Source organism: Osmerus mordax, chromosome 16, assembly GCF_038355195.1.
Source record: "Osmerus mordax isolate fOsmMor3 chromosome 16, fOsmMor3.pri, whole genome shotgun sequence".
NCBI lineage: Eukaryota > Metazoa > Chordata > Actinopteri > Osmeriformes > Osmeridae > Osmerus > Osmerus mordax.
In genome coordinates this window covers 549541-618022 of record NC_090065.1, presented here as the reverse complement: position 1 = coordinate 618022, position 68482 = coordinate 549541, and the positions used below count along the sequence as shown (strand labels likewise).

General features: G+C 50.0%; 5 protein-coding genes across 17 annotated transcripts; 3 read left to right on the top strand and 2 right to left on the bottom strand.

Annotated features, from left to right (window-relative positions):
• The first annotated feature begins 10855 nt into the window (after nt 1–10855).
• Nucleotides 10856–17098, top strand: parla (presenilin associated, rhomboid-like a). 3 transcript variants are annotated; one of them, XM_067253050.1, is made up of 10 exons: nt 10856–10968; nt 11528–11750; nt 12307–12411; nt 12642–12774; nt 12908–13003; nt 13126–13275; nt 15023–15093; nt 15218–15319; nt 15453–15550; nt 16772–17098. In XM_067253050.1, exons 1-10 carry the CDS (start codon nt 10892–10894, stop codon nt 16890–16892), a joined length of 1176 nt encoding a protein of 391 aa, XP_067109151.1. In that variant the 5' UTR covers nt 10856–10891; the 3' UTR covers nt 16893–17098. The 3 variants fall into 3 exon arrangements, with proteins under 3 accessions (XP_067109151.1, XP_067109155.1, XP_067109154.1); XM_067253053.1 differs by having other exon boundaries at nt 10857–11188; XM_067253054.1 differs by lacking the exon at nt 16772–17098 and having other exon boundaries at nt 15453–15554.
• A 1420-nt stretch (nt 17099–18518) lies between these two features.
• vcam1a (vascular cell adhesion molecule 1a) lies at nt 18519–28238 on the top strand. 7 transcript variants are annotated; one of them, XM_067253060.1, is made up of 7 exons: nt 18519–18633; nt 19414–19459; nt 19579–19872; nt 24018–24335; nt 24752–24843; nt 25589–25785; nt 27370–27500. In XM_067253060.1, the coding sequence occupies exons 2-5, from the start codon at nt 19414–19416 to the stop codon at nt 24769–24771; spliced, it is 678 nt and encodes a 225-aa protein (XP_067109161.1). In that variant the 5' UTR covers nt 18519–18633; the 3' UTR covers nt 24772–24843; nt 25589–25785; nt 27370–27500. The 7 variants fall into 7 exon arrangements, with proteins under 7 accessions (XP_067109161.1, XP_067109162.1, XP_067109158.1 ...); XM_067253061.1 differs by lacking the exon at nt 27370–27500 and adding an exon at nt 26214–26367; XM_067253057.1 differs by lacking the exons at nt 24752–24843; nt 25589–25785 and adding an exon at nt 18991–19079 and having other exon boundaries at nt 27370–28238.
• A 7-nt stretch (nt 28239–28245) lies between these two features.
• extl2 (exostosin-like glycosyltransferase 2) lies at nt 28246–31535 on the bottom strand. The gene is made up of 6 exons (XM_067253063.1): nt 31471–31535; nt 30449–30876; nt 30194–30264; nt 29920–30035; nt 29481–29822; nt 28246–28836 (listed from the first exon to the last, which is right to left on the bottom strand). Exons 1-6 carry the CDS (start codon nt 31473–31475, stop codon nt 28770–28772), a joined length of 1029 nt encoding a protein of 342 aa, XP_067109164.1. The 5' UTR covers nt 31476–31535; the 3' UTR covers nt 28246–28769.
• Nucleotides 30790–36128, top strand: zgc:110366 (uncharacterized protein LOC550476 homolog). Of its 4 annotated transcripts, none has more exons than XM_067253067.1 (8): nt 30790–31839; nt 32505–32753; nt 32864–32965; nt 33041–33132; nt 33337–33519; nt 34099–34158; nt 35139–35218; nt 35298–36128. In XM_067253067.1, exons 1-8 carry the CDS (start codon nt 31767–31769, stop codon nt 35317–35319), a joined length of 861 nt encoding a protein of 286 aa, XP_067109168.1. In that variant the 5' UTR covers nt 30790–31766; the 3' UTR covers nt 35320–36128. The 4 variants fall into 4 exon arrangements, with proteins under 4 accessions (XP_067109168.1, XP_067109166.1, XP_067109169.1 ...); XM_067253065.1 differs by having other exon boundaries at nt 35139–35252; XM_067253068.1 differs by adding an exon at nt 34558–34676 and having other exon boundaries at nt 35139–36128.
• Nucleotides 36129–43911: 7783 nt separating this feature from the next.
• rc3h1b (ring finger and CCCH-type domains 1b) lies at nt 43912–57495 on the bottom strand. Of its 2 annotated transcripts, none has more exons than XM_067253047.1 (20): nt 57396–57495; nt 55519–55953; nt 54812–54932; nt 54370–54609; nt 54079–54254; nt 53595–53795; nt 53362–53494; nt 53105–53223; nt 52882–52994; nt 52447–52686; nt 51979–52193; nt 51054–51460; nt 50775–50930; nt 50515–50670; nt 49758–49995; nt 47710–47803; nt 47452–47548; nt 47193–47363; nt 46932–47029; nt 43912–45825 (listed from the first exon to the last, which is right to left on the bottom strand). In XM_067253047.1, exons 2-20 carry the CDS (start codon nt 55747–55749, stop codon nt 45681–45683), a joined length of 3351 nt encoding a protein of 1116 aa, XP_067109148.1. In that variant the 5' UTR covers nt 55750–55953; nt 57396–57495; the 3' UTR covers nt 43912–45680. The 2 variants fall into 2 exon arrangements, with proteins under 2 accessions (XP_067109148.1, XP_067109149.1); XM_067253048.1 differs by having other exon boundaries at nt 47710–47800.
• Nucleotides 57496–68482: the final 10987 nt, after the last annotated feature.

Below are 68482 nucleotides of genomic sequence, written 5' to 3'. Positions count from 1 at the left end.
AGTGCCAAAGGGAAGAACCATAAGAGCATGTAGTTAAACAAGTCACAACCAAACAACATGAACAGCTATAAGTGCAAGTGTACCTGTGGGAAAAAGCAAGCAACAGTAATAAAACAATATATCACAGCGAGAACCAAAATTTTTAATCAGTTACCACTAACCACAAGAGCAACAAGTCTCTAAGCAAGAGTCATTGTGATCCTTGAGGAAACTAACATCGGGTCAAGCGAACCGTTCCTAAGTACCGTTGTACTCCCGGAACAAGTGCGTCTTGAGCCTTTTCTTGAAGGTGGAGAGACAGTCAGTGTCTCTGATGGAGGTGGGGAGTTGATTCCACCACTGGGGGGATACTAACACACACACACACACTAACACACACACTAACACACACACACATGGAAACATCAGGGTGGGTGGGAGAGCTATGGAGAGCTGGGGGGAGCTAGGAGGAGATAGGGGAGTTACGGGGAGTGAGGAGGACAGTGGAGAGGAGTAGTTTCTTGTTTACATTCTCTCTCCATCTTTCTTCTTTAATGATATCCTTGATCCCTTCCTTCCTTGACCCTAACCTCTCCTCTCTTCTTCTCATCCCCCCTCTCTCTAAGTGCCCCTCCTGCACAGGAGATATAGGACTGCCATGGGACAAGCTGCTCTGCATCTCCTCCTTCTGGGGAGGTGAGCAACAAGGATAAGGGGATCAAACAGGGCGTAGGTATATACATGTCTGTGTGTCTGTGAGAGAGAGAGAGAGAGAGAGAGAGAGAGAGAGAGAGAGAGAGAGAGAGAGAGAGAGGAGGACAGGTAGGGAGGGAAGGAGTGATGAGGAAGAGATGAAACAAGGGAGAGAGAGACTAAGAGAAGGAGAGGAATCAGAATCAGAATCAGAAGGGCGAGAAGGGGAGACAAGGAGAGGAGGACAGGCTAGTCCTCTCGTTACCTGTCTACAGTATTTAGGGGGGAGGGGGCTGGAAGAGAGGGGTGGATGTAGGAGAGGGTGGGGGTAGGAGAGGGTAGGGGTAGGAGAGGGTAGGGGTAGGAGAGGGGTGGAGGTAGGAGAGGGTGGGGGTAGGAGAGGGGTGGAGGTAGGACAGGGTGGAGGTAGGACAGGGTGGGGGTATGAGAGGGTGGGGGTAGGAGAGGGTGGGGGTAGGAGAGGGGTGGAGGTAGGACAGGGAGGGGGTAGGAGAGGTGAAGCTAGGAGAGGGTGGGGATAGGAGAGGGGTGGAGGTAGGAGAGGGTGGAGGTAGGAGAGGGTGGGGGTAGGAGAGGGGTAACTACTGACAGGTGAGGCAGGTACACAAGGTCAGGCTTTGCCTACCACAGCATGCGTCATCTGTTTCTAATGGCAGTAAGCACACACACACACCTAACTCTGCTGGGCACAACAACAACAGTCTCTAACCCTGGACACACACACCTCAGTCTCTAACCCTGGACACACACTGCACTGACCCTGCATCCTACCATGAGCCTGCAGAACGGAGGAAGTGGATGAGGAAGCTGGTGAGTTGTTACAGTTTTTTTCAAATGCTTACACACAAATTCCTTACTTTTCACACAATTTCTGAAACCTGACACTCAAACACCAGAACCACACCTCAAATCTGCAAAACCATACGCACATTTTTGGCCTTTGACTCAGTTTTCAATTTCATAAAACACTTTTGCAAAACACAAAACACAATTCTCCACGTAACACACACAATTCTAACAGGAAGTATCTTGATTTCCTTTTTCAAACACAACCAATCAAAATGCCACACTAATTCATCAGTGCCTCACACTAACTCCTCACATGTGCAAACACTCCTATAAATAGCCTAATATGAGTCGAATTACAGTGGTGGGTATAATTTGAACCTTTACTGTAGAAATGATAACAGGTATGTAACAATCTACTGTAATGTACACGTTCTACAGTTTTTTCAAATGCTTACCCAATTTTTTTTTACTTGTCCTTTTTTTTCAAAACTTACGGTAACACACAAATCCAACAACTGCACACACAAAATGCAAAATGCCTCGCTTCTCTTGCAAAATGAAGCACTGCATTCAAAATATCACAAACACGTCTCAAAAGCACACATTTGTCTCATGTTGCAAACACTTTTGCGATTACATTACATTTTTGGATATATCATATACACACAGTTATTCAAAACCTAAAGCTCTTCTTTCATGAGCTCCTTTGTACATTTCTGTACAAGATTCAAAGTAAATGGCAGAGATGATTTGAAAAATTCATGGTAAACACGAAAACAAGATTGAAATATAAGCATTTGTGGTTGTGAATACAGTATTACACAGTACGAAAGAAAGAGTGTAGTAGGACAGAAACCAAACCTCATTTTGAAAAAGGTGATTACGGAATGGTGTGTATGTGCCATGAACTGTAGCATACAGTAATATATACTATGTTCTCTAATATTGTCAGAATGTCTTCTTACAGTCACTGTACTGTTGCACGGTATCAGAATCAGAATCAGAATTCGGTTTATTCGCCATGTATGTTATACAAACACGGAATTTACTGTGGCAGGGAGGTGCAAAACACTAAACATAAACAAATCTTAAATTACGTAAGTAAAATACAAAAGTTTAAAAATTTCTAAGAACAAAACAATCTAAGAATACAAAAATTTAAATATAAAATAAAATATATATAAAAATAAGAATAAAGGGTGGGGGTAGTCACTGTACTGTTGCACAGTATGATACAGTAATCCACCAGACTGTGACCTATCATGCAGTGCACTGCAGTCAATGCATGCATGGGTGCAAAAATATATGTTGTACTGTGCAACAGTACAGTGACTGTAAGAAGACATTCTGACAATATTGTTGAAAATAGTATATATTACTGTATGCTACAGTTCATGGCACACACACACACACCATTCCGTAATCACCTTTTTCAAAATTAGGTTTCTGTCCTACTACACTCTTTCTCTTGTACTGTGTAATACTGTATTCACAACCACAAATGTTTACAGTTAAAAAATGTTTGGTTTCAATATTGTTTTCGTGTTTACCATGAATTTTTCATAATCTCTGCCATTTGCTTTCAATCTTGTATAGAAATGTACATAGGAGCTCATGAAAGAAGAGCTTTAGGTTTTGAATAACTGTGTGTATATGATATATCCAAAAATGTAATATAATGGTAAAAGTGTTTGCAACAGGGAGTCAGGTGGCTAAGCGGTTAGAGAATCGGGCTAATAATCTGTAGGTTGCCAGTTTGATTCCCGGACGTGCAAAATGACGTTGTGTCCTTGGGCAAGGCACTTCACCCTACTTGCCTCTGGGGAATGTCCCTGTACTTACTGTAAGTCGCTCTGGATAAGAGCGTCTGCTAAATGACGAAATGGAACATGAGACAAATGTTTGCTTTTGAGACGTGTTTGTGATATTTTGAATGCAGTGCTTCATTTTGCAAGAGAAGTAAGGAATTTTGCATTTTGTGTGTGCAGTTGTTGGATTTGTGTGTTAAGTTTAGAAAAAAAGAGGACAAGTAAAAAAAATGTGTGTAAGCATTTGAAAAAAACTGTAAGTGGACTGTGTGTCAGGTGACTCTGTTATGACCCAGTCCTCTCCTGCATGGCTGGGTGTGGAGCACTCCTGCCCTGTTTGGGGGTGCAGAACACAAACACTTTTACCAAGGGCGAGTCTGACACATGGTGCACGTACTAGAAGACAAACACACAGATCAGAGTAGATAGCAGTAACTCTGAGGAAGAGAGGGAGACAGAGAGAGGTGGAGAAAGAAAGAGAGAGAGAGAGAGAGAGAGAGAGAGAGAGAGAGAGAGAGAGAGAGAGAGAGAGAGAGAGAGAGAGAGAGAGAGAGAGAGAGGAAAAAGGAAGGAAAAAGAGAGAGCAGAAGCCCTTCTCTAGTAGACCTTGCAACCTAGGTACAGCCTGTCCTTACCTTATGTTTTGTCACAAAAGTATAAAACACCTGGGAAATAAGTAGAAGTGCTTAGACACAGTTTTCTAGGAGAAGTATTATGGGATGTGGCCATGGATTCAGATGACAGCCTCCGTCAGCACCCCTAACACACTAAGGAGAGGAGGGGTGTGTGTGTGTGTGTGTGTGTGTGTATGCATGTGTATGTATGAGATTGTCAAGATGGCCGCTTTGTGAAGGAGGATAGCTGTGGTAGGCATGACAGTGAACGAAGGGATTTGAAAGATGAGGAGAGAAAGAGAAGATGAAACTCTGTGTGTGTGTGTGTGTGTGTTTGTGTGTGAGTGTGTTTGTGTGTGTGTGTGTGTGTGAGAGTGTGTGTGTGCGTGGCTTGCTCTCCTTTCTTAAAAAGGGAGCGGTAAACAGGAAACGTGCTGTCTCAGCACCAGAGCTAATGACACACAGGAAACCAGCCACAGTGACCTATCCGTGTGCATGTCACTGTTTGTGTGTGTGTCTGTGTGTGTCTTTGTGTGTATGTCTGTAAGTCTGTGTGTGTGTGCGTGTGTGTTCATGTTCACGTGTATGTGTTGGGTTATAGATGAGGTTATAGATGAGGTTATAGATGAGGTTATAGATGAGGTTATAGATGAGGTTATAGATGAGGTTATTGTAGGTGTTCATCCAGCTGATGACACTGCTGACCTAACCACAAACAAACACAAATTCTGTCTCCCTACGCAGTGAAAAGTAGATCTGAATGGGCGCTTGAATATTTCATTAGTCAACACAACACAGCCATGTAACATGTAGGAGAGAGGTGGAGTGAGGAAAGAGGGTGGGGAGGGAGAGAGGAAGGTTAGAGATGGAGAGAGGGAGGGGGAGGAGGGGTACAGTACACAGTACATGTCTCTATTACAGTTAACCCTGGTGGAGCTGCTTATCACAGGAGACAACCTACAGTCAGTCACACACAACAATCATACACAACACACACACTAGGCTACAAGCACCACACACACACAAATAAACACACACCAAACTCCAATCTCTACACACCCCACACACATGCTCAACACACACACCACACACACTCTACACACCCCAAACACAAGCTCAACACACACACCACACACACTCTACACACCCCACACACATGCTCAACACACACACCACACACACTCTACACACCCCACACACATGCTCAACACACACACACACACCATGTCCTGGTCCGGGTGTAGAGGTAGCATAAGGAGGGTCTACATTGTGTTGGTCCATCAGACCTGTGATAGATATACTGTATAGACCAGAAGAAAATCAAATGTCCAAAACATCACCTTATACTACACTGAATTATCTTAGACTACTTTATACTAGACTACTGGCTACTTTACACTGTGTCTGGTAGCTGAGATGTTACGTTACACTGGGCCTGGTAAATGCCGACCTTTCCCCGACTCTAACCACTAATACTGTCAGAACTATGAACTTCTGATCCATAATCTTGCTTTCTATCATTTGAATGTCACATTTGGATAAAAGCATCTGCTAAAGGAATAAAATATCAAACAAAAAATGTACTATAATGTATAACAACCTCCATTAATCAAGCACTCTGCACCGTGGAGCCAAGCACTCTGTACCGTGGAGCCAAGCACTCTGTACCGTGGAGCCAAACACTCTGTACCGTGGAGCCAAGCACTCTGTACCGTGGAGCCAAGCACTCTGTCACAAACACAGGCAGGTTTAGACCTGGGCTGAGACGGCTGTGTTCCACTATTTAAATGTGTCTCATAAAGTCATTTAATCAATTCTAAAAGATCACCGGGGATTGAGAAGTAGATTTGTACATTCCCAAGTTGCGTGTCGGTACCGGGTAGAACCGGAGTTGACACCTCATCCTGCAACGAAGATTCCGTCACCGTCGCGCCCTCATGCTGATCCGCGAGCCTCTCCACAGCGCCACGCGGAGAAGCACATTCCTCTCGCGCCGAAAAAGTGTCGAGACAGCAGTTTGTGCTGACAGCTGCCTGCGGAGCTTGCGCGAGGGATCCAGAAACCCATCTGTCTGACACAGCAGCCCGGCAGGGAAGGCCTCCTCGCTACCGGCAGAACCGATGCCGAGCATTTACTTTATTGTGTTATTTAGCAAAAAAGATGCCGTTTGTGTAATAATGTAGGCTACATAGTGTGCGTCGCCGTTGCATTGCAGCACCACACTGAGTTACCGGGCGCGATAGAACACCTGGATTCCGACAGGCTCGGGCGAGACCGGGAGAACCGGGGTCTTGCCCCAGTATAGAAACTGGGACCTGCTTTAAGAAGGTACCCTTGCCCCCTATAGACACACATGCGACATGCCCCGGTTCAAGTTTTACCGGAGAGGAATGCGCCATGAGGCTAAGCCGGTGTTACTTTAACTGCCTCGAAGTTCTTTTACTGCAACGAACATTAAACCTCATGAAAAGTGCGCCCGGCAGATCTTTCTCTCCGCATCTCTCACGCGCTACAAGCAATAACCTGCCTCCCCGGCATCTCTCAGCGTGCAGAAACGACTCTGAGAAAGTTTCATACCTGCGTTTTTATCCCCCATGTCCCGGTAGCCTGGGTCTCAGTCGGTCGAGGAGGGAAAGCGGGCTGGGCGGCTGCGGTGCTCGTGGATTGCGGGGTCCAGGGTACTGTGCGCCAGTGGTCTTCAACCGGAGCAGGAAGGAGGAGGAGGAGAGGCGGGAGGCTGAGGCTGGATCTCGATCGATGAACTGATGAGATCCGTTAGAAATGCTTGGAGTCGCTTGCAGGAGCGGCTATTTTGGCTTGCTCTGTGTTTGAAATAGTTTTTGATAGAAATGGGCGGGGGGTAAGGATGTGTGTGTGTGGCTGTTTGTGTGTGTGTGTGTGTGTGTGCGGGGGGGGGGGGAGTGTATTTGGTGCAGGCTGCCTGTGTGAACGCTGATCTTTGCCTCTTGCTTTCTGTAATGCGATATTCTGAGCTGCTAGAGTGACATCTAAAAGCGAGATATATTTTAATGGCTTCATCAGAAATGTTTCAAAGGCCTTCTAGCTGCGGAGAGGAGTATAAGATAGAAAGCGGAGAAGGAAGGCAAATAAAGAGAGAGGATGGCAGAGAAAGGGAGAAAAGAGAGGAACAGAGATGAAAAAGGACTGGGCTGAAAATAAATTTGAGAAGAGGAGGATGAGAGCATAGACAAACGGACACTTATTTGACCATTTATTTTTTGATATTTAATGTTGGAATATTCAAAGTCGACATTAAGATAGCTGGTAGCTGTTATGTAACCTGATGTAAACATCACTAGAACCCTTTATACTAGACCAGGGGTTCTCCCACCCTGTCCTCAGGGAACCCCTGTCCTGCATGTTTTAGATGTTTCCCTGCTCCAACACACCTGATTCAAATGAATGGTCGTTATTTGAATCATGTGTGTTGGAAACATCTAAATCATGCAGGACAGGGGTCCTGAGGACAGGGTTGGGAACCACTGTACTAAAACCATAGGTTACTTTACACTGTGCCTGGTAGATGAGATGTTACTTTACACTGTGCCTGGTAGATGAGATGTGGTCACTTTAGTTATCCAGACCTTTTCATGACACTGTTAGAACTGGGCACTTCTGATCCAGACCTGTTCATGACACTGTTAGAACTGGGCACTTCTGATCCAGACCTGTTCATGACACTGTTAGAACTGGGCACTTCTGATCCAGACCTGTTCATGACCAGATGTTCAGCTGCTCTTCTAAATGCACTATTTGTTTGTCGCTTAAGAGAACCTGCTAAACTAGAGAGGGTCCAGCTGTGAGGTGTGTCTGGCAGCCCTAGTCTCTCCAGCCCTCCTGCACACAGCTGTGAGGTGTGTCTGGCAGCCCTAGTCTCTCCAGCCCTCCTGCACACAGCTGTGAGGTGTGTCTGGCAGCCCTAGTCTCTCCAGCCCTCCTGCACACAGCTGTGAGGTGTGTCTGGCAGCCCTAGTCTCTCCAGCCCTCCTGCACACAGCTGTGAGGTGTGTCTGGCAGCCCTAGTCTCTCCAGCCCTCCTGCACACAGCTGTGAGGTGTGTCTGGCAGCCCTAGTCTCTCCAGCCCTCCTGCACACAGCTGTGAGGTGTGTCTGGCAGCCCTAGTCTCTCCAGCCCTCCTGCACACAGCTGTGAGGTGTGTCTGGCAGCCCTAGTCTCTCCAGCCCTCCTGCACACAGCTGTGAGGTGTGTCTGGCAGCCCTAGTCTCTCCAGCCCTCCTGCACACAGCTGTGAGGTGTGTCTGGCAGCCCTAGTATCTCCAGCCCTCCTGCACACAGCTGTGCTTGTCTTTAAAACCAGACAGGAACGGCCTCTTCTGCCTCTGCATGAGCAAGGCGGTGTGGAGAGAGAGTCAGGGGAGAGAGTGTCAGGGGACACGGGCGGCTCATTGATCAGAGGCAGAGGCAGGCTGAGGCAGGCAGGCAAGGCTGAGTCAGCAGGTCGGAAGGAACACTAAGGCACATAGAGTTCTTCCTGGTATTAAACAGCTAGAGTTCCTCCTGGTATTAAACACAGCCAGAGTGTAGTGAAGAATTCCTATAGAAACAGGCCTCAGATCCATTGGGACATTTACATGTTATTCATTCAGCAGACATGTAGGGAGCACACATGCTGCAGAAGATCCGGGGTCAGAAGTGAGGAGTTCTAACTGTGTTCAGGTGGTCAGACATTTCTAACTGTGTTCAGGTGGTCAGACAGTTCTAACTGTGTTCAGGTGGTCATACAGAGTGAAGGAACCGTCTGTATTTACCAGACACCAGGTGCACACACACCTCTCTTACACACACACACATGCTCTCTCTGTAAGAACACACACACCTCTCTCACACACACACACATGCTCTCTCTGTAAGAACACACACCACACTTCCTGTCACGTGTGTCCCCCGCCCCCTGGTCAGACAGGAACGGGCTGGCATCACGTGGCCCCGCCCCCTGGTCAGACAGGAACGGGCTGGCGTCGGAGTGGGCAGGTCGATGAGAGGACCTGAAAGAAGACACTCTCGCTGCATCGACCGGCTGGTCGACTGGCACACAGAACACTCCGGAACAGTCCAGCAGAGAAAGAGAGGGAAGGGCGTGTGTGTTTGCTAGTGTGTGAGTGTGTTTGTGTGCATGTGTTTATAGTTGTTTCTGCCAGTGGGCTGCCGTGTTGAACTGTTTCTAAAGAACCCATGCATGCCTAATAGACCTCATGCAGCCAGGTCCAGAACACCAGCATTTCTCACACTGCCTCTTCAGTCCTGCTCAAATATTTATACCCTTCTCTTCTCCTCCTCCATCACCACTCCTTTCCCTCCATCCAGCCTGGTCCCAGCTCTCAACCTGATATATCTCTGTTCCTCCTCCCAGCCCCTCTATCTCTCTCTCTTCATCTCATCATTCTGTTCTGCCTCCTCTCCTCTCCGCCCTGGTCTTTCTCTCTACATCACCATCCCATCTCCCTCCTCTCCCTGATTCCTTCTCTCTCTCTTTCTTCCTCTCTCCTCCTATTCCCTGTTCCCTCTCTCTCTCTTTTCCTCTTCTCTATCTCCTCCTATTCCTCTCCCTCTCTCTATTCTCTCCTCCTCCTCTCCCTCTCTCTCTTCTCCTGTTCTCTATCTCCTCCTCTTCCTCTCCCTCTCTCTATTCTCTCCTCCTCCTCTCCCTCTCTCTCTTCTCCTGTTCTCTATCTCCTCCTCCTCCTCTTCCCCTCTCTCCACCCAGAGCTGGAGGATATCATCTAACTTGGCAGTGTCCTTGGGGTTCACATTATGGCACAGGCATCTTTCCCCGTCTCTCTCTCTCTCTCTCTCTCTATCTCTCTCTCGCATGCTTGGTCTGTCCTTAGGCTAGATATTTGTTCTGTCCTCCACGTTTCAAAAATAGATTTAGACTTTATCACCAGTTCCACTTAGTTGTCTTAGTTTAGCTTTAACTCCTCTCTCTCTCACCTCTGTCTCTCTGTCTCTCTCATGAAAGAGACAGAGAGACATGAAAATCCATATGTGACTTGATACTTCTTGACAAATAACTCGATTTAGAAGCTATAAAGCCAGTGGTGTCTGCAGGTGGAGGACCCTGTCTGGAGACTGCAGTGCAGGTGGAGGACCCTGTCTGGAGACTGCAGTGCAGGTGGAGGACCCTGTCTGGAGACTGCAGTGCAGGTGGAGGACCCTGTCTGGAGACTGCAGTGCAGGTGGAGGACCCTGTCTGGAGACTGCAGTGCAGGTGGAGGACCCTGTCTGGAGACTGCAGTGCGGGTGGAGGACCCTGTCTGGAGACTGCAGTGCAGGTGGAGGACCCTGTCTGGAGACTGCAGTGCAGGTGGAGGACCCTGTCTGGAGACTGCAGTGCAGGTGGAGGTGAGGCCGGCTGGACGACTCTATTTCTGGAGAGCATGGCAGGTCTGAAGAAGCAACATGGAAGCTGTCCAACATCCTGTATCCATCCTGGTGCCATCAATACACCTGATCCCATAGAGAACACATCCTCTCTCTCTCTCTCTCTCTCTCTCTCTCTCTCTCTCTCTCTCTCTCTCTCTCTCTCTCTCTCTCTCTCTCTCTACCTCTCACTACCTCTCTCTACCTCTCTCTACCTCCCTCCTCCCTCTACCTCCTATCTCTCTCTCTCTCTCTCTCTCTCTCTCTCTCTCTCTCTCTCTCTCTCTCTCTCTCTCTCTCTCTCTCTCACTCTTTCTCTCTCTCTCTCTCTCTCTCTCTCTCTTTTGTAAAGTCATCTTTCTCCCTCCTCATTTGACCTCGGGACAGTAGTGTTTCTGTAATTCACATCCCTACCACCAGGGGGCAGTGAACCGCAACTGAACCAACAAGATCTTCCAGAATTACAAGCCACGCAGATCTTGCGCAGTGTGATCCTGACAGGCGTGTTGTCTGTTAATGTATAGCATCTACGTTTCCGTCACCCGGTAGAGAACAAGGGGGGACGGGACGGGGTCATTAGAAACATGGCGTGGAGAGGATGTTTATTAAAATGGACCAAAACAGAGCTGATAAATCTTTCAGATGTTGCCCGAGGTAGCAGGTGAGCCACGCGAGGACCCTATATCCGTGAAGTGCTCGTGCTGCCTCGTTATTGTGAACATCGATAGGCTACCGGATGACATTCGTGGCTAGTTTTTATAAGGGGTTACGCAAGTTAGCCGACTATCATCTGATTGACATTGTGGATTAGTTAGCTGGCTGGAATAGGCTATATGATAGTTAAAATATGGTGCTTTCCAGCGAATGGTGGTTATTGACAAGTAGCTACATTTATTTTTAGTTATCCGAAACTATCCCACTTTGCTGAGATTGTTGAAAATTAAAAGAATGGTCGTGTTTATTGTTGAAATACAAGTACGACTGCTTAAATACATCTAGCTAGCTACGGTAAAACGATAGAAAGGCTGATTCGACCGTCGTTTAGTCGTTAACTTGTATAAACTGCCGGTGAGCTAACGGAATGCAGTAGATACGTGTTTAATCGAGGTCAGGTCTTAACCCTTTCCTCACCAGAATACACACGTAGCATAGCTATCCACCTTGCGTGTATGCGTGTTTCCATGTGTGTGTTTGTATATAAATGTGTGTGGCCCCTCCAGGTGCCCCCCCCGGCCCCAGCAGAGGTGTGGTTTCCGCCGCGAAGCCCGGAGACCAGAAACCCGGAAGGGAAACGTTGCTGAGGAAACGGCCCCCACCCCCCCAGATGCTGTGGCCCCTGGCAGACCCCCCGCCGGGACCCCGGCCCCCGGGCCCCCGCCCCTTCCCCCGCCACCCCTAGCCCCCCGGCCCTCATTACTGAAGCCCCTGGTGTTCACGGTTGGGGTAGGTCCTGACCACACCACCTGTGTGTGTGTGAACATGAGGACCAGCAACATTGTCTAAAACATATTACACTGCAGACTGACAATGCTAGTTTACAGGCTGGTTATCTAACACCATGCTACTTTACAGGCTGGTTATCTAACACCATGCTAGTTTACAGGCTGGTTATCTAACACCATGCTAGTTTACAGGCTGGTTATCTAACACCATGCTACTTTACAGGCTGGTTATCTAACACCATGCTAGTTTACAGGCTGGTTATCTAACACCATGCTAGTTTACAGGCTGGTTATCTAACACCATGCTAGTTTACAGGCTGGTTATCTAACACCATGCTACTTTACAGGCTGGTTATCTAACACCATGCTAGTTTACAGGCTGGTTATCTAACACCATGCTACTTTACAGGCTGGTTATCTAACACCATGCTAGTTTACAGGCTGGTTATCTAACACCATGCTAGTTTACAGGCTGGTTATCTAACACCATGCTACTTTACAGGCTGGTTATCTAACACCATGCTAGTTTACAGGCTGGTTATCTAACACCATGCTAGTTTACAGGCTGCTCCTTCGGTGCGGCGGCCATCTTGCAGTACGAGTCTTTGAAGAGGCAGGTGCAGATGGCAAGAGAGGAGCAGGAGGCAGAGAGACTGGGCCAGGTGAGGGGGGCCTGAGGGGGTGTGGGGTACAGATGTGAGTGTGTCGGGGGGCAGATGTGGGAGTGTGTGTGTGTTGGGTATAGTTGTGTGTGTTGGGTATAGGTGTGTGTGTGTTGGGTATAGGTGTGTGTGTTGGGTACAGGTGCGTGTGTTGGGTACAGGTGTGTGGGGGCTGGGACATAGCTGGGACAGGTGTGTGTGTGTGTACTAACCCCCCCCCCCTTCCCCAGGGCTCCCAGGACATGAGTGTGTGGCACTCCTGGTGGAGGCAGCTTCCAGAGCTGCAGAGACAGGCCATCATGCTGCTGTCTCTGCTGGACGACACCTGGAGCTCCCTAACCCAGGGCCAGCGCACCGCCACTGGTGAGAGAGGGGGGAGGCTGGGAGGGAGGGAGGGAGGGTGTGGCTGGGGTCCCTGTGGGACACATTCTTGGAAGAAGATGGAGCATATCATGTTTTTTCATCTTTCCATTATCTTTTATCTCTCTTCCTCCAGGTATAATAGTGATGAATGCAGCAGTGTTGTGTTGTTGGAGGATCCCCTCCCTGCAGAGAACCATGATCAAGTACTTCACCGCCAACCCAGCTTCCAGTGAGTAGGTGTGTGCTTGAGTGTGAGAATGTGTGACAGTGTGTGTGTGAGGGAGGGACTGTGTGTGTGTTGCCTATGTAAATTATTAAGAACCTCATGTTAACCCCCTCCTTCCCCCCCAGAGACGCGCTGCCTACCCATGATCCTCTCCTGCTTTTCTCACTACTCTGTTCTGCACCTGGCTGCCAACATGTACGTCCTGTGGACCTTCTCCTCCACCATCGTCAACCTGCTGGGGCCTGAGCAGTTCCTGGCTGTCTACCTCTCCGCTGGTAGGAGGGGGGTGGTTAGGTGTGTGAGGTTAGGGGAGGTTTGTGTGTGGTAAGGTGTGATCTCCACCATAGTGAGGTGTGTGTGTGGTACAGTGAAGTGTGTGTGGTAAGGTGTGTGTGTGTATTAGGGATGGGAAAATTCACCGGTTCGCATCGGTGCATCGGCATAAAAGCTCACGATGCGATGGCCCGGATCAAAAAAGTGCACCGGATACAATGTGGGATGAAATCAGGATGCATCGTTTTCTAACATCTTTGCATCGGTATAATCCGATGTATTTATATAGAATTATGTGTAGGCGAACACCTTTAGTATTTAGAAATATGACCATGATTTGTGACCAATCATTTTATATTTAGATAGATTCCTCCTCTCTAACTGTTTCTTAAGCACGCTCTCATCTCCACTGCTGTCAGTGGCCGATTCTCGTCAAGTCTCTCGGCCAAGTTTCGCGCAAGTTGGAGGCGTGTTCGGGCGAGTGTTACACGTTCCTACGAATTGCAATAAATCCAAGGTTTGGCAACACTTCGGATATTCCAAAAAAGATGAGCAATTTGACAAGACCCAAGCAATTGGCAAGATTTGTTGTGCTGCTATAAAGTACACAGGCAGCACGGCTAATTTAGGTAGTCACCTGAAGAGGCTACATGGTATTTGTGTGGAGACGTCTGCCTCCCCCTCGGATTCAGCTATGGCTACAGTCAGTGGCTAGCTCCACCGGTACCCCGAGCAAGAATAGGAAGCTATTCTCCAAGAAACAAATCCCTGTTGTGTACGACAAAGTAAGACGAGAGAGAGCTGAGTCAATGAGAAAAACCTTAAAGTAGGACGTATGAGTTAAATTTAGTGTGTGGTGTTATGACAGTGTTTACAGCAGCTTGTGACTGCCAGTAATAGTTTACCCTTTTTTACATTGAGAGAACACATACAACAGGAAAGAAGGACTGGTTTAAGGCAAGGTCCAGGCCTGATGTTATTTTATCTTTTGTCACAGACTTTGTTTCATATGTGAAGTAAAACTTTCACTTATTTAGTTAATTGATTCTTTTGCATCGCATCTCATTGAATCGCATTGTGTCGAATCGCACTGCATCGCAATAGGCGGGAATCGTATCGCATTAGTAGTTGCTTTTATGTATCTTTAATGTATCGGATCGTTGGCAGTGCATCCAGATGTGTATCACATCGTCCTCAGTGATGGAGATGCACATCCCTAGTGTGTGTGTGGTAAGCTGTGTGTGATTCGGTGAGGCATGTGTGGTAAGGTGTGTGTGTGTGGTAAGGTGTGTGTGTGTTCCAGGTGTGGTCTCCACCATGGTAAGGCGTGTGTGTATGTTCCAGGGGTTGTAAGTTGTGTGTGTGTGTGTGTGTTCCAGGTGTGGTAAGGCGTGTGTGTGTGTTCCAGGTGTGGTAAGGCGTGTGTGTGTGTTCCAGGTGTGGTAAGGCGTGTGTGTGTGTTCCAGGTGTGGTAAGGCGTGTGTGTGTGTGTTCCAGGTGTGGTAAGGCGTGTGTGTGTGTGTTCCAGGTGTGGTAAGGTGTGTGTGTTCCAGGTGTGTGTGTGTGTGTGTGTGTGTTCCAGGTGTGGTAAGGTGTGTGTGTGTGTGTGTTTGTTCCAGGTGTGGTAAGGTGTGTGTGTGTTCCAGGTATGGTAAGGTGTGTGTGTGTGTGCGTTCCAGGTGTGGTAAGGTGTGCGTGTGTGTGTTCCAGGTGTGGTAAGGTGTGTGTGTGTGTGTGTGTTTGTTCCAGGTGTGGTCTCCACCATGGTCAGCTACTCCTGTAAGGCTGCCACACGTCGCCTGCACCCGTCTCTAGGAGCGGTAAGACACACACACACACACACATACTGATACACACGTATGCATGCTTGTCAACATTTTATTTGTGTCCACCTTCTGTCCCTTCCTGTGTGTGATGTCACGTCCTGCGTGCTGTCCGGTGCAGTCGGGGGCGGTGATGGCGGTGCTGGCGGCAGTGTGTACCAAGGTACCAGAGGCCAAGCTGGGAATCATCCTCCTACCTATGATCAGCTTCACTGCTGCCAATGTGAGTCACACCAGCCTACCTGGGTCAGCCTACCTGGGTCAGCCTACCTGGGTCAGGGTTACAGTACTAACCCTGAGAGGGAGAGAGAGAGAGTGGACTTGGAGTTATTGATTTACAGCCCCTTCTCCCCCAGGCGCTGAAGGCTATCATTGCCATGGATACAGCGGGGCTGGTTCTGGGATGGCGTGTGTTCGACCACGCGGCCCACCTGGGTGGGGCTTTGTTTGGAGTGTAAGTACGGCCCCTCCCCCTGGTCTGGGATTGACAGGGCAGCTGGCCAATGACCAGTGATAAGGACTGCTACATGAACACATTATTATTGGGTGTGCTCACACCTTCGGTGAGCACAAACATTGTTCTCTCACATATATATTATTTATTCTTTTTATTCTTTTCACACCCCTAAGGATCCCTCAATATTTGCGCCACATAGACAACACCAGTGTCAAAAGGTTCGTCTTGTTAGCGATTGCGTTGCTTGTATTTTTATTTACGTTCCGTTGCACGGTTTAGGAGGTTACAACGTTTTTGTGGCAAAAAGTGCCTTGTGTGCACAAGGGAACTGCAGCCTACGTCACAACGTCAGCACATGTTAGCAACGACGCATAGATACGACGTGGATAGATGTGCTAGGCTGGATAGACTGTTGAGCATAGATATATATAAAGGGTAGATGTCTCGTCCGCGTTGCCGGACAACGGAGTCGAACGTCCGCACATGGCGGCCATCTTGCTACAGTCAACTCGCTCACCCATAACATTGTGTTGGTGCTACATGTACTTTTTAAATGACCATAACCTGCTCAATTTTCAACCGATTTTTAAACGGTTTGGTTTGTTATCAACGTCAGAGATGTCGTTATGTCACTGTATACTCTTCTATTTGTACAAAAATAACATAATTATTCATAAGTATGCAGTGGCATAACGACATCTCTGACGATGATAACAAACCAAACCGTTTAAAAATCGGTTGAAAATTGAGCAGGTTATGGTCATTTAAAAAGTACATGTAGCACCAACACAATGTTATGGGTGAGCGAGTTGACTGTAGCAAGATGGCCGCCATGTGCGGACGTTCTAGACTCCGCCGTAAGACATTTAAGCTGTGTCTACTACCGCGCACTTGTGCACTTCGAGCACTGACTTTCAGTGCTTAGGGCGCTTACACTGACAGAACCAGCAGAATTCAGTGCACTGAAAGTACCCGGATGACGCACTGCAAACGGTAAAAAAATGCAGTGTACAACGATGGACACTACTCGCCCTAAACGGGCGCCATATTGGCTACGTAGCGGAAGAGGAGGAGCCCTTTCGGCAGCTTTTCATTTAATTTCTAAAATAATGGCGGACGAAATGACTCGCGAGCAGATTCGCCTTAGATTCGCGGGTGTCACCTGGTCTCCTGTTTCTAACGCTGGTCTCTCCTGTTTCTAACGCTGGTCTCCTGCAGCTGGTACGTGGCCTACGGACACAAGCTGATCTGGAGGAAGAGAGAGCCACTGGTCAAGTTCTGGCACAGCCTACGATCCCAGGCCCCCGGGGGGGGGCGACCGGGGGGGGCGGGGCCCTAACCTGGCCTGCGTGTGTGTGTGTGTGTGTGTGTGTGTTCGAGGAATGGAATTGTTTGTGCATTAGAAGACTGTATATATGCATTTTTTTGAAAAATGTGTGTGTGAATGCATGTGAGAGATGTGTGTCTCCTGTGAGGTGTTGGTAAATTGAGTGTGTGTGTCCTGTTCTGGAGCAAAACCACAATAAACTTCCTCATTGACCCAAATCTTGATGTCATTGGGTCTTGTTGTCTTGGTAATTGTTGCTGCTATATTACTTTCTAAGGGATGGAAATCACAATTTTTACTTAAAAAATAAAGTTTCACATCCAATTATTTTAACTATTTCAACCATAATTATTATTTTAATACATTAATACTTATGAGTATTCAAATGTATTGAGGTGCGTGCGTGCGTGTGTGTGGGTGTGTGTATCAAGTCTGGTGGGGAGAGGGTAACAGGAAACGGGAGGGAGGAGTGCGAGGACACAGGAAGTTTACACTAGGAAAAATCCACTTTCACTTTCAAGTACAAGAATGAGTCTCTCAGGACATGCATGAAAACCCCACACCTCATTCTGCTGGGAGAAATGAGATCATGTAGATAAACATACTTTTGCTTCTGTTTGTGTCCTAACGCTTCGAGACTAATGTGTGTGTTTTGGAACGTGTGTTTTGTCAGTGTGTTTGGGTTCTCGTTCTAGAAGCCGTCAGTCACAGCAGCCACTCCTGTGACTGACTCCAGCCGTCACTCCTGTGACTGACTCCAGCCGTCACTCCTGTGACTGACTCCAGCCGTCACTCCTGTGACTGACTCCAGCCGTCACTCCTGTGAAAGTCACAGCCGTCACTCCTGTGACTGACTCCAGCCGTCACTCCTGTGAAAGTCACAGCCGTCACTCCTGTGACTGACTCCAGCCGTCACTCCTGTGAAAGTCACAGCCGTCACTCCTGTGACTGACTCCAGCCGTCACTCCTGTGAAAGTCACAGCCGTCACTCCTGTGACTGACTCCAGCCGTCACTCCTGTGAAAGTCACAGCCGTCACTCCTGTGACTGACTCCAGCCGTCACTCCTGTGAAAGTCACAGCCGTCACTCCTGTGACTGACTCCAGCCGTCACTCCTGTGAAAGTCACAGCCGTCACTCCTGTGACTGACTCCAGCCGTCACTCCTGTGAAAGTCACAGCCGTCACTCCTGTGACTGACTCCAGCCGTCACTCCTGTGAAAGTCACAGCCGTCACTCCTGTGAAAGTCACAGCCGTCACTCCTGTGACTGACTCCAGCCGTCACTCCTGTGACTGACTCCAGCCGTCACTCCTGTGACTGACTCCAGCCGTCACTCCTGTGACAGACTCCAGCCGTCACTCCTGTGACTGACTCCAGCCGTCACTCCTGTGACTGACTCCAGCCGTCACTCCTGTGACTGACTCCAGCCGTCACTCCTGTGACTGACTCCAGCCGTCACTCCTGTGAAAGTCACAGCCGTCACTCCTGTGACTGACTCCAGCCGTCACTCCTGTGAAAGTCACAGCCGTCACTCCTGTGACTGACTCCAGCCGTCACTCCTGTGAAAGTCACAGCCGTCACTCCTGTGAAAGTCACAGCCGTCACTCCTGTGACTGACTCCAGGCTTCTGTCTCTGTGGGCTGGCTGGGTCCATCTACCACTCAAGACAGGAAGCAGAGGAACACAGGTCAAAGGTTAAACAGCAGAACATGGATCATGTGTTGGGGAAGGCCTGACGGTGTGTCTGAGCTGCTGTAAGTTCATGACCCCAACTTGACCCTTGTTCCTTTAATTATCTCCTTCCTTGATAAACCCTAACCATAGCTGTCTCGTCTCCTCTCCACGTCTTCTCCTCTCCACCTCTCCTCTCCACCTCTTCACCTCTCCTTTCCTCCTCTCCACCTCTTCACCTCTCCTTTCCTCCTTTCCTCCTCTCCACCTCTCCTCCTCTCCACCTCTCCTCTCCACCTCTCCTCTCCACCTCTTCACCTCTCCTTTCCTCCTCTCCACCTCTTCACCTCTCCTTTCCTCCTCTCCACCTCTCATCCTCTCCACCTCTCCTCCTCTCCACCTCCACCTCTCCTCCTCTCCACCTCTCCACCTCTCCTCAGTGTTTATATGATCTGCTGTGGAGGGGAAAAGAACAGTCATACACTGTCATTCCCAGAGCCACCACACAGGGTGCGTTTTAACAGTGGAGGTGAGGGGGGCTGGCGTGTGGGGAGGGGGGATCAAGGACGTGACCCCAACCTAACCCAAACAACCCGTTTGCATGATGGCTTATCCACCCCTCTGGAGAAAGTAAATCAACTTAGTTTTTTTTTGTTTTTGTGGCGGAAGGGTGGCAGGGGTTAATGTTAGAGCAATAGCCCCTCCAAATGTCTGCACGTGCCTAGGGGGGTAGATGGGGGGCTGCAGTGTGTAGGGAAACTCCCTGCAATGTTATACTTTCGTTTTCACATCATATAAATGTTTGCTCTCTTTAGCCACATTTCTAACCCAGCCTCTGTGATCTTCCAAACTTCCTCCTAAAGATGGAGCGCGTGATCCTTGGATTCATGATGGTGCACAGCATCACAGGTAAGAATTATGAACGATAACAGGGGACGATGATTCGTTTTAGCCTAACTAAGAATAACTACGGTAGATTGTGGGGGTGTTTCGTGGCTTATCAGGCGCAGTTTTTTTTACCGACACAGCATCCGCTTTCACCCTGGACCTTTCTCCGCTTAACCCCGTGGCCCGCATCGGTGAACGGTTTGTTCTGGAGTGCAGAGCGACAGGGTGCGCGGCGGCCGTTTCTTTCAGCTGGATATCTTTAAAAGACTTACCGCTCCACAGCAAAATCGAGAACAACGGCTCCGTGTCCCGTCAGATATTCTCCCCAGTTAAGATCGACCTCAAAAGCGCCACAGTTGCCTGTTCAGCCACCTGTGACGACAAGATCTTGTCAAAAAGACGGATTCAAAAAACAACCAAGCTGATTGTGTATTGTAAGTAGGCCTACACTATTTTTTACCAACATTTGTATACTAATCCTACTTTGGATAATAGCCTACTAATTATGATAAGTAGCCTTACTATAGCATAATGTCAAACTTAATCACACTCCATGTAGAGTTAAGGTGAATTTGCTTTTAAGGTGAATTTGTCTATTGTGTTATAGTCGTGCTTACAAACTTGTTCTTAAATTTCAAGTTGATACATGGGTATCGTCTTTAGAAATAGATGTAGGCTACATTAGAAATAAAGAGAAACTTTGTTTTGTTTCTAGCCTTCTTATTTAGTTAGTTTGCATTTCAGACTACGGCGCTCCTGTCTGGAGTTTTGCCACCAGGGTGGTCCGTGTACCTTGTGGCCATTGGTTTTTCTATTTTGCAACCCGTGTTGACAAACGCAAAATAGGGCCGTAATATCGTTTTGTCACTTGAGTAAGTCGAACACACATTTAAGTATAACGGCTTGTTTTTGGTTGTTTTGTTTTATTTTGGAATAACGGAATAACCATATAACACAAATGGTATTACGAGCCATTTACTCGTTTGTTTGATTATTCCATATCCTTTATGCTGGTATCTGCAAAAAATGAAAAATAGCCTCGTAATATCGTTTTGTCCATTTTGGATGTCAGAACCAGATGATGGGGAAAGGCTTGGTTTCCGTTGTTTTGTTTCATTTTGGAATTACGGAATATCCATATAACACAAACGGTATAACGAGCCATTTACTCATTTGTTTGATCGGCCGTATTATGCATACTGGCACAAGTGAAAAAGAGAGAGAGGGGGGTAAAATGTGAAACTATTGGGGGTGTTATTACTTGCGAACACCAGAGGGCAGCAACGACTAGCTTTAAAAAAAATGTTCCTGTGATCTGCAGGCCTACAATCTTGACGACATGGCAGCAGGTTCTTTAGTAGAAGACACACACACCAAACTGAAGGCACATGTTGACCGCGTTTGCTAATTGCTACTTAGTTAATAAATCTTTGATGAACCCAAGTTTCTTTAATATATATGAAGTTTCTTTAATATATATTAGAAACATTACAAGACGGGGCTCCAGTGTGTGTTCAAACAAGGCCAAAAGTGCCAGACGGTATCAATCACACCCGTGCAAGTAACACTCCACGCCCCAACCCTCCCTCCCCCCACCTAAATGACGCTTTCAGTTCTGTTGTACGTCTTAATGAAGTGCATTGAGGCAATCATAGTAAGAAAGTTGAGGTCATGTGGGATACCTTTGCAGTTTACATAGACACACAACTGACAGAGGCACTGTTGTGGATACTTTTTCAAAGTTCTGATCATATTCCAAATTCAACTTCTTCAAAGTCCAAAAACAGTACGGAGCAGCAACGAGAGGGTTCCCAGGAAAATCTGATTTCCCTTTTGTCTGTGCTTCACCTTTTATATCCAACAAATTACACCCCTGAACTTTTAAAACAGATCTATTGGCCTACTACAATTGTAAATATCCTACGACTTCTGCTCCAATTGGGCCTTGATGCAATGCCATTGAATAGTTTCTGCTGTTTCTGCCACGTTTTTGGGGACTAACCAGGGACCAAACCAGTACCTTGTGCCCAGTTCCTCTATTCTGCCCTACTACATGTGTTTTCCAACACCAGTTGCAATCAACCCTGGGTTATAGCCCTTCACCATTGCATGCCATTCATTGTTCACAGGTCACACCCATCAAGTCAAAGTGAAAAGTAACTGTTTCATGTAACTTTTATTCAGTTTGGATTAAATGTAGAGTTAACTTGACCCAAAACATTACATTTAAATCTATTCAATTTTGCAAAAGGCCATTGTAGGGACAATAGAATTGTTGTCCTTGCATCCATCAATGTACAACACGTTTTAGCCTACATCAATGCATTCATACCCTGTGACACACAATTAAAAAATGTCCTTTGAAAGAAAATTTCTGTTCTGCTTGTGACGATTTGTATATCAGCCTACACTTCTGTGCTTAAAGTTAGTATACTATCTTTGGGGGGGGCAACAGTTACATTGGGGCCAGAGGTTCTGTTAGAGGGGCCAGTTACATTAAACATTATTGTTGTCATATAGTTTTCTTCACTGCAGTGCAGGCATTAACATGCAAAAGCAGTGGCACCCCCAGAAATGTTTTATAGGAGTGGCCAGATGGGGCCACTGAAATCCTGGGGTGGCTTTCCAAAATCACAAGTCATAACTGAATTTCAGCAATTGTATTATGCTGTTGTAGTATTTAGGTTAGTTGAAAACATCAGCGGACTGGGGAAGGGTGACAGGATCTGAGTGTGGAGATACGTGGATTTATATGCCGGAATGTTTTATATACAGTACACGGTCATCTTTTGTGCAGGATACAGAGAGAATCAAATATAGAGACTTGTTTAAACAATTGGAAAGCGTGAGAAGGTAAAGAAGTGAGTGGAGAAAAGAGAAGCAGAAAAGTGCAACACCCTCCCATTACCATTATCTGTAATTCACTCTCCTGAGTCTCATCTGTGTTGTATGTCTGCAAACATGCAGTCATTGGACTTGTGTGGGGAGAGTTTGACAAGTGTGATGACTGTATTCCTCCACAGATACCATGGGCTTGGACATGGAGTTGGACCAGTTACTTTTCACTTTGACTTGATGGGTGTGACCTGTGAACAATGAATGGCATGCAATGGTGAAGGGCTATAACCCAGGGTTGATTGCAACTGGTGTTGGAAAACACATGTAGTAGGGCAGAATAGAGGAACTGGGCACAAGGTACTGGTTTGGTCCCTGGTTAGTCCCCAAAAACGTGGCAGAAACAGCAGAAACTATTCAATGGCATTGCATCAAGGCCCAATTGGAGCAGAAGTCGTAGGATATTTACAATTGTAGTAGGCCAATAGATCTGTTTTAAAAGTTCAGGGGTGTAATTTGTTGGATATAAAAGGTGAAGCACAGACAAAAGGGAAATCAGATTTTCCTGGGAGCCCTCTCGTTGCTGCTCCGTACTGTTTTTGGACTTTGAAGAAGTTGAATTTGGAATATGATCAGAACTTTGAAAAAGTATCCACAACAGTGCCTCTGTCAGTTGTGTGTCTATGTAAACTGTAAAGGTATCCCACATGACCTCAACTTTCTTACTATGATTGCCTCAATGCACTTCATTAAGACGTACAACAGAACTGAAAGCGTCATTTAGGTGGGGGGAGGGAGGGTTGGGGCGTGGAGTGTTACTTGCACGGTTGTGATTGATACCGTCTGGCACTTTTGGCCTTGTTTGAACACACACTGGAGCCCCGTCTTGTAATGTTTCTAATATATATTAAAGAAACTTCATATATATTAAAGAAACTTGGGTTCATCAAAGATTTATTAACTAAGTAGCAACTAGCAAACGCGGTCAACATGTGCCTTCAGTTTGGTGTGTGTGTCTTCTACTAAAGAACCTGCTGCCATGTCGTCAAGATTGTAGGCCTGCAGATCACAGGAACATTTTTTTTAAAGCTAGTCGTTGCTGCCCTCTGGTGTTCGCAAGTAATAACACCCCCAATAGTTTCACATTTTTCCCCCTCTCTCTCTTTTTCACTTGTGCCAGTATGCATAATACGGCCGATCAAACAAATGAGTAAATGGCTCGTTATACCGTTTGTGTTATATGGATATTCCGTAATTCCAAAATGAAACAAAACAACGGAAACCAAGCCTTTCCCCATCATCTGGTTCTGACATCCAAAATGGACAAAACGATATTACGAGGCTATTTTTCATTTTTTGCAGATACCAGCATAAAGGATATGGAATAATCAAACAAACGAGTAAATGGCTCGTAATACCATTTGTGTTATATGGATATTCCGTTATTCCAAAATAAAACAAAACAACCAAAAACAAGCCGTTATACTTAAGTGTGTTCGACTTACTAAAGTGACAAAACGATATTACGGCCCTATTTTGCGTTTGTCAACACGGGTTGCAAAATAGAAAAACCAATGACCACAAGGTACACTGACCCAGGGTAAAGGGGGGTTTAGATTTCCAACCGATAGTTGAAAGATAGTCTCGTCTCATTAGCACGCTCTTTAGTCCTCGAGCTCGGGAGTATCCTCAAACCTGGCCATAAATACCGCTGCGTCTGTGTTGTTGTTGTTGTGGTTGACAGCCTTGGAGCAGCCCAAGATATCAGGCACCGGCGACATGGTCGTGGGTCAGGAATCGGTGTTCACGTGCACGGTACCGAAGGTGTTCCCGTCCAACGTTCTGACGGTGCAGTGGCTACTTAACGACCGGGTCGTCAAGGAGGAGGAGTTTTCGACCTCCAAGGCACTGAGTCTGGAAAATATCCAGTCACAGTACGCACACACACCCAGGCAGGAGGAACAGGGACGCGCGCTGACTTGCAAGGCGACGCTGAACCTAACACTGGACCGACCGAAGGACCGGCGGAGCCGCGAGACCAGCGTTGTCATGGCAATGCGATGTGAGTAAACTATAGGTTGGAGCAGCCGGTAAACTCTTAGTTAGGTGGAAGCAGGAGTGCAGATGGGGACCAAGCTGTCAGTAAATGATTCCAACTCAATTAATTATTTTGTGTAATATATATACATATACATATACTGAAGCTGCAATCACGCACCAAAACGTCATGCCCTATTCAAATGTTTTATTTAAACATTTGCTGATCTCAGCAGGATGTAAATGATTACAAATATAACAATGTGTATGAAAACAGAAGTTTAACCCTGTAAGACCCCTTGTTGTAATATTACAACGTCACATTTAGCTCTCCAAAAAACACATTTGCCAAAAAAAATATTTGGAAAGACCACATTTACATGGCCATTGGGTCTTATTGTATTGCCTTGCAAGCCCATTTGATACTAAATGTGTATATAGATCTGGCCATAAGGCCATGAACTCCCTCCACCAGCAAACTTTCCTGGAAGCGTATCTCCTTGTTTCATTTGACTGGATATATCAACATTGAAGTAAGTCAATTCCATGATTTTTTTGGGGGTGATTGTTAGAATATGTAGTTCATGTAAATACTAAGTTATTGTGGAATTCATGCATCACATTTGATTTTCAGCTTGTTTTGTCTTTGTTGTAATTTTACAACGTTGGGTCAAAATGGTAGCTAAAATAGCAAGTGCACTTTGCACACTACATGGAGACATTACACTTCTCGAATGTTCAGATACAGAATAAATACTTATAGAAATATTATGTATTTGATGATTCACACTTTACAAATATGTAATTTGTTACAATTTTCAGTTTAGACCAGATTTGAATAATTCAAAATCAATGTTATTTCTCTGTTAGCAGTGAAATATAGTCAACTGTTTTTTTTTTTAAACAGTTGACTATATATATATATATTTTTTAAAATCTGGACTTTGCTTGTTTGCCCAAACATCTGCTTGTTGCACAAAGCAGATACTGTTTGTGGAATGCTTTTGAGGATGGTTGTTCAGGGACAAGTGTAAATGTTTTGGAATGTGGGGGTTGCATGTATGGTGCATTGTTCAGGGACAGGTGTGAATGTTCTGCAATATGAGAATATAAGAGGTCTGGGGGGTTGTATCTTCCTTTTAGAATGTTAAGTAGAGAGCACATTAGGCTAGTAAGGCAGTATTGTGTGCCTTCAGTGGAATGTATTGCATGAATAGGATTTATTTGCATTGTAATTAGTTGTACTTGAACATACTCAAACTATTATTTCCATTTCAGAATGACACCAGCAAGGAGAGTTTACTTCAGTGTGCATGATGTCATTGATGCTATCCAAAATGGAGAAAGTGATGTTGACATGGAATCAGACACCAGTGATTCGAGTGATGAGGAGGTGGTTGAAAATGTCGAGGAAGTGGAAAAAAAGAATCAGAGACCCACTGATTGTCCAACTGATGATGATGATGATGATGATGGTAAGGACATCGAGCAAACCAACACAAGCCAACCAAACCCCAACATATGCACTGTCAAGTGGTATGACAACAGGGCAGTCACACTTGTGTCATCCTTTGCCGGCATTAATCCTGTGCAAAAGATTCAACGCTGGAACAAAGCCACCAGATCCTACATTGAAGTTGAGAGACCTCATATTGTGGGTGCAGACAACAAATACATGGGGGTGTGGATTTGCTGGACTCATTTGGAGCCAAATACAAGTTCCTCATGAAATTGCACCGCTGGTACAGTTACATCTTCTGGCACACTATTATCATTGCTGTGATCAACGCCTGGCTCCTCTACAAACGGGACGGCAAGACTCTCAATATTCCCAAGACAAAGATGTTGTACAGGAGACTGTTTCAGGCGCAACTAGCTTCCTCTCTCATCCTGACAAACACAGCTGTCAACACACCAAGGAGAGGGCGGCCATCTTCAGCCAGTGGGAGCCCTTTGACATCGATAACTGTGACACCTCAGAGACCTGTGACTGCTCAGAAGAGACCATCCTCAGGTAATGGGGGTCCACCAAATGGGGCACCAGCCAAGAGGGCATGTGAACCACCAACGGATGTGCGCAGGGACATGGTCGAACATTTCCGGTGAAGACAACGAGAGGACGTTGCAGACACTGCATAAAAGGATATTCTAATACGCTCTGCAGAAAGTGCAATCTCCGTCTCTGCTTTTCAGAGTAAAGGAACTGCTTTTGGGTGTTACTATTGCACGTGAACAATGGACCCCGGGGTCTTTGAAGTTTTCATTCTGTTTTGAATCATATTTATCCAGTTTTTTTTTTTTTTTTTTATAAATTCTGATTCTTCAAAATATGACTGTTGGGTGATTATTATTAATGAAATGTACTGTTATAGTGCTATGTAAGCAATCCACACTCCAAATTAGTTGTTTTGTGTATTTATTCTGACAGGTTGAGAGCAAATGCTGAAATTCTGCTCCCAACTAGGCCCAATGTTGCAATATTACAATGTTTCCCTAAAAACTTACATATTTAACATTAACAATTAACATATTTTTCTAAATTAATCCTTCATTATCTGCATCAGAGGACTCCCAGAACATCATCTGACTTACAAAAAAAATGTTTAGACATTGTTTCTATATTTGGGTCTTAGGGATAAACACTTAAACAACAGATTTACCCAAATAAAAATAAGTATAGCCTACATAGCATGAAATGTGAAATGAAATTTACACTTTAAATTAAATATTCGGAATTCCCTCTGCAAGTATGACTTCATTGTAATTTTTTTCCAATAATAAACAAAATTGATTAAAAAAAAAAGAATTCCATCTGCAGCCAAACAAATGTACCCGAAAGAAGCAGACTCAATACGTCCCAAAAACATCTCTCCTACTTTCATTTCACTGAAGATATGGCAATATCCTGTCTGTCCAGTTAGTCAAGTCTGTCTTGGTGAATATGCCCCCCCCCCCCCCACTCACTCACACACAGTGAGTGCCTTCTCTTTCTCCCTCTTATACACTTCATGCTATGGCTGATTCTGCTTGTCTAATTCATCCTCACTATTTCTCTACAGCAACACCAGAACCAACAACAACACCAGAACCAACTGCAACACCAGAACCAACAACAACACAAGTACAAACAACAACACCAGAACCAACAACAACACCAGAACCAACAACAACACCAGAACCAACAACAACACGAGTACAAACAACAACACCAGAACCAACAACAACACCAGAACCAACTGCAACACCAGAACCAACAACAACACAAGTACAAACAACAACACCAGAACCAACACCAACACCAGAACCAACACCAACACCATCAATGCCCGCTGTCCTGCCTGTCGTGTCGGTCCTAGGCTGCTCCATCCCCCTGGTGATGATCGGGGGGATTCTCGCCAGGAACTTCTGGAGATCCAAGACGACCCACAACCTTTCTATTCCCGTCTAGCGGAACACCCCCGCACGGGCAGGATGGTCTCAGCCGGCTGACTGCACTCAAACACTGGGATGCTGGACTAATCTAACTGGTGCCGCCCCAGCCTCGCCGCCCCAGCCTCGCTGCCCCTCCCACACTGGGCTGGTCAGGAGCAGGTTGTTATTCTTCCTGTGTTTTCCCCCAAACAAAGACGGCCTGATTAACAAGCCGCTTCCTCAGATTGAAGTATTTCCTCTGTGGGCACATCTACTGTATATTTAGGATTACATGATGACCGTGCACTGAACTTTAACTTGACTTCAACAGCTGGAGAACACTATAGGCAAAAGTTTAAGTATTTCTCGTCACTGTGTATAGCTCTGGTAGAGAATTTGGATATAATCCTAATTTTAATATAGATATACAGTATATTTCACCTGTTAAATACATAACATTTATGTAGACACATTTAATCAATACAGTACCTTTCTATCAGAAAAATAAAACTGGAGATTGAAGCAACCATCATATTTATTTATTTGAGTTGCAGGAATCAGAGAAGGCAAATCCAGTTCTGTATAACAGGTTGTCGTGGAAACACACCAGCTAGATCTGTGATCAGGACAGTCTGTCACACCCTCCTTCTACCACTAGGGGGCGATGTTTGCCTCCCTGCGATGAGTGGTAACGAGGAGCAGGAAGTCCCAGTCTGTCTTGACAACGGCTCAGTGTGAGAACAGGAAGTGGTCCCACTGTCATCACACTACCGTATAGCCGCGTCACGTGACCCGTTCAGCATCTCAGTTAGCACAGCTCACAGCCCTATGAACGCTGCTGATGGGGGAACTTAGACACCAGCCAATCACAAGTTCAGCAGAGCTGTGTGGAGGACATCTGAGGTGTATTTGATTAAAATGACAGGTGAGCCCTGACGGTGGGTGTATTGGTTTCGTTGCACTGGGCCGTCCAGAGGACCAGAACCTCCAGCTGTTGGTGGACTGGCTGGTGTCTACCCTGCAGCCTCTGAGTGTGTGTGTGTGTGCATCAGGCTCTGCTCTGGTGGTTGGCGTAGCTGGGAAAGCCAAACTGGACCAGCATCATGTTGGAGTACCTGGGAAGAGCAGGGTCAAGTAGACAAGACAGAGAGTATATATTAACACACAGTATCAACAGCATATATAGTATATAAAATTAGATACACAGTAAATTTTATATATAGCAGAAATGGGAAGTAAAGAAGTACAAATACTTAATTACTGTACTTGAGTAGATTTTTCTGGTATCAGTACTTCACTGTACAACGTTTTACTTTCACTCCTTAAATTCTTTACACAAATATCTGTACTTTCTACTTCTTACATTTTCAAACCAGGCTCGTTACTTTAGTTTTAATCTGTATTTGGTGGCATGATCAATATAATTTCTTGTATTCTGGTATTTTTGCATAAATATGATAAGGTCCTGGTCCAGTTACCCTTTACCAGCGTGACACTAAAACATATAGTAGTAATGGCTTCTTTTTACTTCTTTACTTTAACTTGTGAAAAAGTCTAGTCAGCACTTCAACTTTGACCAAAGTCTTTTTAAACAGGCAGGCAGATAGGTGGGCAAGCAGACAGGCAGACAGACAGGCAAACAGACAGACAGACAGGCAGGCGGGCAGACAGACAGGCAGGCGGGCAAACAGACAGGCAGGCAGACATGTGAGCAGGCAGGCAGACAGGCAGACAGGAAAGCGGGCAGACAGGCAGCTACCGGAGGGGCATGGTGCCGTAGATCTGAGCCAGTCTGTTGAGACAGAAGGACCTCTGCAGCAGGTGTTCAGGCCGGTGCCACATCCCCAGGTAGCCGCTGCTGGCCTCCTTCTCCAGGTTCCTCACGTCCACCGGCTTCACCAGCACCCCCGAGGGCCTGGCGCCCCCGGCAACGCCCCCAGCCCCGCCCCCCGCCAGGTGCAGGGCCACCAGGAAGTTGACGGCGATGTCGTCGCAGTTCTGCGTGTCGTCCACCAGGGACAGCACTGCAGCAGGCTGCTGGGGGAACAGACGCAAGTAGCGACCATGGAAGAAGGCTGCACCAATCAGAACCATGGAATACCTGGAGGGGGGAGGGAAGGGAGTTAACACAGAGTTAGGACAGGTGTGTCTATGTGTGTATATGGGTGTGTGTATATTGGTGTGTGTATGGTGTGTACCTGTCTCCTCCTCCTATCTCCGGGTCCTGGAGCTCAAAGCTGCCGTAGCTATAGATCCCGGACGCCGTGGTAACGTGTTTCCGAGGAACGAAGCCCACAATCTGATCAGGGAACCTCTGAGAGGGAGGGGGGCAGGTGAAGACTGGGGGGAGACTAGCCTCAGCCTTCATCCAGTTTCCAGGAGTGAGTATGTGTGTGTGTGTGTGTGTGTGTGTGTGTGTGTACAAGTCCAGGTATGTTGTCTATCTTTCTCCATGTGTGTGTGTCCCCTTACCTTCCAGACTGAGAAGGCAAAGCTGATGTCTGGCAGACTCACCAGGGTGTCATCATCCAGCATCAGGACCGCTGGGGGGAGCAACACTTAATCACACTAACACACAGAGAGAGACACAGAGAGAGAGAGACACAGAGAGATAGAGAGAGACAGAGAGAGAGATAGAGAGAGAGACACACAGAGAGATAGAGAGAGACAGAGAGATAGAGAGAGAGACACAGAGAGAGAGCAGCAGATTCATATTAAACCACACACCATCTGTGTCTATTTCAGCAAACGGCTGCAGTCGGTTGCGCATCAGGTTGGCGCTCTGCTCCTTGAAGAGCACAGGGACAGGGTGCGGGCCCAGCTGCTCCCACAGCGCCCGCGGGCAGCGCTGGCCCACGTTGTTCCACACCACCACCACCCTCCGCAGCCCAGGCACGCCCTGGTAGTGGTTCAGCAGGCGCAGCAGCAGGTCGGTGCGGTTGAAGGTCTGGATGACGGCGGTGAAGCCGGAGCTGGGTCCTGGAGGGCTGGCGGTGCCGGCAGGGGCCCTGCGGAGCAGAGCTCCCACCAGGCCGGGCTCCTGGTGGTTGGCGGGGGGCAGGAGGGCGGTCAGGGCCGCCCCGACCAGCAGCAGCAGGAGGGGGACCAGGAGACACCACCGCCTCAGACCCCGGAGGCCACGCGGGACGATACGACTACAACAACAACATCAGGAGGGTTCAATCCTCTGTCCTGTATGTTTGACGTTTCTCTGCTCGAACACTTGATTCAAACAAAGGGGTTGTTACCCGGTTTCCACAGAGCTTGATAACAACCCATTCATTAGAACCAGGTGTGTTGGAGCAGGGAAACATCTAGAACATGCAGGGCTGGGGGTCCCGAGGACCAGGGCTGAACACTCCTGATCTGCATGTCAGTCTGCTGATGCACGTGCACATGGTGCATGTACAGTACAGCAGAACATCGACGTACAGTATCAAAAGTTTCCATGAATGGGAAAATGTGTCCAAACTTTTGACTGGTACTGTACATGGTTCTAGCAGTGTTTTTGTGGTCCGAGGCAAGGTTTGGTCTGTTTTTACCAGGCACTGTGTAAAGTAACATCTCAGTTACCAGGCACAGTGCAACAATAACACACGGTTTGAGAAAAACTACTTTGTAAACCCTTGGCGCATGCGACATTAGTTCTACTATTGTACACACCATCTAACTTTTGGAAGATTTCACATCACGAACAAGTTTAGAAAATTCTGTACATAAGTAATGATAACTTCAGAAAAGTAGCTCACCTCATATTGTGCTCAAAGTTTCATCGTTTAATGCAACTCTTCCGTCTTCTCCCCTCTCTTTAAGCTTTGTGGATTTACGCAGCCTCAACTGACAAAGTATTTGTAGGCAAATCGCTGCGATTAAAACTACTACCGTAAACCACGACAGACGACTGCTTTACAGCCACTCTTGTCGCAAATTGTGTTTGTTTTACGGCATATAGTGACTACCTGGAAAACAGTCTGGAAATCATGTAGGCGACTTTATGGCGACTAGATCACGGCGGATACATTAAAGAATATATAGTTGTTAAAGAATGGAAAGTGCACAAGGTGCTTGTCCAACCGTCTCTCTCTCTAACGGCCTCGAGATTCCTATACTGGGACTAGGTGAGTATGTCTCAGTGAGACAGCAAACGAAAGTTAAAACGCAGTCTTAAATGTTCTATATGAAACCCTTGTGTTATCTTCGGGTTATTGTGACCCCCCCACGTGTTGTGACCATGTCTATGGTTGTGACAACTTTACCTCATACAAAAATAAAGTGAAGCATTTTCTTTTAACCGTCGGGCTGTCTCACCCCCCACAGCGCAAAGGTTAAAAGAAAATGCTTTTTATTTGTTTTTGTATTGGGTAAAGTTGTCGCAGCACAATGATGGGTCGTTGTGAGTTTTGGGTCATTGTGACCCGAAGGCAGCACAAGGGTTAAGGCTGTAGTAGGCTACAAAAACCGTGAGGTTATTACACGAATCGTGAATAATTAAACGGAGGTTGTGCATGATTAATCTGGTTTGGAAAAATGGTTTACCGACTCATTGTGATGAATGAACTCTCAAACAAAAACAGTAACACTAGCTTCTCTATGTCCTATTTTTCAATTTGAAACAACATTTTCCACCCTGACCCTCAGGGCATCTTTGTAACCGTTTCCAGAGGTGAAACATTTCTGCTTTCCTGCTTCCTCCTCCTCTCCTCCACCTCCTCTTCCTCTCTTCTCCCTCCCGTCCTCTCCCTCCTCTCCTCTTTTTCCCTCCTCTCCTCCACCTCCTCTCCAGGGACGTCTCATCACGGAGGCTACTCCCATGATGCAGTGCTGTACGCTCTGCAGGAGTGTGGCGTTCGTCATGTGGACACGGCTCGTCGCTATGGTTGCGAGGCCCAACTGGGCCAGGCGCTGGCGGAGTGTGGGGTTGCCCGTGAAGACCTGTGGGTCACCACTAAGCTGTGGCCCGGAGACTATGGATACAGGAACGCTAGGCAGGCCTGCCTCGAGTCCTGCTCCCACCTGAGGCTGGACTACCTGGGTAGGGTCAGGGGTCAGGCTGGGGTACCTGGGTGGGGTCAGGGCTGGGGTACCTGGGTAGGGTCAGGGGTGTACAAGGATTACCTGACTAACCTCCCTTCCCCCCTCCAGACCTCTACCTAATGCACTGGCCAGACTGCCAGGCTCCGGGGCAGAGCAACAGGGAGGCGAGGGCAGAGACTTGGAGGGCCCTGGAGGAGCTGTATGCTGAAGGTGAGGCCCTGACCCCTGACCTTTACCCTGACCCCCCACCCTGACCCCAGCCCCCCATCTCCTGTCTCCCCTCAGGGGTGTGCAGGGCTATAGGAGTCAGTAACTTCCTGGAGCGCCACCTGCAGGAGCTGAAGGAGGACTGCAGCATCATGCCCCACGTCAACCAGGTATGGCCGTAACCGTGGTGATAAGACACCTCAGCCAGGTAGAGCTGTATTAACACTGTTATGGCCATTTATCCAACATCAAACTTCAACCTATGTCCTTGTCTAGAGTAGGTGAGTCTGTACACCGCCATCCATCCAAACTCTTAACACCCAACTCCTCTTCTCTCCCCTCCCCCTCTCCCCTCCCTCCCTGCTGGGCTGTAGGTAGAGTACCATCCGTTCCATCAGCCAGAGGAACTGGTGGCGTTCTGCAGGCGTGAGGGTGTGGTGTTCGAGGGCTACTGCCCCCTCGCCAAGGGCCAGGCCCTCAGCCACCCCACCATCCTGCGCCTGGCGCACCAGCATCAGCGCACCCCCGCGCAGATCTGCATCCGCTGGAGCATTCAGGTACCTCCTCCTCAGGGTTAGAGAACCCTGGTCCTCCTCAGGGTTAGAGAACCCTGGTCCTCCTCAGGGTTAGAGAACCCTGGTCCTCCTCAGGGTTAGAGAACCCTGGTCCTCCTCAGGGTTAGAGAACCCTCCTCAGGGTTAGAGAACCCTGGTCCTCCTCAGGGTTAGAGAACCCTCCTCAGGGTTAGAGAACCCTGGTCCTCCTCAGGGTTAGAGAACCCTCCTCAGGGTTAGAGAACCCTGGTCCTCCTCAGGGTTAGAGAACCCTGGTCCTCCTCAGGGTTAGAGAACCCTCCTCAGGTGTAGAGAACCCTGGTCCTCCTCAGGGTTAGAGAACCCTCCTCAGGTGTAGAGAACCCTGGTCCTCCTCAGGGTTAGAGAACCCTGGTCCTCCTCCTGTTCTGCAGTTAGATGCTCCACCATTGGTCCTGTATGTACAGGGTACCGATCAGACAGCCATGGTGGATCACTGCTCTCACTCACTCCCTCCCTCCCTCCCTCTCTCTCCCCCTCTCTTTTTATCTCTCTCTCTCCCTCCCCCCCTCTCTCTCATTCCCTCCCTCTCCCCCTCTCTAGGGTGGTGTGGTCACCATCCCCAAGTCCACCAAGAAGGAGAGGGTTCTGGAGAACAGTCAGGTAAGAGGAGCAGCAGGAAAGCATGTTGCCTGTCCCCCTGTCTCCCCCCCCCCTCCCACCATCATGACCCTGTCTCCCCCCCCCCTCCCCCATCATGACCCTGTCTCCCCCCCCCCCCTCCCCCATCATGACCCTGTCCCCCCCCCCCTCCCCCATCATGACCCTGTCTCCCCCCCCCTCCCACCGTCATGACCCTGTCCCCCCACCCCTCCCCCATCATGACCCTGTCTCCCCCCCCTCCCACCATCATGACCCTGTCTCCCCCCCCCTCCCCCATCATGACCCTGTCTCCCCCCCCCTCCCACCGTCATGACCCTGTCCCCCCCCCCCCTCCCCCATCATGACCCTGTCTCCCCCCCCCTCCCACCATCATGACCCTGTCTCCCCCCCCTCCCCCAGGTGTTTGGGTTCTCTCTGGAGGGGCAGGACATGGCAGAGCTGGGCCTGATGCATGATGGGAGACACGTCAGCTGGGACCCCACGCGTGTGCAGTGACACTAGCTTGTGCAGTAATACAGGTCTAGCATGACTGTCTGTCTTAACCCTGACTGTCTGTCTTAACCCTGACTGTCTGATCAACATCAGCTCCATGTTCTCACTGCTGCATGTTGTAACTGTCCACTGGGGGCGGGCTATACATGTGCTACATACCGATAGGCTGCTGTCATTCAGGGGTTTTCAAAAATCTGCGCTGATTGGTCCCAAGGACTCAAAAGTAGAGAAAAGCTCATGTATGGATGGAGAAAAACGGCAGTTTTGAAAATGTGTTCTGGAGCAGAGGAGAGCATTGAGGGGCAGGGGAGGCAGTAGCAACACGCTACAGTGAGAACACTTTCACTACCTGAATCATTAACACCTGATTCACAGAATGTGCCCTCCCTCCTCTTCCTGCTTGTACACTCCTGAGATATCTGTAGAGCTGCCTGTCTGTCTTTCTGTCTGCAGGTGAGGTGTTCACGTACCTGTGTGTGTGTCTGCAGGTTCTGGACTGGAGTCTGTCTGAGGAAGATGTGGACACCATGAGAACACTGCACTGTGACAGGAAACTGATCCAGCTCACCTACCCCCTCTGGAGAGGATGAACACACACACACACACCTACCCACCCCTCTAGAGAGGATGAACACACACACACACACCTACCCCCTCTGGAGCGGATGAACACATAAAATTACCGCAAATATCGCAATCAATTTATGCAAACATCAACCAATCGTCCATATCCTCATAATCAGTATTGCACAGATGGAGCAGAGGCTCGTTTTCCCACTTTATCGTCTTTATCTCTTAGTCTACGTGACAATTTGGAGATTTATTTTCGAGGCTGAGTCTGCACCGATTGCACTGTTATGAAATTTTAAGTAAACGAATATATTGTGATATATACCGTTACCATCCGTGCTTCAGAATTATACCATGATATACATTTTAGGCCACACTGCCCAGCCCTATCTCACACACACATTGAGTGAACTGTGTAGGAGTTGTGTCATACAAGACATGAGTTAGAAGTGTTGCTGCTATCTTCACCCAAGTGCCTCAAAATAACCAGCCTCCTAAATCACTACACCATCCTTAGTTACCATGACTAAAACTACAGGAAATGACATGTTAATGTCAAAGTATAAAGAGCCAATAAACCTATATGAGGGAGTCAGGTGGTTGAGCGGTGAGGGAATCGGGCTAGTAATCCGAAGGTTGCCAGTTCGATTCCCGGTCATGCCAACTGACGTTGTGTCCTTGGGCAAGGCACTTCACCCTACTTGCCTCGGGGGAATGTCCCTTCACTTACTGTAAGTCGCTCTGGATAAAAGCGTCTGCTAAATGACTAAATGTAAATGTAAATATGAAGAGGGTGGTGGTAACCATAGTAATATTGGACCTGTAGCACTACATAAGCTACCTTAGTTACAACAGTTAACAAGTGTTATGTTTACGTTTGACTTCAGCTGAATAAACGTTTATCAGAGTGTGTGTGTATGTTGTTCATCAACACCAGGTGCTGAGTCACAGCAACAGTCCTGGGCTCACTGAAGCAGGGTGCCAGGGAGAGAGAGGCTCACTGAAGCAGGGTGCCAGGGAGAGAGAGAGGCTCACTGAAGCAGGGTGCCAGGGAGAGAGAGGCTCACTGAAGCAGGGTGCCAGGGAGAGAGAGGCTCACTGAAGCAGGGTGCCAGGGAGAGAGAGGCTCACTGAAGCAGGGTGCCAGGGAGAGAGAGGCTCACTGAAGCAGGGTGCCAGGGAGAGAGAGGCTCACTGAAGCAGGGTGCCAGGGAGAGAGAGGCTCACTGAAGCAGGGTGCCAGGGAGAGAGAGGCTCACTGAAGCAGGGTGCCAGGGAGAGAGAGAGGCTCACTGAAGCAGGGTGCCAGGGAGAGAGAGGCTCACTGAAGCAGGGTGCCAGGGAGAGAGAGAGGCTCACTGAAGCAGGGTGCCAGGGAGAGAGAGAGGCTCACTGAAGCAGGGTGCCAGGGAGAGAGAGGCTCACTCTGAAGCAGGGTGCCAGGGAGAGAGAGAGGCTCACTGAAGCAGGGTGCCAGGGAGAGAGAGGCTCACTGAAGCAGGGTGCCAGGGAGAGAGAGAGGCTCACTGAAGCAGGGTGCCAGGGAGAGAGAGAGGCTCACTGAAGCAGGGTGCCAGGGAGAGAGAGGCTCACTCTGAAGCAGGGTGCCAGGGAGAGAGAGAGGCTCACTGAAGCAGGGTGCCAGGGAGAGAGAGGCTCACTCTGAAGCAGGGTGCCAGGGAGAGAGAGAGGCTCACTGAAGCAGGGTGCCAGGGAGAGAGAGAGGCTCACTGAAGCAGGGTGCCAGGGAGAGAGAGAGGCTCACTGAAGCAGGGTGCCAGGGAGAGAGAGGCTCACTCTGAAGCAGGGTGCCAGGGAGAGAGAGAGGCTCACTGAAGCAGGGTGCCAGGGAGAGAGAGAGGCTCACTGAAGCAGGGTGCCAGGGAGAGAGAGGCTCACTGAAGCAGGGTGCCAGGGAGAGAGAGAGGCTCACTGAAGCAGGGTGCCAGGGAGAGAGAGAGGCTCACTGAAGCAGGGTGCCAGGGAGAGAGAGAGGCTCACTGAAGCAGGGTGCCAGGGAGAGAGGCTCACTCTGAAGCAGGGTGCCAGGGAGAGAGAGGCTCACTGAAGCAGGGTGCCAGGGAGAGAGAGGCTCACTGAAGCAGGGTGCCAGGGAGAGAGAGAGGCTCACTGAAGCAGGGTGCCAGGGAGAGAGAGAGGCTCACTGAAGCAGGGTGCCAGGGAGAGAGAGAGGCTCACTGAAGCAGGGTGCCAGGGAGAGAGAGGCTCACTGAAGCAGGGTGCCAGGGAGAGAGAGAGGCTCACTGAAGCAGGGTGCCAGGGAGAGAGAGAGGCTCACTGAAGCAGGGTGCCAGGGAGAGAGAGGCTCACTCTGAAGCAGGGTGCCAGGGAGAGAGAGGCTCACTGAAGCAGGGTGCCAGGGAGAGAGAGGCTCACTGAAGCAGGGTGCCAGGGAGAGAGAGAGGCTCACTGAAGCAGGGTGCCAGGGAGAGAGAGAGGCTCACTGAAGCAGGGTGCCAGGGAGAGAGAGAGGCTCACTGAAGCAGGGTGCCAGGGAGAGAGAGGCTCACTCTGAAGCAGGGTGCCAGGGAGAGAGAGGCTCACTGACGCAGGGTGCCAGGGAGAGAGAGGCTCACTGAAGCAGGGTGCCAGGGAGAGAGAGGCTCACTGAAGCAGGGTGCCAGGGAGAGAGGCTCACTGAAGCAGGGTGCCAGGGAGAGAGAGGCTCACTGAAGCAGGGTGCCAGGGAGAGAGAGGCTCACTGAAGCAGGGTGCCAGGGAGAGAGAGAGGCTCACTGAAGCAGGGTGCCAGGGAGAGAGAGAGGCTCACTGAAGCAGGGTGCCAGGGAGAGAGAGGCTCACTGAAGCAGGGTGCCAGGGAGAGAGAGAGGCTCACTGAAGCAGGGTGCCAGGGAGAGAGGCTCACTGAAGCAGGGTGCCAGGGAGAGAGAGAGGCTCACTGAAGCAGGGTGCCAGGGAGAGAGAGAGGCTCACTGAAGCAGGGTGCCAGGGAGAGAGAGAGGCTCACTGAAGCAGGGTGCCAGGGAGAGAGAGGCTCACTGAAGCAGGGTGCCAGGGAGAGAGAGGCTCACTCTGAAGCAGGGTGCCAGGGAGAGAGAGAGGCTCACTGAAGCAGGGTGCCAGGGAGAGAGAGGCTCACTGAAGCAGGGTGCCAGGGAGAGAGAGGCTCACTGAAGCAGGGTGCCAGGGAGAGAGAGAGGCTCACTGAAGCAGGGTGCCAGGGAGAGAGAGAGGCTCACTGAAGCAGGGTGCCAGGGAGAGAGAGGCTCACTGAAGCAGGGTGCCAGGGAGAGAGGCTCACTGACGCAGGGTGCCAGGGAGAGAGAGGCTCACTGAAGCAGGGTGCCAGGGAGAGAGAGAGGCTCACTGAAGCAGGGTGCCAGGGAGAGAGAGAGGCTCACTGAAGCAGGGTGCCAGGGAGAGAGAGAGGCTCACTGAAGCAGGGTGCCAGGGAGAGAGAGGCTCACTGAAGCAGGGTGCCAGGGAGAGAGAGGCTCACTGAAGCAGGGTGCCAGGGAGAGAGAGGCTCACTGAAGCAGGGTGCCAGGGAGAGAGAGAGGCTCACTGAAGCAGGGTGCCAGGGAGAGAGAGAGGCTCACTGAAGCAGGGTGCCAGGGAGAGAGAGAGGCTCACTGAAGCAGGGTGCCAGGGAGAGAGAGGCTCACTGAAGCAGGGTGCCAGGGAGAGAGAGGCTCACTGAAGCAGGGTGCCAGGGAGAGAGAGAGGCTCACTGAAGCAGGGTGCCAGGGAGAGAGAGGCTCACTGAAGCAGGGTGCCAGGGAGAGAGAGGCTCACTGAAGCAGGGTGCCAGGGAGAGAGAGAGGCTCACTGAAGCAGGGTGCCAGGGAGAGAGAGGCTCACTGAAGCAGGGTGCCAGGGAGAGAGAGGCTCACTGAAGCAGGGTGCCAGGGAGAGAGAGGCTCACTGAAGCAGGGTGCCAGGGAGAGAGAGGCTCACTGAAGCAGGGTGCCAGGGAGAGAGAGGCTCACTGAAGCAGGGTGCCAGGGAGAGAGAGGCTCACTGAAGCAGGGTGCCAGGGAGAGAGAGGCTCACTGAAGCAGGGTGCCAGGGAGAGAGGCTCACTGAAGCAGGGTGCCAGGGAGAGAGAGGCTCACTGAAGCAGGGTGCCAGGGAGAGAGAGGCTCACTGAAGCAGGGTGCCAGGGAGAGAGAGAGGCTCACTGAAGCAGGGTGCCAGGGAGAGAGAGAGGCTCACTGAAGCAGGGTGCCAGGGAGAGAGAGGCTCACTGAAGCAGGGTGCCAGGGAGAGAGAGAGGCTCACTGAAGCAGGGTGCCAGGGAGAGAGAGGCTCACTGAAGCAGGGTGCCAGGGAGAGAGAGAGGCTCACTGAAGCAGGGTGCCAGGGAGAGAGAGAGGCTCACTGAAGCAGGGTGCCAGGGAGGGAGAGAGGCTCACTGAAGCAGGGTGCCAGGGAGAGAGAGGCTCACTGAAGCAGGGTGCCAGGGAGAGAGAGGCTCACTGAAGCAGGGTGCCAGGGAGAGAGAGGCTCACTCTGAAGCAGGGTGCCAGGGAGAGAGAGAGGCTCACTGAAGCAGGGTGCCAGGGAGAGAGAGGCTCACTGAAGCAGGGTGCCAGGGAGAGAGAGAGGCTCACTGAAGCAGGGTGCCAGGGAGAGAGAGGCTCACTCTGAAGCAGGGTGCCAGGGAGAGAGGCTCACTGAAGCAGGGTGCCAGGGAGAGAGAGAGGCTCACTGAAGCAGGGTGCCAGGGAGAGAGAGAGGCTCACTGAAGCAGGGTGCCAGGGAGAGAGAGAGGCTCACTGAAGCAGGGTGCCAGGGAGAGAGAGGCTCACTGAAGCAGGGTGCCAGGGAGAGAGAGGCTCACTCTGAAGCAGGGTGCCAGGGAGAGAGAGAGGCTCACTGAAGCAGGGTGCCAGGGAGAGAGAGAGGCTCACTGAAGCAGGGTGCCAGGGAGAGAGAGGCTCACTGAAGCAGGGTGCCAGGGAGAGAGAGAGGCTCACTGAAGCAGGGTGCCAGGGAGAGAGAGAGGCTCACTGAAGCAGGGTGCCAGGGAGAGAGAGAGGCTCACTGAAGCAGGGTGCCAGGGAGAGAGAGGCTCACTGAAGCAGGGTGCCAGGGAGAGAGAGGCTCACTGAAGCAGGGTGCCAGGGAGAGAGAGAGGCTCACTGAAGCAGGGTGCCAGGGAGAGAGAGAGGCTCACTGAAGCAGGGTGCCAGGGAGAGAGAGGCTCACTGAAGCAGGGTGCCAGGGAGAGAGAGGCTCACTGAAGCAGGGTGCCAGGGAGAGAGAGAGGCTCACTGAAGCAGGGTGCCAGGGAGAGAGAGAGGCTCACTGAAGCAGGGTGCCAGGGAGAGAGAGGCTCACTGAAGCAGGGTGCCAGGGAGAGAGAGAGGCTCACTGAAGCAGGGTGCCAGGGAGAGAGAGGCTCACTGAAGCAGGGTGCCAGGGAGAGAGAGAGGCTCACTGAAGCAGGGTGCCAGGGAGAGAGAGGCTCACTGAAGCAGGGTGCCAGGGAGAGAGAGGCTCACTGAAGCAGGGTGCCAGGGAGAGAGAGGGTGTGAGGGAGTGTGTGTAAGGGAGAGAGAGAGGGTGTGTGAGTGTGTGGGAGTGCGTGTGGGAGAGGGTGTGCGAAATAACTGGTTTTGGACATGGATCTCCTGGTATGCCTGTTAGAACAGAGAGTTGTCCATCAGCACCTCCCAGAGTGTGTGTGTGTGTGTGTGTGTGTGTGTGTGTAAGAGAGACCAGCCAGGACAGCACAGTGGCAGAGTTAGCAATATCATTTAATCCATCCCTATCAGACCAGAATCACTGTTGTACATAAGTTACATTTTATTTCCTCAAATTTCACAGGTACATCTTTTTTTAAATCCTTTTCAAACGTCCCGTTTGACCGCTTTCTCTCGTATTAAACAAAAACAAGCAGATTGTATTATACAAAAATGCAAACCAATTTTCACACAGTGAATTCTCTTACAAAGTCATAGAATGGCGTAGTAATGGCTACATCCACATTGTAGGAAGATAAGTCTATACATTCCTTAATGGAGTATAATAATATACATATAAAAAACGTTTTCTTTTTCTTGCTGAAATCAAACCTGTACCTTAATTTAAGAGATATCTTACACGGGAATATCATCATATAAAAAGCCATTCGTGTGTTCAGCGGAATCCAAATAAAGAGGGGCCAAACTAACAGTTTCATGTTTCTGGGAAGGGAGAGAGGTGATTGGCTGCATGGATTGGGAGGGAGAGGGAAGGGAGAGAGGCAATTGGCTGGATCGGGAGGGAGGGAGAAGGGAGGAGAGGAGAAGAAGGGAGGAGCTTCAGAGATGCCCCCTTGGTACACGCCACCTCGTCTCCTTGGAGACACCATGACAACACAAGGAGAGGCTGGAGACGCCACTCAAGACTTCCTGTTCCGAGACATCAACCTGGGGGCCATGTTAATGTAGCTAGGACAGATTAGCCAGCTTGGCCAAGTTAGCGTAGCTACACCATATTAGCTAGCTAGAAAAGGTTAGCATAGCTAAGACAATTTAGCATAGCTGGGACCAATAAGGTAGCTAGGACAGGTTAGCATAGCTTGGTAACTACCACCATGAGGAGTGGGTTGCGAGTTAGGCAGGGGGTGATGGGGGGGCAAGGGGTGATGGGGCAGGGACAGAGGGGTGATGGGGCAGGGACAGAGGGGTGATGGGGGGGCAAGGGGTGATGGGGGGGCAAGGGGTGATGGGGGGGCAGGGGGTGATGGGGCAGGGACAGAGGGGTGATGGGGCAGGGACAGAGGGGTGATGGGGCAGGGAGTTATGGGGGGGGGGGGGGGGCAGGGGGTGATGGGGCAGGGGCAGAGGGGTGGTGGTGTAACGGGGTAGCTCCTAGGAGACATAAGGCCAATCCTGACTCTTAAAAACATGACCCCACCAGCAGTTCCCTCTCAGCCCAGCTCACCTCGTACGACACAAACACAGCCAAAGGTACAGTTCCTACAACACAACCTAGCACACACACAAACACAACCAAAACAAAAACTTTATCATCAATTTATCATTATTATTAAATTTGTCTTCGTCGTCGGAAGCATATCGTCTTGAAAAGAACATTTCTTTGTTTTAACACAAAAAGATTAAGTGAACACATTAATGTGCACAGAGTTCCTTCAACTGCGAAAGGATAAAGTTCTGTGTTGGCAACCAGTGGGCAGGAAGAGAAATAATAAAAAAAGGAGAATAACAAAAGTAATACCATTTAGCAGATTCTAAGTAGAGATCATTTAATATAAATGCAAAGTGAGTAGAGTACTAGGAGGCACGATCACAGTGCTTTAGTATATTAATATATGAATACATACTCATATGTATAGAGAGTGTACCTAAATCACGTATGCTTCAGGCAGTGGGCCCCAGAGGCTTCTGGGGAATGGGGCGGGGCTAGCCACAGAAGCTCCACCCACAACTAGAGTCTCACACATGCGCCACATACTGGGAGGTACACTTGATTTAACTCAAAAGCAGCACTCCGATGGGCGGTTCCACTAGTATCAGTGTGGTGGGTGAGCGAGATATTTAAATCAAGCACAGCTTAACTGTGTTTGACCCAGGTGTTTACTACAGCTGTCACCCGTCTGAGTGGCTCCGCCCACGAGCCTCCGCCCATACCCCAACCCCCCCCACCTCCCCTCCCCTGCTAGAGTAATGCTGAGCTAGGTGCCTGTGTTCTAAACTCCACCCCCATCAGGTGAGCCTGTGTTCCAGACCCACCCCTGCCTGTCCTGTAGCTTTAACCCTTTAACCGTTGGAGCTCCGCACCCCACACCAGCCCCCTGCTCTGAGAGTTAACCAATCAGAGGGCAGGAATCAGTGTGGAGAGCCATGCTTGAGAGGAAGATGATGAAGATGATGATGATGACGAGAGCGAACGCAAGGCTGGATCTGTCAGGTGAAACTTCCTTCAGGTTCCTCTGAGACAACTGGGATTGGTCTACACTCCGCCACCTTTCTGCCCCTCCAATCGCGGACGGTCTCCCGGCTGAGACCCTGCCCCCCAGAACCGTGACCAATGCAAGTGAGAATAAGCGTGAGGGTGCGCAACTTCATAGAAGTTAAGGAGCACCAATCACGAGGAAGGTCCCAATGGGGAGGCTGAACCACCGCACAGGAAGTCCTGAGGAGCCAACACCAATGCAACAGTGCCCCCTGGGGAACAGGAGGGGCTCACTTCCATCCATCCAACCACTCAACCATCCATCTAACCACTGAACCATCCATCCTACCACTCAACCATCCATCCAACCACTCAACCATCCATCCAACCACTCAACCATCCATCCAACCACTCAACCATCCATCCAACCACTCAACCATCCATCCATCCTAACACTCAACCATCCATCCTACCACTCAACCATCCATCCATCCTACCACTCAACCATCCATCCATCCTACCACTCAACCATCCATCCATCCTACCACTCAACCATCCATCCATCCTACCACTCAACCATCCATCCATCCTACCACTCAACCATCCATCCATCCTACCACTCAACCATCCATCCATCCATCCTACCACTCAACCATCCATCCATCCATCCTACCACTCAACCATCCATCCATCCATCCTACCACTCAACCATCCATCCATCCATCCTACCACTCAACCATCCATCCTACCACTCAACCATCCATCCAACCACTCAACCATCCATCCAACCACTCAACCATCCATCCATCCTACCACTCAACCATCCATCCATCCTACCACTCAACCATCCATCCATCCTACCACTCAACCATCCATCCATCCTACCACTCAACCATCCATCCATCCTACCACTCAACCATCCATCCATCCTACCACTCAACCATCCATCCATCCTACCACTCAACCATGCAACCACTCAACCATCCAACCACTCAACCATCCAACCACTCAACCATCCAACCACTCAACCATCCATCCAACCTACCACACAATCATCCATCCACCCAACCATCCATCCATCCTACCACAACTATCCATCCTTCCATTCAACCAACCATTCCTCCCTCTCTCCCTCCAGGTGCTGTGCAGACTGTTGCCCTGGCAACACAGGTGTCACATCCTCCTCAGCTATGCAGCCAAGGGAGGGACTTCCTCTTCAGAACACTCTTTAAAGTTTGATTGATTTAACCTCCAGCCAATCAGAGACCACAGACAAGTCATGTGGCTCCTCCCACAGCAGACCCAAGTCCCGCCCAGCAGAAGCTAATAGGAGGTTCCCTTATAGAAAACAGGAGCGAAGATCATTATCAAAAAGATTAATTTGCAATCTTTAAAACAGAATGCTTTGGATAAATATATATATACTGCTTTTCAAGTATGAAACAGACGTATGATGTATTCATAAAATGCACTAATAAAATCTAACTTCTGGAGCGTGTTTGGGGCCTGTCTGGGGAGAAGCTGGTGACTTGCCTGGGTTCCGGAATGTTCTGGAATGTTACCAGAATGTTCTGGAAGGTTGCCATGGGCGTTGCTGGAATGTTCTGTCCTCCCTTTCCACCGGACTTTCTGGTTCGGTATGGCCACGCCTACTCGGTTCTGGGGGCGGAGTCTCACCAAGGACCAACCGTCAAATCCCGTCCCTGTCTCTTAACCAATCACCTCTCCCTAGCAATGCTCGCCACCATGTTGGAACACATGGAAACGGCGTCGCCCCCCTCCACGTAAAGACAACACCCACACCTTGCCGTCGCCATGACAACCTACAACTCCCTAAAACAGCGGGGACTGGTTGTCATTGAGAGGCAGGGTCTCCCATCACCTGTCAACTCTGAGACCGGCCATCTCCCCAGGTCACCTTCATCCTCATCATCCTCCTCATCATTGTCCTCGGGCTTGTCTACTCCCAGTAACAAATGAAAACAGTGAGAAGGTTATCGTCCGACGCCCTGGCTTCCAGGCAATGAAAGTCGTTAAAAAAAGAAAAGAAAAAAAAGCTCATTCACAGAACAAAAAGAAACAATTCATATCACAGCAGATACTGCTCATCTTCTAAACATGAGTATGTGTGTGTGTGTGTGTGTATATGAGAGAGACAGTGTTCTAGGAGCAGGTGTGTATATGAGTGTGTGTGTCTGAGTGTGTGTATAAGTGTGTGTGTGTCTGACACAGAGAGAGGGCACAGAGAGAGGGTTCGAGGAGCAGGTGTGTATGAACGTGTGTGTGTGTGAGAGACAGAGAGAGGGTTCTAGGAGCAGGTGTGTATGAGTGCGTGTGTGTGTGAGACAGAGAGAGAGGGTTCTAGGAGCAGGTGTGTATGAGTGTGTGTGTGTGTGAGACAGAGAGAGAGGGTTCTAGGAGCAGGTGTGTATGAGTGCGTGTGTGTGTGAGACAGAGAGAGAGGGTTCTAGGAGCAGGTGTGTATGAGTGCGTGTGTGTGTGAGACAGAGAGAGAGGGTTCTAGGAGCAGGTGTGTATGAGTGCGTGTGTGTGTGAGACAGAGAGAGATGGTTCTAGGAGCAGGTGTGCGCCAGGCCGTTCTTCTGCAGCTCTGCTCCAGCGGGGCCCTGCTCGCAGCAGAGGCTGAGGGAGGAGGCCTTGCTGCTCAGAGACAGCAGGGCCTCCTGGCCCAGACCTCCAGACCCGTTAGACACCTCCCTGATGGGGGGGGGGAGAGGGGAGGTTACAGGTGATGTGACAATGTGTGTGTATACATGATAGTGTGTTTATAGAGTATGTGATGGTGTGTGTGTATATAGTTTGAGTGTGTAGTGTGTATATAGTGTGTATATAATGTGTATATAGTGTGTGTTGTAAGGGTGGGGGGAAAATCGATTTACATATGAATCGCTATTCAGTCTTCTAGCGAATCACATCGATTCACAAATAAAAATAAAAAAACGTTTAAAACACGTTTTGTACGTTTAATTTTAATTTTTGTACTAACTAGTTATTCTATTTGTCTCAAGGCTTCCTTGCTTATAATAACAGAAGACTGTCATATGTTGAATGGTTGCAGTCAGCTTAAATTAAATTTCATTTGTTTTATAACAATGAGTTTACTAAACTGCAAGAAAAACAACATTTCAAGGTTTTGATGCCGTAGGATTTCTCTCTTCAACACTTAACTGTCTATCACAGTCAAACAGAAACAAGTAATACTAAACGGCAAATTGGATTCAAATGTAAACATATATTGAATCGAAATTTGATTAAAAGTCGACCCAACATGCACTCCAATGTGGATTGTTACATTCTAATAGACATTATTTCTGTTTGGCAAATACCCTGTAGGAAATGTTCTTGCTTAAAACATGGACAAAGTTTTGTGCTTTGTTAGCTGTTGCTGAATTAACATTGATTGAGATGACTGTATTGTAAAGTCATAAAAGACTATAGTGCTCAGTTGCTGTCGACACGTTTATGTAATTAAACGTGATTGATCAATAAAAATAAAAGAGAAAACTTAAAATAAAAATAATAAATATGTGAATTGATTTTTAATCGAATCGTGACCAAAAGATTCCCACCCCTAGTGTGTAGTGTGTATAGTGTGTGTGTGTGTATAGTGTGTGTGTAGTGTGTGTGTGTGTAGTGTGTGTGTGTGTAGTGTGTGTTTAGTGTGTGTGTGTGTGTGTGTAGTGTGTGTGTAGTGTGTGTGTGTGTAGTGTGTGTGTGTGTAGTGTGTGTGTAGTGTGTGTGTAGTGTGTGGGTAGTGTGTGGGTAGTGTGTGTGTAGTGTGTGTGTAGTGTGTGTGTACACACCCCAGGGCCAGGGAGATCTCCTCCAGCTGAGTCTTGTGGTCAGGTTGTCCTCCATTTTCTGCAGTCTTCAGCTTGTACTGCACCTCCACCTGGCCCTCCTGCACACACACACACACACACACACACACACACACACACACACACACACACACACAGTCTTCAGCTTGTACTGCACCTCCACCTGGCCCTCCTGCTCACACGTTTCACATCCTCTCTAACCACTAACTACCACTAACCTAACCTTAAGCCCCTCCCCCTCACCATAGCGATCTCCCGGGTCCTCTTGCCTATCTCTCTCTCCACCTCATGCAGCTCCAGGCTGAGCTGCTGGCTGGACACTGAGGAGGCCCCGGGCCCCCCAGCCCCCGCGGACCACTGCTGCTGGGGGCTCTGCCCGGACTCCCTCTGGAGGAGCAGGGAGGAGCCAGCAGCCTGGGGGAGAGGAGGGGCATTACTATAGAAGATCCTTCCTGTGTGTGTCTGTGTGTATAACTGTGAAGGTGTGTGTGTGTGTGTGTACCTCCAGGCCGTGTATCTGGGACTGCTGTGTGATCTGCTGGTTGACCTGCTGGAGTTCCATCTTCAGCTGCTCCCTGTCAGAAGGCCCCAGAGACATCCTGGAGGACGAGACAGTCAGCACATCCAGGAGCACATCCAGAGAGAGGAGAGGAGACAGTCAGCACATCCAGAGAGAGGAGAGGAGACAGTCAGCACCGCACATCCAGAAAGGGGGGGGGGGGAGATAGAGAGAGAGGGAGGGTGAGGGAAGGTGTCTCACCGTTCAGGGAAGTGAGTCTGGGAGGAGGAGACCTGCTGGTGGGCGGGGTAAGAGGCTCCGCCCCATCCCCCATGGTTCCCATAGGTGTACTCTGCTGGAGGGGCGGGACAAACAGTCTAATTATTTACCTCGTCATGCAGTTACACTGATCACAGACATAACAGTGCCATTCAAGACAACAGGATAAACGAGCCCAACCGATTTATCAGCAGGCCGATATTAGTAGGGATGCACCGATCCGACTTTTTCAGCCCGATACTGATGCCTGGGCTTTGTGTATCTGTCGATACCCGATACCGAGCCGATACCGTTGTTGAATTAATAATAAACTGTATACCTCCCTCCTTTTACCTTCCTTTCACCATGTGGAAGAGACTAAAGGCACCAGACTTTCCTAACTAAACATTACTTTCCTAACTAAGACAAAAACAGAAGTACCAAGTCCTTGGTAAAGTAAAGATTTTCAATTATAAATTAAAAAGATTTTACAAAAGTTTACAATGTACAATGCCAGAACAGATGAACCACTGTCTCTGAGTACTCGTCACAGAAGGTACAATTAAAAAGTATATCATTTTAAACTTCCTCATGTAATGACTTGCAGGATAGTATCTATGGATAATCTTAAAGGAACCTTCTTTAACTTTGTTAAATAATAAGTATGTTTGTGGCAACATCCAGACTTCTTTCCAACAAATATTCTCAACAAAACGGTTCCAAAATGGAACTAGAAAGGGTACCATTTCTGGGGAAATTTTGGGGTGCGCTTGCGTCGGTTGCAGATGGGTATGTTTCCAGGCTGTGAATATCAACACCCTGTATTTTTGTACGCCATTCAACCGGTTAGCTCCTGCGATTCCCACACAGCAGAAGTGTAGTAGTTAGCTAGCTCTACAATTTACCGGGGCTAGGTCTGAATCTAGGAGCAAAACGGAGCACGGCTGCCAGCTGTAGGTATATGCAGGTAGCAACGCTAGTGCTAAATAACTATTTAGCTGGCCGGCTCCATGACGCCGGGTAAGTATTGGGCTCGTGAGACTGCTCACCAAAAAAACGAAGGGGAACCCACTTGTCTAGCAGATTAAGACATGTTAGTAGTTACCTAGCGAAAAGTAGCCGCAACTTTCTGCGACTTTTAGCTATGGTACTAATGCTGAGGGCTCGCTGATATTGCTGCCTGTCTTACTAGAACGTCGTATCTATGCGTCATTGCTAACGTGTGCTGATGATGTGACGTTAGGCTAGCACTGAGTTCCCTTGTAGGGCACTACACAAGGCACTACAAATGACGTAGGATGTGCTGCTGCACAATTTTTTTTTTGTCAATATCGGGCCGATATCCGATCTTCATATCGGATCGGTGCACCCCTAGATATTAGGCATTTTCCAAGCTATCGGTATCGGCATTTATAATGGCCTATAATAAAAAAAAATATATATATATTATGCCTTCACAATACAAACAAACAAAGTACAAAATCAAGGCTCATCATGGCCGATAAATGAATATAAAAAAACTTACGAAAAACTCTTTAACTAAGTTATGAGTGTTGGTGTTGCATAGTTAGGGAGTCAGGTGGCTGAGCGGTTAGGGAATTGGGCTAGTAATCAGAATGTTGCCGGTTTGATTCCTGGCCGTGCAAAATTACGTTGTGTCCTTGGGCAAGGCACTTCAGCCTACTTGCCTCGGGGGAATGTCCCTGTACTTACTGTAAGTCGCTCTGGATAAGAGCGTCTGCTAAATGACTACATGTAGTTTGTCCTCCAGAGGGCACTCTACAACATCCTGTTGGCAACGCTCGTGTTTAGAACGCCACAAACCCAACAACCAGCTTATCCAGCTAGAGTCTGGCAGAGTGTTAGGGAAATCTGTTTATGTTTTGTTACGCGTTTCTGGATAAAAATAAATAAATAAATAATATATATCGGCCGATATATCTGAATGTTGGACTTTTAAATCAACAAATATCAGCCTTAAACATAATTTAACGGTTGGGCTCTAACACACACACACACTACACAGGCTACACACACACCACGGCGCTCACCAGCCATGTGCTTGGGCCCGCTGGGCCCCAGGGCATGCGGGGGCCCTAGGGCATGCGGGGGCCCCAGGGCATGCGGGGGCCCCAGGGCATGCGGGGGGCCCTGGTAGCCTGTCTTGGAGGTACGTGAGATCGCGCCGAAGCGAGACACGGTGGGCTGGGGGCCGAACGGGATGATGGGGTCGTCATCCTTCCCCTCCGCACCCCTCCTGGGGGCCTCAAGGCCCTTACCCTCCACACTCTGGAGAGAGGGAGAGAGAGGAAGAGAGTCATGGAGGGAGAGAGAGAGAGAGAGAGAGAGAGAGGAGTCAGGGAGGGAGAGAGAGAGAGAGAGAGAGAGGAGTCAGGGAGGGAGAGAGAGAGAGAGGAGTCAGGGAGGGAGAGAGAGAGAGAGAGAGAGAGAGAGGAGTCAGGGAGGGAGAGAGAGAGAGAGGAGTCAGGGAGGGAGAGAGAGAGAGAGGAGTCAGGGAGGGAGAGAGAGAGGAAGAGAGGAGTCAGGGAGGGAGAGAGAGGAAGAGAGTCAGGGAGGGAGAGAGAGAGGAAGAGAGAGGAAGGAGAGGGAGAGAGAGGAAGAGAGTCAGGGAGGGAGAGAGAGGAAGAGAGTCAGGGAGGGAGAGAGAGAGGAAGGAGAGGGAGAGAGAAGGAGAGAGAGAGGAGTCAGGGAGAGGGAGAGAGGGGGAGGAGTCAGGGAGGAGGAGGGAGAGAGAGAGAGGAGTCAGGGAGGGAGAGGATAGAGTGAAAGAGGAAGTCCAGTTCTCACCATCATCTCCATGGCAACAGGGGTCATGTGATCTTTGGGCTTGGCGTCCTTGGAGCCGATGTAAGAGCCGATGGTGTCACATGACCAGGGAGAGTACTGACCAGCATAGTCCTGCTCCCTGGACCTGCCCAACGCCTTGGAGCTCTCCTCCCCATACTGGAAGAGGAGGAGGGGGGTTAGCCACCCACTGCCTCACTAACACGGAAAGGGTTTGTGTGAAATGTATGTACGTGTGGTGTATGTTAGTGTGTGTGAGTCACCTCTGGGGGGTAGTCGGAGGGGAAGGCGTGGGGGAGGGAGGAGGGGACAGGGAAGGGAGGGGGGGAGACGATCTTCCTCTCCTCCAGCTGAGCCATCAGCTCCTTACGACGGCGATGGAGGTAGTCTAGACTGGGCTGGGGCCGTCCGTACACCTCCTGCACACACACACCAGGTACACACACACACAGGTTTAGCTTAGTCTTCCTTGACACACCAGAGCACCAACAGTATAACCACCCAGCCTCCACCCATGTGTGGCACCCCAAAACCCAACTCACCCTAGCGTAGCTCCTCATGGCAGTGGGCGGGGCCCCAGCAGGGTAGTACCCCTCAGGGGGATACCTCTCCCGGCCCCCGCCCTCGGGATGGTACAGCCCCCCTGCCTGGCCGGAGGAGGGGGGCCCCTCCAGGGGGGCGGGGCTCATTCTCACCATGTCGTCCCGGGGGGAGGGGTAGGGCTGAGGGGCGGTCGGGGGGGCAGGGGGGTACGGGGCGTGCCTGGAGCGGGAGTCGTAGTGGGGGGGATAGGAGAAGGGCGGGGCAGCGTGGGGGGCGGGGTACGGGCGCTCAGGGGCGTAGCCGGGGTAGGGATCAGGGTAGGGGGGGCCGGGGGGGTCACTGGGGGGGACAGGGTTACGCAGGTAGCCCCGGGGAGGGTAGGCGGCGGGCTGCTGGTAGGGGTAACCTAGGAGATGGGAACATGACAGGCATGTGATGAGTCAGATCTCACTCAAACTTGGCATGGCTCCTCCCCTCCCTCTCTCCTATCCTTGTTCCCTCTCTCTTCCACCCCCTCCCCTCCTGTCTCTCTCCCTCCCCTTCTTAATCCCTTATTTCCTTGTTCCTTCTCTACATTCCTACTTCATCTTACTTCCACATTCATTCCCTCCCTTTCTAGAGACTCTAGCAGAAACTTACTTACTGTACTTACTGTAAGTCGCTCTGGATAAGAGCATCTGCTAAATGACTAAATGTAAATGTGTAAATGTAAAGAGAGAGTCAGGGAGAGAGTGTGTCAGAGACAGAGAGGCTCAGAGAGTCAGGGAGAGAGTGTGTCAGAGACAGAGAGGCTCAGAGAGTCAGGGAGAGAGCAGGAGAGAGAGCAGGAGAGAGAGCGGGAGAGAGAGAGCGGGAGAGAGAGAGCGGGAGAGAGAGAGCGGGAGAGACTGAGAGCAGGAGAGAGAGGGAGGAGGTGTGTCTCACCAGAGGGGTACTGTGAGGCCTCGTACTGAGTGGAGGAAGGTGGAGTTCTGGAGTCTGAGTAGTACATGTCAGCCAGCTGCTGCTGAGGAGGGTACATCTGGGGGCCCCGGGGGGCCCCGCCACCCTGCTTGGCCCCCGACAGGTGCTCTCCTGGCAGCCTGGGGGGGGGCAGGGGGTGAGACACCAGCATACCTGACTTGGGACCCGAGTTCATCCTGGGAGGGAGGGGGAGGGCAGGAGAAGAGCAAACGGAGTGTTAGCTGCTGTGATGAGAACAGTAGGACAGGATGGATATTATTGATTATTACAAGTACCACCAACATTCAATCAATACTAACTCAATAATACTACAACACTCAGAGCAGCCAGTCAGCAATCTGCTACAACCATCAACCAATCAGTCAGTGCTCTGTTACGACCATCAACCAATCAGAGCAGGCGCTGGGAGCTGAGGTGTGTCCTACTCACGAGTCAGGAGGCGACCCAGGGGCGGAGCCTCCCCCTCCCTCCAGCTTCAGGGGTTTCCTCATGATGTCATAGGAGGCGGGGTCGGCGCCACGGGCGATGAGCTGGGGCAGGGGCGGGGCTGAGCCGTTGGCCAGTGGCGAGGGTTTGCGGGCCACGCCCACCTCCATCCCCAGCCCGTCATCTGGGAGGAGGGAGGAGCCAGGGAGACGAGCCGCCAGCCGCTTGTTCATCTTACGGTACCTGGGAGGAGCACACACACACACGGTGTAGAAAACTGTGAACTGGTTCTACTGGTTAACCACTTGAGTCATGGTCAGAGAAGGGTGTGTGTGTGTGTGTTTGTTTTTCGAGGAAAAAAAAAAAAGTCTACCTTTCAACAACAACAAAAAGAGATAGAGGGAGAGAGAGGTAGAGAGAGGGAGAGAGAGGTCTTACTTCTCCAGCTCCTCCTGGGAGTGTGCGAAGGTGCAGCTGGCTCCTCTGGGACAGCCTCCCTTCTGCTTCATGTCTCTGCACATGTAGGTCTTATACTTGCTGTGCTGGGGGGGCTGGACACAGGCACAACAGCTGTTACCCCTCATCATCCCTCCCTCCCTCCTTCCATCATCAGGGTCAGGGTTAAAAGGTCAGGGTTAAAGGTCAGGGTTAAAGGTCCTACCTGCTGCGGGTCTGCTCCCTTCTTACTGTGGTTCTGGATGAAGTCCACCAGACCATGAACCACCGTCTTCACCGCCACCAGACCCTTCTCCAGCTGTTCCCAAGAGGGGGGGGGTGCGTCTACACACACACAGTTCTGTGAGCCTAACTCGTTTTCATAGTGTGTTTGTGCATGCTCTGACCAGGGCTGGTGTGTGTGTGTGTGTGTGTGTGTGCTCTCACCAGGGCTGGTGTGTGTGTGTGTGTGTGTGCTCTCACCAGGGCTGGGGTCTATGTTGGCCAGCAGCTCCAGGTGAGGTCTGAGTCTGTTGAGGTTGGCTGGGTCTCCTGTCCTCTGCAGAGCGATGGTCAGCTCCTGCACGCTCTGGGCGAACGAGGCTGGGGTCTGCAGCTGCGCACGCACACACACACACACACAGGGTAAGCTTGAGTTATAGAGATGATGGGACAGTGTATTGGATTTGTAAACAATATGAATGTGATCCGCCCACCTTGTCGATGATGGACTGCATGTGGGACTTGTGTGACTGGTCTCCGTACAGCAGGGAGGACCACTGGTCGGGGGCGATGCGCAGGCCGCCCTCCATGGCGATCTGGACGATCTGGGAGTCGTGCTCCCGCCTCAGCGCCTCGTACGTCCGGAACTCATCCTTCAGCTGCATCAGGGACGAGTCCTCGTCTCGCTTCGTCACCTAGGAGACGCAACCGGGGGGGGGGGTAGCTTTCATATTTCTTGTTTTGTTTTTACTATTTTTTCTTCTGTCCATTAAGTAGATTTGTCTCGGGATTAGTAAACTGGCTCTGATTGGCTGCTGGGGAAGTTGCTCTGATTGTGGAGCCATTTACAGACTCTGACCTATTTTGATGAGGTAGGCCCTATCATGGAGCTGCACCACTAACCCTACGTATGTAGGCACCATCAGCCCTATTCAGAAGCAACAGGCCCCAGAGCGGAGCTGCACCCCAGAGCCTTACCTTGAAGCAGGAGGCCCTGTAGAGGAGCTGCACCACGTGGCCTATGCTGGTCTTGGAGGCCTGGGGGAAGCGTGGCTCCAGCCTCTGGACCACAAACAGAACCAGAACCTTCCTGGACAGAGCAGAGCCGTCCTCCAGAGCCAGCAGCACCAGCTTCAGAGCCTCCTCTTGCATGGCTGGGGGGAGACACAGAGAGAACACACACACACAAAGAGTTAGAGAGGGACCCTGACGGCTGAGTGTGTGTGTGTCTAGAGTGTTTGTGTGTGTGTCTAGAGTGTGTGTAGCTACCTGGCCCCAGGAACTGGCAGCCGCGGGCCCTGACGGCAGCCCAGAGGTTGGAGGAGAGCTGCTGTGGGTTCTGGTGCTGCAGGATGAGCTCGGTGACGGTGCGCTCCCCCAGGGAGCGTGCGGCCCGCATGGCCCTCACCCGGCCCTCCTCCTCCACCAGCTGACAGTGCACCAGAGTCACCAGCTTCCTCTGCATGGGCCGGCTCAGCATGCTCTGGGCAGCGCTGCTCACCCCCACGCCTGAGGAGGGAGGGGGGGTTATCCTGTGGAAGCGTTTGTGTGTGCGGGGTGTGTGTATTCTAGATGTGTGTGTGTGTATGTGCTAGATGAGTGTGAGTGTGTATGTATGTATGTATGTATGTATGTATGTATGTATGTATGTATGTATGTATGTATGTATGTATGTATGTATGTGTGTATGTATGTATGTATGTGTGTGTACCTCTGGTGTTGCTGAGTGGTTTGAGGTAGAGGGCCAGTTCCTCCACACACTGCCTGGCCTCCTCATAGTGCTGCAGATCCTCAGAGCTGGAGATCAAAGCTACCGGCTGGGCCTTGGGAACCTGCACCACAACACCACCTCCGTCAGAACACACACACCTTCTAGAACCAGAACCATCCTGTCAGAACACGCACACATTCTAGAACCGTAACAATCACATCATCAGTTTAGAACCACACCAATATGGTGCTGTGTCCAGCACATTCCAGTACTGGGCTTTCAATGTGCACACACACACACACACACACACACGACCTCACCCATAGTTGTCTGGAGTTTGACTATGACACAGCTAGGTTACCAAGGCAACAGCACAACTCATCTGTACTGGAACGATTATTGACTCCTGACTAGCTAGCCGCACCTACTAGCCAGCTAGTCACACATACAACACCAATCTGAATAGCTAGCCACACCTACTAGCCAGCTAGTCACACATACAACACCAATTTGACTAGAACAATCCTCTGAGGACACACCCTGGCATGTAGCATGCTGGCAGAACCTAGATCTGTCTGAGCTGAGACACACACACCTGTTTTCCTACTTGAGACACACCCTTCACCCATACTCCATGCACCGACACAATCCCAGCAGACACACACACACAGAACTCCCAACACACCCAGCACCCCCCAGGTGTGTACCTGCGCCCCCACCAGCTGCAGCAGGGCGGTGTTGGCAGGTAACTGCTCGATGTCGGAGCTGATAGCGGTCTGGTCGAAGGGGCAGGCCTTGCGGTGCAGCTTGTTCAGACACAGCTTGCACACGGTGTGTCCACAGCCCAGGCTGATGGGTCGCCTCACAGCCTCCTCAAACGTCTGGGTGCAGATGGGGCACAGCAGGAACTCGGTCCACTGGGGCGCTTGTACGGGCATGGTGGCGGTAAGGGGTGTGTTGTGTGTGTTAAGTGTGTGTGGGGGGGAGGGAACTTTCTTCTTTTTTTTTTTTTTTACAAAGAAAAAAAATATATAATATTATATGGAAGATTCCACTGGAATCAAGATTTTTTTTTTTTCGAACTCAATCGTTCTCAAATGTTCTCACACATCGTGGATGCTCATCACATCACGTGACAAATCCTACAGAGAGAGACAGACAATAAACAACATCAGTACATTAAAACCTGTTAAGTCTAGAACAGTCATCACAAGCACCATTAACTAAGCCCCAGCGCCATTCACCCTTACTATCGCTACACTCGTGCACGGCGCAAACTGACTGATAAAAACGGTGTCAAGTGAAACAGAAACGTATTCGACACGGATATAATGTGTAGTTAGTTTAGATACGACTGCGTCTCTACCGGGAGAATAGCAAGTCAACTGCCGTGTAATACAAAGAAACACACAAGAAGGAAGTACATTTGTCATAGTTGTGCAAAATAGATTAACATTCAACCGTTAATAAACGAACATCGACATCAGGTCCTATGAAAAAACATGCCCTAGCCAACCTAGTCAAAACGCCAGACCTAGAGAAGACGGGTAATTTAAACATACACATACATAGTTGACTAAAAGTGACATGACAAGACGCGATTCTGTCTGAGAGACAAATTCAAAATGGCTAACTGGCTAGTTAGCCAGGTTCTTCTTACGGACAGCCCGCCGGTATTCGCAAGCTAGCTAGCTACCTTCGTGGTCCAACACGGTAATTGGAAGAAAAAAATTGGGGTGGTATTGCTATACATAGCTAGCAACTCTAAAGTGAAATACAAATACCTCAAATGTATTTGGGGCATGATGGTATTCCCGGTGTTTACAACACGTCAGAAAAACAACGTTGTCAGGGAATACTTCGCTAGCGGGCTATGTTGTGGCCTAGCTGCGTTAGCTAGTGGCTGCAAATAGGACAAAGAGGCTTTGGTGGGACTGTGCTGTAGCTAACTTGCGCTGCGGAAAACACAAGCTGGTCTAGCAAACCGATATACATGGAAATAAGTACATTTAACGTTACGCAAACTAATTTTGGTTATAGTTCCATAAGTCGCTTTTGATTTCCATTGTCTTCACCACACGTATATCATCGTCAAATATTGAAATAGTTAGCTTTGCTAGCCTATGACTTGTTGGCTAGCCGGCTAACGTTTGCAGGCTAGGCTAAAAAAGCTAGGCTAGATAAGTGTGTGGCAATAATAGCACAGATTATGTAACGTAAATGCTAACATTAGACCAGCTACTACTTGCTGACTATACACAAAATCTGTTTTATCACCCCATAGTATCACTATACAGTCTCTTGTTATTGTAACTTTACAAATATTGACAGCATAACACAACTGCGATCGAACTGGATGTTCCCAGATTGATACGAATGAGAAGACAGCTAGCTAGCAACGTTAGCTAGAAGTGCTAGCAGGCTAACTACCCCTCCCTGTGCGCTGCTGCTAACAAACGTTCTAATTAACAGGGCTAGCCAGCTAGCCAACTTCCACAACCAATATATCTATCCGAAAACAAATTATACAACGATATGGCCTGTATTGCTATATACCGCGTCAATAAATGCATAGCTCACTTACTCATTCCAAAACTTGGAAGATTTTCATCTGTCTTTAGGAAAGTGATGTGTTATTATGTCGGTCGCCATGTCGACTGTGCAGCTTTGCTGCTGCCGAGGTCTGGGTGTCAACTCTAGTCGCTCAACTGACCCGCTACCGTCCTGCTGTGGTGCGGGCCAAGTGTGCCATCTGTTGGTTAGACTCTGTACCTTCAAAAACCAACTGGAAGCTTTGAACATCTGTCGCCTCGGTCACATCTGGTGACAGTGGTAGCCTATACTACATTGCCCCAATTTCCGACCTTAAATCAGTCGCGCCCCTTCAATTTTTAGCTGTGAATAGTTAACATTTTTGAGACAGTGAGAGAGATAATAGCCTAGTTGTCTGTAAAAAAATGTTTATGGTCAAATTTGCCTTTGTGAACAAAATATTTTGAAAATAATTCTAGGTAATAGGTTTTGCAGGCTATAGGCTACTACGGCATGTAGCTTGTTGTTTTACATTTGTTCACCCCAAAACTATAGGCCACATCGGTCCAATAATGTTATTACTACATCAATAATTGACATATTAGAGGTGTGCAGTAGAAGTTAGCGTGTACACGCTACCGTGGACTGCACTTACGCAACAGATTGCGTCCGTTCACCACTGCGAAATTTAAGGCAGGACCATTTTTATATTTCAGTTTTTGTCTAATCCGTCTCATTTCCATGAGGATTAGCGGACCAATCATGAATATTGAGAGACCGCCCAGCTCGAGTGGTATACGTGGTAGGCTATACGCTCGAGCACAGTCTCTTAGTCGGTTTCTACCGTGGGACACCGACAGACGCACAATCCTCTCGTGTTATTATTGGTCCACAGGGAAAAGTTGTTCCATTTCTAAATATGGTTCATCGGCTCGCGTTTTTTATAATATACAAGTAATTCTCCCGGTTACCTGTTTCAGGATGCGCGTGAGTTTGAATCATGGTGCGCCGGTGTTGTTGAATTATATTTTCAGCGCTCTGTTTCTGTGCGGTACGTAACTTTCTGAAACGATTTGCGCCCAAGGTGAACTTTAATCAGGATCTGAAAAGGTTTGGCGCTAAATTTGTCTCTCCATATTGTTATGAATATCTATAGGCTACTAATGTGTTTTGGATTTGAAGCTCATGATTCAACGACAGTCTGTGAACCCAGATATTATGTCTGTTCTTGAATAACAATAGTGAAAGCATTTCCGAACACTTAAGCATAAGAGAATATGATTGCTCAATGCTTAAGAGTTTGGAAATGTTTTATCGGATTTCAACAAAGAGACGCATCACCCATGTATTTATATTATCTGAGTTTATTTGTTATATAATATATTGTTTACTCTTCCTCCGACTATGAAACATTCTGTCAGATTCCGTTTATGAAGTAGATATGACAGCATCATGGTCGCCCTAACATGATCACCTGGTGGATTAGCCGTGTGTGTGTGCTCTAATCTCTGGGTACAAGATAACACACTGCGGCTGGAGGTCACACCGTGCGGGCCTCGAGCCCGTCTGAGCTGCGGGACAAGAACGTGGTCATAGAGCCTTATGACGAGTTCAACACATTCACAACGTCTTGCTTCATCAGACGCTTTCATCCAAAATGACGTACAGGGGGGATTAGAACCTTTTATCCTGCTGTCAAATGCTTTACTTCTTGCCCATACCCACCCACTTCCTGTATAGTATCATGCCTTTATATCTACCTGTCTTATCTCTTTATCTGTTGTAGCTAGATATATGTAGGCTAACCCTAACCCTATCTGCATGTGTATTGTAACCTCAGACTCTTCTATTCCAATACTGCGCTTCCATTTGCTGTGTCCCCCCCTTCATCCTCCCTCCTCTTCTCCTCCACCCCAATCCCTCCCTGTCCAACACCATCTCTATATCTCCACCTCCATCCCTCCCCTTCCATCCCTTACTCCATCCCTCCATCTCCATCCCTCCACCTCTATCCCTTACTCCATCCCTCCACCTCCATCCCTCCCCTTCCATCCCTTACTCCATCCCTCCACCTCCATCCCTCCCCTTCCATCCCTTACTCCATCCCTCCATCTCCATCCCTCCACCTCTATCCCTTACTCCATCCCTCCATCTCCATCCCTCCATCTCCAAGCCTCCCCCTCCCTTATTCCATCCCTCCCCCTCCATCCCAGGCTCTGTCTTGGCCGTGCTCCATGGAGGACCTGGAAGTGGAGATCCAGAGAGACGCATCCCCCTCGGGTTCCCCTCCTCAGGAGAGAGCGTCTGAGCCTGGGCCTCCCTCCACTCCCTCACCCCCCTCCCCCCCGGCTGGCTCTGCCGTGCACGCCCTACAGACCAAGGTGAGGGCTGTCTCCTACCGGCCTGGGCGGAGGGAGAGGAGGAGAGACAAGAGGACTTCAGACATCCAGCCTGAGGGGCCTGGCTGGTCCCTAGTCATGCCCAGAGAGAAGGCCCGTGGCAAGGGTAGGGTGAACCCTCCAGTCCCCCTCAAGTACCCCGAGTGTGGAGGGGCATTGAGCAGCAGTGAGGAAGAGGAGGTGGATGGTGAGCTGGAGGTGCAGGTGGAGGTGGAGGTGGCCAGACTACATCTAAAAACCTCCCCACCTGGCACGCCCGGGGAACCAGAGGCCCGGAGCTCCAGGAGGGGGGGAGGGGAGAACGGCTCTGACGGAGGCCCAGTTCGGACTGCCTCTGGTCAGCCCGTTCCTCCTCGAGGCCTGGGCGAGGGGTCCAGTGTGGAGAACCTCCAGACAGACGTCTTGAGCAGCACCACAGACGGCCCCTCTCCTTCAAAGCCTGCTCCGCCCTCCTCCTCCTCTCTCTCCTTCTTGATGACCTCTTCCTCCTCCTCCACCACCACATCCTCCTCCTCCTCTCGACACTGGGCACCCCCTAAAGGCTTCTGGAGAGTAGTGCGTCCAGAGACGCTCCACCTGAACGGTGCAGAGCCACTGTGTGCTGCAGCTTCACTTCCTGTGAAGGACTACACTCTGCTGTCGTCTCTTCCTGTAAAAGATTACAGTCTGACTACATCACTTCCTGTGAAGGATTACGGTCTGACAACATCACTTCCTGTGAAGGACCACGCTCTGATGTCATCCATTCCTGTGAAGGACTACTCTAGGACCTCACTTCCTGTGAAGGACTACACATTGACCTCATCACTTCCTGTGAAGGACCACACTCTGATGTCATCCATTCCTGTGAAGGACTACTCTAGGACCTCACTTCCTGTGAAGGACTACACTTTGACCTCATCACTTCCTGTGAAGGACTACCCTCAGGATTACACCTCATTACTTCCTGTAAAGGACTACATTCCAACCGCATCACTTCCTGTGAAGGAGCTTGATGAGCACCAGAGAACCATGCTGGAGGAAGCAGATTGGGGTGGTGCCATGGCAACCCCCTGGGAGCTCCAGCGCTCTGACAGCCTGGAGAACTACTTGGACAGGTGTGAGCGGCGGGGGGCGGAGCCTGGCCTGGAGGGCTACCTGGACAGGTGTGAGCGGCGGGGGGCAGAGCCTGGGTTGCCGTTGGGAGGGCTGTGGAGGGCTGACAGCTGTGAGAGCGTGTGCTCACAGGGCGGTGCACTGTCCATCGACGAGAGGGTGGAAGCCAATCAGAGGGCCCGAGGAAGACGGGGGCGGCCCGAGCGGGAGGAGGGGCTCTGCGTTGACAACCCGTATCGCTATGGAGACGAGGTCAGCAGGAGGGAGGATAGAGGAGGTATGGAGACCTTTGCTTTATGTTCAGGTGGTGGGAGAAAGATGACATCTGGTGATACCCATGTTCAACTGTTTAGGAGGTGTGGGTGTTGCCTGGGTAACAGGGTGGAGGAGGTGTGGGTGTTGCCTGGGTAACAGGGTGAAGGAGGTGTGGGTGTTGCCTGGGTGTTGCCTGGGTAACAGGGTGGGGGAGGTGTGGGTGTTGCCTGGGTAACAGGGTGGATGATGTGTGGGTAACAGAAGTGCATGAAGGAGATCATTGATCATAACCAGACTAGCTCTCAGGGTGTCGTTGGTCACAAGCATTTCCATGACGCTGTCTGAACCAGGCCTCTCACGACGCGGCCAGCTGGCTGTGTTTACGAGCTCATGCTTTATCCAGCCAATCACAGCCTGGGCAGCTGTGTGGTGTTTGATGTGAGTAGGATGATAGTGAGGGGGTGAGGATGTAGGTAAATTAGGGTGGAGGTCAGGCTAGGGTTGGACTGAGGGGGGATTTGGAGGTGAAGTTTAAAGAGAAGATGGAGGAGCGGGTGTAGTTGAGGGTGGAGGTAGGGGTGGACGGTATGAACAGTATAGAAATATACTGGTATGAATTTGGCTTAGCTGATTTCTGCTGCGCAAGTCTACGTTACTTTCACAATTTGGAGGCTGCAGTAGTGAGAGGCTGCAGTACTGAGAATATTTTTTCAACCTTTCTCTGATATAAATTTTTGGGCACACCGTCCAGCCCTAGGTGGAGGAGAGGGTGGGGCTGAGGGTGGAGGAGAGGGTGGGGCTGAGGGTGGAGGAGAGGGTGGTGGGGCTGAGGGTGGAGGAGAGGGTGGGGCTGAGGGTGGAGGAGAGGGTGGGGCTGAGGGTGGAGGAGAGGGTGGGCTGAGGGTGGAGTAGAGGGTGGGGCTGAGGGTGGAGGAGAGGGTGGTGGGGCTGAGGGTGGAGGAGAGGGTGGGCTGAGGGTGGAGTAGAGGGTGGTGGGGCTGAGGGTGGAGGAGAGGGTGGGGCTGAGGGTGGAGGAGAGGGTGGTGGGGCTGAGGGTGGAGGAGAGGGTGGGGCTGAGGGTGGAGGAGAGGGTGGTGGGGCTGAGGGTGGAGGAGAGGGTGGGGCTGAGGGTAAAGCTTGAGGTGAGTGTGTGAGGGTCATGTGATGAACAGCTGGATGGACAACAGATGTTAGCTGCTATTTATAACAATCTGAGTGTGAGCATGTATGTGTGTGAGAGTATGCATGTAGGTGTGTGTGTGAGTATGTGTGTAGGTTTGCGTGTATGTGTGTGAGTGTGTGTAGGCGTGCATGTCAACTTGGATTAGCGCAAAGGTGAGCATTCATGTGTCAGCCTCTCTGTTTTCTGCATGCGTTCATGTGTGGACCTGACTGCAGGATAGCATGGCCTGACTGCAGGATAGCATGGCCTGACTGCAGGATAGCATGGCCTGACTGCAGGATAGCATGGCCTGACTGCAGGATAGCATGGCCTGACTGCAGGATAGCATGGCCTGACTGCAGGATAGCATGGCCTGACTGCAGGATAGCATGGCCTGACTGCAGGATAGCATGGCCTGACTGCAGGATAGCATGGCCTGACTGCAGGATAGCATGGCCTGACTGCAGGATAGCAGGGCCTGACTGCAGGATAGCATGGCCTGACTGCAGGAAAGCATGGCCTGCAGTCAGGTGTTACGTAAGACCTGGTGGGGGGGGGCTGGCCTGTATGATCTCACTCTAAGCACCTCTAATACCTGCATATGAGGGATTAAGCTGCAGTTGGAGGGTTTAGGAGCTAAAATACCAGACCAGCTGAGATATCAGACCAGCTGAGATACCAGACCAGCTGAGATATCAGACCAGCTGAGATATCAGACCAACTGAGATACCAGACCAGCTGAGATACCAGACCAGCCAAGATATCAGACCAGCTGAGATATCAGACCAGCTGAGATACCACATCAGCTGAGATATCAGACCAGCTGAGATACCAGACCAGCTGACATACCAGACCAGCTGAGATATCAGACCAGCTGAGATACCAGACCAGCTGAGATATCAGACCAGCTGAGATATCAGACCAGCTGAGATACCAGACCAGCTGATGGGAAGACCAGCAGAGACACCTCAGCTGTGTTTTTACTGATTATTGATCATTATTGTTGGCGTGTGTGTGTACAGGATGATGTGTGTGTGTGTGTGTACAGGATGATGTGTGTGTGTGTGTGTGTGTGTACAGGATGATGTGTGTGTGTGTACAGGATGATGTGTGTGTGTGTGTACAGGATGATGTGTGTGTGTGCATCTGTATGTAATGATTATTGATCATTATTGATGATGTGTGTGTGCGTCTGTATTTATTGATGATTGTGTGTACTCCCTCACATGGCCAGGTTGCCTGGACAGTGACTCCAACAGGTTGGTTCCTGTGTCCTACCCCAGGTGAGTCAACCCAGGGGAGTCGTTCTCCTGTAAGGGGAGTCCGTTCTACCTCAGGTGAATCAGTTCAACTCATGGTGAATCAGAATAACCCCAGGTGTGTCACTTATTCAGTTCTAACCAAATGAGTCAGTTCTAACCAAATGATCAGTTCTAACTAAATGAGTCAGTTCTAACCATATGAGTTAGTCAGTACTCAGGTCAACCAATTCAAATTCAGGTGGATTACTGGATGAGTCATTTGTAAACAGATGAATCAGTTGTCAGATTATGGAGAGTATGTTGTTGTGTTTCCGAGGTAAACGACATGTTTAGCTGTGTACAGTATGCTAGCACACTAAGCTATGTATGTAGCTGTGTACAGGGTGTTGGCGCGCTACGCTAGCATGTCCCCTGTCCCAGGATGATGATGCGTTGGGGGTTAATCCCAGGGTATCATAGCTCCCTGACAGCCAGCAGAGAGGATAAACCCTGCATGGAACAACGCACCACCATACTAAGCCAGTGTTTGTGGTGTGTGTGGTATGTGTGTGTGTGTGACTGGTTTGATGCTCCTCTACTCTGATGTAAGAGGGCTTAGGAGACGAGGCGGGATGGGGGGAGGGGGAGGAGGGCCGATATCTCCACAGGCTGTGTGCAAATCAGTTGTTTAAAAATGTATGAATGTATTTACCGTTACACATCTTCTTCCTCTCTCTCTCTCTCTCTTTCTCTCTCTCACTCCCTCTCTCTTTCTCTTTCCCCCAATAACCCTTCATTCTCCTTACCACTTCTCTTCCCTCTCTGCCTTTTACCCCTCTCTCTCCATCTCCCTCTATAATATCTTCCTTCTCTCTCTACTAACCTCTTCTCTCTGATTGACATGTGTCTGTCCCTCCGTACCTCTTAATTGACAGGTCTCTGTTCCAATCAGAAGAGCTTCCTCTGAGCCCCAGACATGAGCAGGCTAAGCTGTTGCTGGAGCGCGCTCGCCTCAAGGCCCGGTCCAATCACGTCAAAGGAGAGAGGCCGCCTCGCCGCTCGCAGTCCGACCAGAGATACAGCCACCTGTGAGTCTGTGTGTGTGTGTAGGTGTGTGTCGTTTGTGTGTGTGTGTGTAGGTGTATGTCTGTGTTCTCTCTCTTCCATCTCCTTTTCTGTCTGTTTTTCTTTTTCTATCTCTCTCCCTTTCTATCTCTCTCTTTCTATCTCTCTCTTTCTATCTCTCTCTCTCTTTCTATATCTCTATCTCTCTCTTTCTATCTCGCTCCCTTTCTATCTCTCTCTCTCTTTCTATCTCACTCTGTTTCTATCTCTCTCTCCCTTTCTATCTTTCTCTCTCTTTCTATCTCTCTTTCTATCTCTCTATCTTTCTCCCTTTCTATATCTCTCTCTTTCTCTCTTTCTATCTCTCTCTCTTTCTTTCTCTCTTTCTATCTCTCTCTTTCTATCTCTTTTTATCTCTCTATCTCTTTCTATCTCTCTCTTTGTCTCTCCCTCCCTCTTCCTCCAGTGTTTCCCTCAGTGATCTGTTGTTATGTAACTGCTGTTAGTGTTGAAATCATAACTGTGCTTAAGCTGCTGGAGGCTGGTGAGCCAGCAGGATGTAATCATGTTTATCATCCTCCAATCCCTTTACCTGTCTGCAATGTGCATTCACACTGATCATATTAGCCCCAACACTACCGGTCCACACACACACACACACACACACACACACACACACACACACACACACACACACACACACACACACACACACACACACACACACACACAGGGGATCACACACACACATTAGCAGAGACACAAACGCAGTAGCGGAAACACACACACACACACAGGGGATCACACACACACATTAGCAGAGACACAAACGCAGTAGCGGAAACACACACACACACAAACAGCACATACACTGAGGATTACACAGGGCTTTGATGTATTGTCTATTTGGATGAGTGTTGTCACGGTGATGTGGCTGTGAGGCTGGATGTTCTGTTGTCACGGTGATGTGGCTGTGAGGCTGGATGTTCTGTTGTCACTGTGATGTGGCTTTGAGGCTGGATGTTCTGTTGTCACGGTGATGTAGCTGTGAAGCTCGTCATTCACTGCAGGGTTGCAAAGGTTTAAGCATGACCAGTCATTTAACAACTGCTTAAATACTCTCATCCCTCTATCCTCTCAGTTTGTCGTTCTCTCATCCTCTCATTTCCCCTCCTATCCTCATCTCCTCCCTCCCTCTCCTCCCCCTCCTTTCCTCCCATCCAGCAGGAGGCAGCACCAGCACCCTCCCCCCCACAGTCCTGCTCCTCCCCAGAACCCTGCAGAGCTCAAAACCACAGAAGAAGTCCCTGCTCCAGCTCCGCCCCAGCCCGGCCCACTCCTCGTCCCCCAGGAGACAGACTCCTCCACCGGCGACCGGCGCTTGCGTCACCAAGGTTACTCACCCACACGGGTGCGGTTCGAAGACGAATCTGAGAGGGAGGCGGAGTCTCGCTACCTGGACAGGGTGAGGGAGCGTGGGCGGAGCCACAAGCTCAAGGCGGGGAAGAAGGAGAAGAGGGTGGACCCCGTCATCGCAGTGGCCCCGCCCAGACAGGATGAGGCAGGGCCAGCGAGCGTGGAGGCTGCATGGGGACAGGAAGTGACATTGAGGAAGTGTGAGGCATGTGGGTCAATCCTGAGAGACCCTGCTCCAATGGCGGGCAAGCCCCAGGTTGCTCCCACCCCCTCGCTGCCCAACGACGACCAATCAGAGAAGCCGACCTCTCGATGGGCGCCACCTCCCAGCCAATCGGAACCGAGTGTCCAGGGAGTGAAAGTCAAAGTGCCGGTGGTGACGTTTGCAGGTGCTTTCATCCTGGGGGAGGACGGCTCTGGGGGGGGCCGGGGGGGCGGGGGCGGGTGGGGGAAGAGGTCAGGGTTCGGGAAGCTGCGCAGACGCAGCCGCAAAGGAGAGAGCCGTCTGGAGTCCGGTAACGGGCCGTACGGGCCCTCCTGGGCCCAGAGACGCAACTCCCTACCACGGCCCCGGGGCCACGCCCCCACAGAGAGCCCCGCCCCCGCAGAGCACCCTCCGGTGGGTAACAGCAAGGAGAGCCCCACCCCTCCACTGCCTATCAAGTCTGCTCTGAAGTCCTCCTCCAGGCCCCGGCCCTCCGCCGGCCCCTTCGTCCAGTTCAGGCTGAGCCAGACTGGGGAGCCCGGGGGCCCGGTGGGGCCGGGGGCCCTGGAGACAGGGGTTGAGGGGGGGATGGCCCCCTCCCAGACCGCGGGGCCCCCCGCCCTGGTGCCCTGCATACGGCCCTCCTCTCTCCGGTACTCCTCCGCCAGGATCACCCCCGACCTTCCGCCAGCCGAACTCTGGGACACGCCCTCGGACGGAGGTGAGGACATGACGTGACCCTGACCCTGACAAGACACTGTTCGACCTTTTACGACCTTGTTTGAGCTTTTTACGAACTTGTATGACCTTGTACGACCTTGTATGACCTTGTATGACTTTGTATGACCCTGCTATTTTCCTAGTTAAACTGACTTAATGTTGTAAGATTTCATTCACCTGTCTCCTCTCCTCACCTCCACAGGTGTGGTGCTGGCCGGTGACTCCTCCCCTCTCATCCCAGAGTTCCGCCCCCGGGGATTGGGCGTGTCCAGGACGGACGACTTGAGGGCGGAGCTTCTGCGGTCGGAGCACCTGAAGGCAGAGGGCCAATGGGAGGAAGGCCCTGAAGGAGCTCGGTGAGTTGGCCCCGCCCACACATCGGATAATGAGTTGGGCCCACCCACACATCGGATGATGAGTTGGCCCCGCCCACACATCGAATGATGAGTTGGCCCCGCCCACACATCGGATGATGTAGAGACACGGTTTCAGAGTCACTGAAACACTTTGAGAATCTCTGATCCTTGATCTTCTGCTGTACCTTCTGGATGCTCTTTGTATGTAGCTTTGAGTCAACAATGTCAACATACATGTAAAGAGATGTCAACATACATGTAAGAGATGTCAACATACATGTAAAGAGAGCCAACAGCGCCCCCTACTGTCCCATCAGAGACACTGACCGCTTACACCCCTCACACACACACACCTCTGACACACACACCCCTCACACACATCCCTCACACACACACACCCCTCACACACACACACCCCTCACACACATCCCTCACATACACACACCTCTGACACACACACCCCTCACACACATCCCTCACACACACACACCCCTGACACACACACACCCCTCACACACATCCCTCACATACACACACCTCTGACACACACACCCCTCACACACATCCCTCACACACACACACCCCTCACACACACACACTCCTCACACACATCCCTCACACACCCCTCACACACACACACCCCTCACACACATCCCTCACACACACACACCCCTCACACACACACACCCCTCACACACATCCCTCACACAGACACACCCCTCACACACATCCCTCACACAGACACACCCCTCACATACACACACCTCTGACACACACACCCCTCACACAGACACACCCCTCACACACACCCCTCACACAGACACACCCCTCACACACATCCCTCACACACACACACCTCTGACACACACACCCCTCACACAGACACACCCCTCACACACATCCCTCACACACACACCCCTCAAACACACACCCCTCGCACACACACATCCCTCACACACACACCCCTCACACACACACCCCTCGCACACACACAACCCTCACACACACACCTCTGACACAGACACCCCTCACACAGACACACCCCTCACACACATCCCTCACACACACAAACCTCACACACACACCTCTGACACGCCCCCCTTCCCCCCCTGACGTGCCCCTCTCTCCAGCAGCAGGGGTCCAGGGAAGCTGTCCCTGCGCCGGTTCTTCTCCTCCCTGGGTCTGAACAGCGTGGGCAGGCTGGTGAAGGGGGGCCGCTCCAGCA

Bases quoted from the DNA above. Each gene is read 5' to 3' on its own strand.
- parla (XM_067253050.1), top strand. From the start codon at position 10,892: ATGGCGTGGAGAGGATGTTTATTAAAATGGACCAAAACAGAGCTGATA. The intron at 12,412-12,641 runs GTGAGGGGGGCC...CCCCTTCCCCAG, and splicing joins AGGCAGAGAGACTGGGCCAG to GGCTCCCAGGACATGAGTGT. The intron at 15,551-16,771 runs GTAAGTACGGCC...GGTCTCCTGCAG, and splicing joins GGTGGGGCTTTGTTTGGAGT to CTGGTACGTGGCCTACGGAC.
- extl2 (XM_067253063.1), bottom strand. The intron at 29,823-29,919 runs GTACACACCATA...TCCCCCCTCCAG, and splicing joins GAGATAGGAGGAGGAGACAG to GTATTCCATGGTTCTGATTG. The intron at 28,837-29,480 runs GTAGCTGCCTGT...TGCTCTTCCCAG, and splicing joins TACGGCACCATGCCCCTCCG to GTACTCCAACATGATGCTGG.
- rc3h1b (XM_067253047.1), bottom strand. From the start codon at position 55,749: ATGCCCGTACAAGCGCCCCAGTGGACCGAGTTCCTGCTGTGCCCCATC. The intron at 52,687-52,881 runs GTAAGACCTCTC...TGCTCCTCCCAG, and splicing joins TCCCAGGAGGAGCTGGAGAA to GTACCGTAAGATGAACAAGC. The intron at 47,804-49,757 runs GTGAGCGCCGTG...CCGCCCCTCCAG, and splicing joins CGGGCCCAAGCACATGGCTG to CAGAGTACACCTATGGGAAC.
- vcam1a (XM_067253056.1), top strand. From the start codon at position 19,414: ATGGAGCGCGTGATCCTTGGATTCATGATGGTGCACAGCATCACAG. The intron at 19,873-24,017 runs GTAAGTAGGCCT...TGTGGTTGACAG, and splicing joins AACCAAGCTGATTGTGTATT to CCTTGGAGCAGCCCAAGATA. The intron at 24,336-27,369 runs GTGAGTAAACTA...ATTTCTCTACAG, and splicing joins CGTTGTCATGGCAATGCGAT to CAACACCAGAACCAACAACA.
- zgc:110366 (XM_067253067.1), top strand. From the start codon at position 31,767: ATGGAAAGTGCACAAGGTGCTTGTCCAACCGTCTCTCTCTCTAACGGC. The intron at 31,840-32,504 runs GTGAGTATGTCT...CCTCCTCTCCAG, and splicing joins GATTCCTATACTGGGACTAG to GGACGTCTCATCACGGAGGC. The intron at 35,219-35,297 runs CTACCCCCTCTG...ACACACACACAC, and splicing joins AGGAAACTGATCCAGCTCAC to CTACCCCCTCTGGAGCGGAT.